The 71,828-nt window shown below is 46.2% G+C and overlaps 1 protein-coding gene and 1 long non-coding RNA gene across 2 annotated transcripts; one reads left to right on the top strand and one right to left on the bottom strand.

The window, feature by feature from the left end:
* Positions 1-22,997: 22,997 nt before the first annotated feature.
* LOC127491565 (uncharacterized) lies at positions 22,998-35,118 on the bottom strand. Its single transcript, XR_016231439.1, has 2 exons — positions 34,884-35,118; positions 22,998-23,187 (listed from the first exon to the last, which is right to left on the bottom strand). It is a non-coding gene; the product is annotated as an uncharacterized LOC127491565 (long non-coding RNA).
* Positions 35,119-36,842: 1,724 nt separating this feature from the next.
* On the top strand, positions 36,843-37,359 carry TNP1 (transition protein 1). The gene is made up of 2 exons (XM_002712469.5): positions 36,843-36,981; positions 37,182-37,359. Exons 1-2 carry the CDS (start codon positions 36,843-36,845, stop codon positions 37,208-37,210), a joined length of 168 nt encoding a protein of 55 aa, XP_002712515.1. The 3' UTR covers positions 37,211-37,359.
* Positions 37,360-71,828: the final 34,469 nt, after the last annotated feature.

A 71,828-nucleotide genomic window follows, 5' to 3' on the forward strand; every position in this document is an offset into this window, starting at 1 on the left:
CTTTGCATATCTAAATTTCTAGTGCTGCTATTCCTGTGCTTTGGAGCCACTGTTAAGTAAGATAGAGAAGACTTGCACAAAAGCTCTGTGGTATCACAAAAGTCAATCTGATAACTAAATGATGGGCAGGTAGTGCACACACAGAAGAGATACAATGGACAATGGATGATTCATGTCCCAGAAGGGACACAGCAGCAGGGTGTGAGACTTTATCATGCTACCCAGAACAGCATTCAATTTAAAACTTGCATGTTTTTAAAATATTTATTTATGTATTTATTTATTTGAAAGGCAGAATTATAGATAGTCAGAGGTATAGGCAAAGAGAGAGAGGTCTTCCATCAACTGGTTCACTCCCCAAATATCTGCAATGGCTGGAGCTGGGCTAATCCAAAGCCAGGAGCCAGGAGCTTCTTCCGGGTCTCCCACCTGGGTGCAGGGACCCAACAACATAGGCCATCTTCCACTGCCTTCTCAGGCATATTGGCAGGGAGCTGGATCAGAAGTGGAGCAGCCGGGACTTGAACAAGTGCCCATATGGCTTGCTGGTACTGCAGGTGGCGGCTTTACCAGCTGTGCCACAATGCTGGCTCGCAACACATGTAGTTTTATTTCTGAAAATTTCTGTCTAATATTTTCAGACTGTAATTGGTTGTCACTGTGTAGCTGAAACTCTGGAAAGCAAAACCACAGATACGTGGGGACTTCTGTGATCACAAAGAGCCTTGTGCTCAGAGGCCTCCAGCGAGCAGGCCCACCCTTTCCTCATATTTGGGAAATTTTCTAACCTTAGCTCTCTTTTCCTAACATTTTTCATTTCCCGTTTATCTTTTCTTGGGATCACCTTTTGTCCAGTTTCCAGGCGAGATCTTTTTGACCTCCAGCAATTACAGCGGGAAAACCCTCCCTCCTCTTCTAAACCGCAGTAAAGGAAGCAGCTGGTCCAGCCCTGATCCTTGGGGCCTTGGGGAGTGAACCGGCAGATGGAGGATTGCTTTCTCTCTCTGTCTCTGTGTGTGTGTGTAACTCTGCCTTTCAAATAAATAAATAAACCCTAAGGGAAAACAAAAAGATAGGATTAGCAGGTAAAATCAGAACACGTGACTCAATTTGAATTTTTAGGATCAGATATTTAGTATCAATTGGATTTTTAGTATCATGTATATCCTGTACTTAATTTGGGACATATTTACACTAAAACAGTATTTGGTGCCTTTCTGAAATTCAAACTGAACTTGGCTTCCACATTTTTACTGACTAAATTTCTACATTAGAAACCACCAGGCAGATTGCTGAAATCATAAATAAGAGTGTCAATTGTTAAATCAACAATGGGAGTCACTGGGTTCATGCTCCCCATGTAGGATCTCTGTCCTTAATGTGTTTAACTATGAAACTCAAAAACAACACTACTAGTCGAACAATACCCTATACCTGGTTTGGTTGTGTGAGTGCAACCTGTTGAAATCCCTGCTTAGTATATACTAAGTTGATCTTCAGTATATGAAGGTAATTGAAAATGAAACGTGATGAAGGGCGGGATGGGAGAGGGAGTGGGTGAGGGGAGGGCCACAGGAGGGAGGGAAGTTCCGGGGGGAAAGCCACAACAATACAAAAGTTGCATTTTATATTCTACTTAAAACTATTGGTTGAACCCTGTAATTAATACACAATTACTCTTAGGTGTTTAATTAATGCTATAACTAGTACTCAAATAGTATTTTACACTTTGTGTTTCTGTGTGGGAGCAAAATGTGGAAATCTTTACTTAATATATGCTAAATTGATCTTCTGTATATAAAGATAATTGAAAATTAATCTTGATGTGAAGGGAAGGGGAGAGGGAGTGGGAGAGGGGAGCGTTGTGGGTGGGAGGGAAGTTATGGGGGGAAGGAAGCTATTGTAACCCATAAGCTGTACTTTGGAAATTTATGCTCATTAAATAAATTAAAAAAAAAAAGAAACCACCAGGCAGCCCACTCACAAGGATCTCCGTTCTGAGCATCTGCACTGTCTATTCCCAATGAGGATGTGCAAGGATTGCTTTATCAGGTCTAGCCCAGGTTAGCCGAAGCAGTGGGTACTTTTGGAGCAAGGGGCCCAGGGCGGAAGAGTGGCAGGAGGAACCGTGCTGCAGAAGGTAGCTCTGGATTCTGAACCATGACATCTTATCCCTGGACCTGCTCTACACTGACATGCGCAGCCATCTCTAAAGCTCCGTGTCTCAGCTTCCTATTCTGCCACGTGGTGCTGGCAGCCCTCAGCCGGCTCCTCCCACACTTTCCGAGGACCCTCAGCACAGCTCTCTGTGGGAATGTAGTTGGTAACCGTGTACTGGGATGTTGTGGCACAGCAGTTTAAGCTTCCACCTGTAACACCAGCATCCCATATTGGAGGAACCGTTAGAGTCCCATTTCCAATCCAGTTCCCTTCTAATGCACCTGGGAAAGCAGTGGAAGATGGCCCAAGGGCTTGGGCCCCTGCCACCCACATGGGAGACCAGGCTGGAGTTCTTGGCTTCTAGCTTCAGCCTGGTCCAGTCCCAGTCTCTGTGGCCATCTGGGAAATGAACCAGTAGGTGGACAATTTCACTCTGTGTCTCTCCTTCTCTGTCCGTCTCCTTCTCTCTCTCTGTCACTCTGCCTTTAATTAAGTAAATAAATACATCTTTTTATTAAAATAAAGGAAAAAATACACCTGGTGGAGTTGTTACAGTTAATTGTGGTAAGAAATGGAAGGATCAGCCGTGTGCAGATGCTCAGGAAGGGAAGACAAGGTGGCCTCCCCTGGTCCTTCACCCCTCACCAGCATCAGTTGTACCTGCTGCTGTCAGGCCTGCCCAATGTCCACCCCACAAGCTGCACTTCAAATCATTGTCGGTCAATGGCGGTTATTTTTAGACATTGCCATTGCCTTCACACCAGGCGCAATCAGGTCCTACTATGTAAGTGCGGCCAAGCTTGGCCTGCTCTGTCCTCAGAAGGGAAGCTGCCAAGGGGATCATGGGAGGCAGCAGTGGCACAAGACCGTGTCCCCTGAGTCAGCCTGATGCCAGCTGGGTGAGGTAAGCCTCCGTCGGGGGCACCATTCACCTGCTGGCTTCTGGCTTCTCTCTGGCGATGATCAGCACCCAGCAGGCTGGCTAGGGTAACAGGACAGGTTGGATTCCTGTGGCTCCTGGCTGAGGAGTTGTAGCCTGGATACCATACGTCAACAAGAGGACAGACAGTGAGCTGGCTCCGGCCTGGAATTGGTGCTTCCATCCTGGCTCTATCCATGCTTTCTGGTCTCTCTCTGGACCCTCGGCCCTGCCTTCAAGATCCAAGGCTCAACCAGTGTAGCTTGCGTGCCCCATGAACATGAATGCCTTATCCGCCACGCCAGATGTACCCTCATCTACTGCTATTCCCTTGACAGCATAAACAGCCATCCCCAGTTGAGGGGAAATAAGTTTGGGGGTCTTGAGAGCAGCAGCAAGCTACACTGGGCTCAGGATCTCTTTCCTCTGTAAAGAGAAGGACTGTGTGGTAGCCATAGCTGCAGGGGGTTGAACTACGTAGTGAAATTTCCACGCTGCCCTCTTCTACTGGGGACATGGATTGGAGACAGTGGGATAGGTTACAAAAGTCAGTCACAGAGAGCTCTGCTCTTGTCTTCAAGACCCAGAGACAAGCGCCTTTGGCAAAGGAACGTTTGAGGTCCTTTGCCCCACGGAGATGAAGCAGAACACACCCGGATGTCTGCTTGCAACAGGTGACCTCCATAGCAACATCTTGCAGAGCAGCTGGTCTTCTTCCTGGCCTGGAGATAGGAAGACCTGGGGGGGGGGGGGATAGGAAGACCTACAGTGGGCGGGGGGGAGCAAGGCCGGGCCTGTCAACTGCACGTGCGCCTCACCCAGCGGATCACCCTGCCCTTCATCCTGCAAGGGCTGCCATGTGCACCCTGAGTGCGGTGAGTCTGGGAACACGCACAGGAGTTAGGCGGTCACATGCTCTTCCATGTATGGTCTGCATCAATGGCACAAAAGCCCCCCATCAAGGGAGCAGAGGCCCTGAGGGAGCTGCCCAAGGTCCCTGCTGGGGAGCATCTCGTGGGCTCCCTCTGGCCTGGAGCCTGCCCCCTGGCTGTCTCTGAAATGGCTTCTCTCTGTCTCTCCAGACCAGATCTGGTTTCACTAGATTGGGAGCTCTCCAAGCCCTTTCCTGCGGTGGACTGATTTATTTGATTGCATCTGTCAGAGCATGACGGCAAGGTGTCAGCCGGCAGCCCAGCTGTGCAGATGTTGCCCTTGAATTGCCCTGCAAGGCAAGCCTCGTGTGGCTCTTGCCCACCGTTTCTGCCCGTTCCTCCTCTCCCTGACCTGGGAAAGACTTGGAAAGAGGCTGAGAACATCTGTACAGCCCGTGAGAACTGGGAAGGAGGACAGGGCTTGCTGGGGGCAGGAGTGGCAGGTGCCCGGGAGCCAGGCGCACCTCACGTGGCTCTGGCTGTGCCTGTGAGCAAGTTTGTAGGCCTATTTCTAGCTCTGAGACTCAGCTCACCAACTCACAAATGAGTTTTCTGACTCTCCAGCCCCAAGCAAGTCCCTGTACCCCCAATCATCCAGCTCTGGTTCCTTAATAAAGCCAATTGATAAATTAATTGGCTTTAATTAATGATTAATAATTTAATATTAATAAATTAATAAAGCTGATTGGTGGGGTGCAGATCAATGTTGAAGAGCAAACTCTCAGGGCTGCTGTGGTGGTGCAGCAGGTAAAGCCCCCGCCTGCAATACCAGCATCCCATGTGGGCACCAGTCCAAGTCCCAGATGCTCCACTTCCAATTCAATTTCCTGCTAATGTGCTTGAGAAAGCAGTGGAAGATGGCCCAGGTTCTTGTGCACCCATGTGAGAGACCCAGAAGAAGCTCCTGGCTCCTGGCTTCCGTCTGATGCAATCTTTGCCATTACAGCCATTTGGGTGGTGAACCAGCAGAAGATCGCTCTCTCTTTGTCTCCCCCTCTCTCTCTCTGTAACTGTGCCTTTCAAATAAATATAAACAAATAAAAAAAAAAAACTTTCCAGAAAGAAGAGGAAAGCTGTATATAAAATAAAATGTGCTGATTCACAGGTGTACATCCAATAATTTATAAACAATGAAACAAACATACTCTTTATTGTAAGCTCCAAAAAAGCCAATTGATTTTCACAGAAGGCATTTGTGGGCTTTTGTCAAACTCTTGCTCTACTCTGAGCCTATTGTTGCAGTTCAAACATTTTGACAAAGGGCTGGGTTTGACCACCAGCTTGCAGAACTCCTAGAAGTGTTCTCAGTAGAAGCTGGCTCCAGTATTCCGCTGAACTGAAACCTGTGGGCAGATGGGCCCTGAGCACAGGGCCTGCCCATGTCTGCTCAGCACCCTTCATGGACACACCCAGCCAGCCACTGCAGTTCAACACCCTGGACTGAGCCTGCTCTCCTTAACTCACCCATCGAAGACAGCCCAGCCAGCAGGCTCTGATAAAGCAGGAACAGGTGTCCAAAGGGAGCAAGACCAAGGATTGATGGTGGCAGCTGGTGAGTGGCCAAGACAACTCCGAAGAGAGTGAGTCAGAGACTGAAGAGAGGCGATGGTCAGGGGGCAGAGAGGGTTGCCTGGAAGGAGGAACAGCAGGGAACAGGCCCACTACAAAGGACTGCCTTCCCTGCCACCCAAACCACTCAGATATTTTCCTTCAACAAGTATTTATTGCCCACCACGTGGAGCAAAGCACTATTCTAAGGTAAAGTCCCTTCTCTCCTGGAGATTAAATTCTACTGGGAAAGAGACCACATAAACAGCACACAGGAACCCTGATGGTTGAGGATGCATGGAAGGAAGAACTGGCTGTGGTCCTTACTCCCTGGGGATGCTGCACAGGTGCTTCTCAAGGAGCAGTGAGGCACGGCTAAGCCAACACCAACAGGCTTCTCTCATGCGGGATCCCCCTGGCATGCTCTTGGTACAGTGAGTCACCAGCAGGGGCTGGTGGGCTACAGTGCTTGTCAAGCTGGCATCATGGAAGGGAGGGGGAAAGTGAGTGGGAGGTCCGAGGTGACGATCCAGAGGGCCTGTTGTCCTGTGGAGCTTGCCATGGGAAAATTGCTTCAAAGTCCAGGTTATAGAATCCTGAAAAGGGAAAGTCAGAGGGGGAGAAAGGTTGATTTGGACAGGCAGCTGCTCTTGTCTGCTGAGTGGCTGCTAATTTGCACTGCCCCCACACACCTCCGACTCCAAAGAACATGGATTCCCCAGCTCCTGGTGGCCCTTGCTGCAGGCAAGCTCTCCCACTTCCTAAAGGGCAAGTGGAGCATCCTGAGAGCTCATGGTGACACACGGGTCCCACAGACTGTCCAATAACTAATGGAATTAATTTGGCTTCCCCCAGTGGCTTCTAAACCATATCCCATGGGGCCCCCAGGGGTTCCCCCATGGCACCTCAAGAGTCACTGAGAGAGGAGAAGGAGAAGCTGAGGACGTGGGGCTTGAGTCCCCTCTCTGCATCAACCACAAAAGACCCCTCTGCTCTGTGTCGAGCCTTGGTCCAAGAAACTTATCTCATCTTCAAAACGCAGGTGCATTCCAACACACTCCCCAAATGCTTCTCCCTTAATAACAGTCCTCTGCCTGCTCCCTGACCTTGGCTGTTGACCTGATCTCTTCCTCACACTGTCTACTCACCCAGGCTGGAGCAGGGAGGCAGAAGGAGAAGAAAACGGAGACCCAAGAGGAGAAGGGGCTACAGTCAAAAGCAGAGCAGACATGGCCCCAGACAAGCACCGTGCCAGCCATGACACAACTGGGACTTCCCCTCCAAGAGCTCCCATCATTCCTCCCTCCCAGCCCACAACCCCCCCTGCACCCCAGGGCTACCGCTCAAACACTCACAAAAGCCCCTCTTCACCTTGGAGCCCTACTTCATTTCACTCATGGCCGATTGCACCAGTTTTTGAGCCAGCCCTGAATGACAACCATTTTCCCCAGGATTAAAGAGTCCTTTTTGTTGATCCTTCATGCCACACAGGCTGAGTTGGGGTGCACATCATCTGGTCCTCCAGTCGACCTCCTTCCCCCATGCCACAAGGATGGGTTCTGGGTCCCACCTCCAGGCAAAGATGGAGGCCATGTCTGCAGAAAGTCAGCAGGCATCTCTGAGCCTGCTTCTACCTCTTTATAATGTGGGAGACCCGCCTCATCAAATTCCCTAGCCTGCATGGTAATACTGAGCAAAGCAGTGACTAAAAGACAGACAGGGTCCTCAATGCAGGCTGAGAATCAGCAGTAATTTGAAGTGTCAGTTATCTTGCAGTACTGTTGGGAAGTACAAAGACCTATTGTTTTGTTTTGAGGCCAGCTTGGACAGTTTCAGTCCGACTACTCCTTTCTCCCTCTGCAGAGACCTGTAAGACAGCCTGACCTTGACCGAGGCTTTGCCACTGTGATTTTCACAGAAGCCGAGATAGTCACCCCTTATCTTTCTTGGGAATAAAATTGCTGAGGGCTGATTAGAAAGGAGAGAGAGTGTGTAACCGAGGACCCGCCTTCTCTGGAGGGGAGATGAGGTGGTGATGGGGGCCCATGGGGTAGGAAGAGGGTCAGCCATGTGAGCGGCTCCATTTCTGGCAGGGGCACCACCAACAGACCTCCCTGGAGCCAGCCAGTCCAGTCATCCTGATTAGGCCAATTCACTCTTTATCTGGGGCCAGCAGATAAGGCTGTGCCTGAGAGGGGTGACTACTGGATGTGCTCCGAGGGAAGGAGACCCAAGGAACACTGGAGCTGATAGGAAGGCAGGAAAGAACAGGGGGAGGGGCTCTTCAAGAGCCTCCTTTGTGGATTTCAAGTGCTTTCCAGTGAGTGTGTGAATGCTGGGCCTGCTCACATGCCCACCTGAATTCTCTGGCTGCTGGCTTTCCAATTCTAAAGCATCAAAATCCCCTGGCAGGCTCCCTAGAGCAGGGGGCCATCCGAATCCCACCCCCATGCTGACTCAGCAGGTCAGAGTCACAAGTAAGTAAGGAGGTGCGGGTATTGCTGGTCCCAGGACCACACTTTGAGAACCATTGCCCCAGGCAACTTGCGGAAAGCTCCCACCTGCAGCAGGACCTCAGCCCCATCTTTCAGCAATCCCTCAGATCCTGTCTCTCACCACTGTTAGGAAACAGAGATCACAGGAGACCTCCAGAGCCAAGGAAGCCCCCTCTCTTTGCCTCTGCCCTTGACTTAGAATTTGAGAACTTTGGTTCTGCACAATAGGAGGCTTGGTCTACATTTTCAGCACCTCCGTCCGTCACCTTTCACTTGGGACCCTCTGGGATCCTCCCAGAATAGAATCTATCTTGTCTCAATCTCTTCTCTCATAGGACTTCCCAACGCTGCCCCGGCCAGTACTCATCACCCAGGTTGTCCTCAAAGCCACCTGTTGCCCTGGGCCCTCCTCAGTCCACATAACAGTGGGAGTCCTGGCAAAAGCATGGTGAATTGTTTGTGAGATCTCTGACACTCTTTCCTTGCAAGTCTGCACAAATCTCTGTGAAGAGGGAGTGAGTGGCCCTGCTGGCAGACAACTTCCTTCCTGTCCTGATTCTTTCTTCTATTTATTTTGTCAAAGATGTGTTTATCTGAAAGATAGAGTGACAGAGAGAGGTAGACACACAGAGAGAAAGAGAGAGAGAGAAAGAGTGAGAAGGCCAGCGCCGCGGCTCACTAGGCTAATCCTCCACCTTGCGGCACTGGCACACCGGATTCTAGTCCCAGTCGGGGCGCCAGATTCTGTCCCGGTTGCCCCTCTTCCAGGCCAGCTCTCTGCTGTGGCCCAGGAGTGCAGTGGAGGATGGCCCAAGTACTTGGGCCCTGCACCCCATGGGAGACCAGGATAAGTACCTGGCTCCTGCCATTGGATCAGCGCGGTGCACTGGCCGCAGCGCACTGGTGGCGGCCATCGGAGGGTGAACCAACGGCAAAAGGAAGACCTTTCTCTCTGTCTCTCTCTCTCTCACTGTCCACTCTGCCTGTCAAAAAAAAAAAAAAAAAGAGAGAATGAGAGACTATCCCATCCATAGTTTACCCACCAAATGGACACAACAACCATTGTTGGAAGTCAACAACACAACAACCATTGTTGAAGTCAGGAGCCAGGAACTACATATGGGTCTTTAATTGGTGGTAGGGACCCAAATACCTGGGCACACTAGCAGGGAGCAGGCTCAGAAATGAAGAAGCCAGGACTCAAACCCATACTCCCATATGGGGTGCTGAGCATTCCAATCTTTGGCTCAACCCACTGTGCCACAACATCGGCCCATATTCTTTCTTTAAATGACAGCCATAATGCAGACGACCACTTATTCTTCTTTGGTAGAATAATGATAGTTTATTCTTCTTTAAAATTTTTATTAAGATAAAGAGAACAGATTTCATATATTTCCTAGGTACAATTCTAAGAAGATAACCAAACTTACCTCCCTCTTTCTTTCCCTCTCTCAATCCCCCTCCTTCTTTCCTTTTCTTCTTTAATTTTTGCAAAAACATAATGTCAATCCACTCTATAATCACAGGTTTAATTGGCCACTAACCTTAATCCTCAACAAGTAAGAAAATAGAAAGACCACAGTTCCACAGGAGTATAAACAAGGGCTAGAAACAACAGCCAAATCTCAAGATGTCCATTTTGTTTCTATAAATATTTTTTGTTCTATATCAACTCTCACATATCAGAGAAAACATATAATATTTGTCTTTTGGGGACTGGCTTATTTCACTAAGCATAATGATTTCTGGTTGTGTCCATTTTGTTGCAAAAGACAGGATTTCTGGGCCGGCACTGTGTGTGGTGGGTAAAGCAGCTGCCTGCACTGCTGGCATCCCATGTGGGTGTCGCTTTGGTTCCTGGCTGCTCCACTTCCAATTCGGCTCCCTGCTAATGTGCCTGGGAAAGCAGCAAAGGATGGCCCAAGTCTTTGGGCCCTGACACCCCCCTGGGAGACCCAGAGGAAGTTCCTAGCTCCTGGCTTCAGATAAGCCTAGCTCCAGTCATTGCAGTCATTTGGGGAGTGAACCATCTCATAGAAGATCTCTCTCTGTCTCTCTGTCTCTCTCTCTGTAGCTCTTTTTAAATAAATAAATAAATCTTAAAGAAAACAAAAGACAGGATTTCATAGGCCCACTTACTCTCAAAAGATGTTCCTCTCTCTCAACTCCACCTCACCCTTCTTTGACGCTACTCATATCTCCCTTGCAATCTGAAAGGAAACTCAAAGAATGTGAGTTGCGATTCTGCACTTCTGTTTCCACAAGTGAGAGCTAGGCAGGGTGCTCACAGATCCCTGCCCGTGCTGGCACCCTGGGTCTGTGAGTCTCCCACAAAGGCTGCCTGGTGATAACCTCTAGTTCTCCACATGTCCTGCCAGACACATGTGCTTGTCACCAACCAAGCCTGGGGCAGGGAAAGATCACCTTCTCCTTGTGTCGCAGGTGAGATCTGGAGGAGGAAGGGCATGGGTCCAGTGTTGCACAGCTGATTCCTGGTGGGACTGGGAGCGGAGCCTGGGTTTACCCCAGTGTGAGCAGTGTGCCCCTGCCTTGGCAGCCAGCTGGCCCTTGACATTTCTGCCTGGCTCTGCTCAGACTACATGTACCCAGATGGTCACAACAGGAAGGACCTGTGAGTAGCCCATAGGGACGATGAATGAGCACCCCCACGAGACCCAGGGTAGACTGCAAAACATCCTGTATTTTTCAGCAAATGGTGGGACCTTGGCAATACTCCCAGGCACTGCCCTACTCCAGGCTCTTGGCTCCTCCCTGATTCCCGGCCAGCCACACTCGAGGTCCTAACCTTCCAATAGCTGAGGTCCAGCTACCCCTTCCTCATGGCCTGCAGAAGTTGCTGGGCGCACTCGTCAGTCCTAGCATTCCTGCTGCTTACTCCTAACCCTAACCCTAACCCTAACCCTAACCCTAACCCTAACCCTAACGCTAACTCCAAAGGAAAATCAGATTCCTCAAACTCCAAAGCAGAGCTGGGAGGAGACTCACAAAGCTAAGCATTTCTCCAAGGGTATTTCACAGGACACCAGTCCCCAGTAATGCTGCTGGAAGGGGAGTTCTCCAAACAAACCCATTTTGGAAACACCTGCAGACTTTTTAGGGAGAGAATCAGTTCCCTCAGATAGAAGAAAGCCTTTTTTTTTTTTTTTTTTTTTTTTTTTTTAATTTTTGACAGGCAGAGTGGACAGTGAGAGAGAGAGACAGAGAGAAAGGTCTTCCTTTTGCCGTTGGTTCACCCTCCAATGGCCGCCGCTGCAGCCGGCGCACCGCGCTGATCCGATGGCAGGAGCCAGGATCCAGGTGCTTTTGAAGAAAGCCTTTTTGAAGTCCTATAGGAAGGGACCTGTTTCCCAAACTTGCTGAATTCTGGCACCCTCTGGCACCGCTGCGTGAGCTGCTGCTCTACAGCATCGGACATTAGCACAGCTCTGCCCAGGCCCACAAGTAATGTTCTTCGGGCATTTCACATGGGTAAGAGATGCTCTGGCCCAGAGGTCAACAAACCACAGCCAAATCTGGCTGTGGCCTACTTTTATACAGTCTTTGAGGTTGGATTTTTATTATTTGAATTTTTATTTGAGAGGAGGGGAGAGAGAAAGAGGAACAGAGGAAGGAAAGGAGGAAGAAAGAAGAGGAAGGAAAGGGAGCAGAGGGGAGAGAAGGAGGGAAACCCACCCTGTTCTCTGATAGAATTAGCTGGAGTTAGCATCTGCAGCCGAGAGCGGGAAGGAGCTAGGCAAGCAGGATAGAGTTGAAGGAAATGCAGCACAGCCCTAGTCAGACACCAAAGGTTTCTCCAAGAACACTGAAAAGGCCTCCGACCATCCCATCGTGTATTCCAGAGTCCTTCTGTGGAGGTAGAGGGGTGAGGAGACCTCAGTGTGAGGGAGCCAAGCTGTGCCCAGCCAGGCAGGTGAGCTGCAGGGGTGAGCAGCTCCTGGGGCAGAGCAGCAGGACAGGACCTGTTCCTGGGCCAGCCTGGCCTGGCTGGTCCCTCGGCTGTAACCAGACCCAGCCCTGAGGACACGTGGGAGGGCCCGAGAGCAGAGACATACAGAGGGATTCCAATTCGAGGAGATTCGGTTACAAGGTTGCACCAGCCACTTCCTGGAATCCAATGGACAGACGTGAGTTCTGAGAATTGGGGAGGGAGGGGGGAGCAGAGCAGGGAATGGGAAAAGCTGCCGTACGAAGGAGAGATGGCCCTGCTCGCAGGTCAAACGAGGTTAGCAGGCCAGGCTTCTGGAGGCATAAGGGCCAGGGACACTTCTCCCCCAGCCTGCTAACTCCTGCACCAAACAGACTGCCCGGGCAAGTTCTGAACCTCTCCTTCCACAAAGCTCCTAAGTGGGCAACCAATGCCTGGGCAGCCCTGGGGGTGGCTGAGTTTCTGTAGGGTGGACAAAGACAAAAGGAAGTGAAGGTGCCTGCCCCTCACTCCCATCCCACCACTGCCACCTGACCCTGGGGTGCAGGGAACAGGGTGCCCCACAGAGCTGGGCCTGCCTTCCTTTCCTGTCCTTCCTCCCTCCCCAGGCCCTCCTACTCTTTCTGATGGGGTCACCAAATAACAGTGTGGGGACTGTGAGCCCTAGCTGGCTTCAAGAGACCTCCAGCTGGACTTCGCCTGGGTTCTCACCTTCCTGGGTAGCACTACAGCCAGGAGATGTAGCTAAGCTGAGCAAGAGAGCAGGATGTATTAAAAGGCAAAGAGATGCTGCCCACTCGGGTGTGAGTGCACACAACTTCTTGAGGATAGAATTGCCTCCACTCAGTCTAGGGCCATCCTTGTGTAGGGTAGGGATGATGCTCAGGGCAGGGCCTGATGGAAGATCCAGAGGAGACCCAGTTTGAGGTGGGGCTGCAGCACATGTGGTGGTCTCCAGGAAGCTGTCAAGATGTCTGGAGTGAGAGAGAAAGTGAAACTTAGCTGCATGACCAGGAGCAGGTGCTCCGAGTCTTTAGCCATGTTGAACCAGCATGGAAGATGGCAGGATTCAGATGGTGTACATGGCTCGGATGTTGGCAGTCATCCACTCCTTATCCCTGCTGACTCCCTGCCTCACTCACATCTTTTCTGTTCTCTCTTGAGGACTTCTCTCCATCCGCCTGCCTCAATCCCATCTGTGGCTCCATATTCCATAGGTGAGAATGTCTTTGGCACCTCGTCTGGAACCCCTGCCCACACGGAGTGAGTGGTGCTCAGAGCTCAGAGTACCCACAGGGGCTGCTCAGGAGGGGGCAGCAGCCTCTTGAGGCCCCACTCTCTGCACATTCTCTTCCTGCCAAGGGGCATCTGCTGGGCTCCATCAGCCCTCGGCTGAACAGTTCACTGCTTCCCCAAGCTGCTTCCCCACTCACCGTCACTCACTTCATTTGCCCTCTCCTGTCCGTTTCCCTCACCCACCAGGACTCAGAAATGATGGGCTGGGAAGGGTTCATGTGCCTGCACCTCTGCAGAAGCTGTGGGCATGGGCTGTGAAACCGTTCATTTTTGAACCAGAACAAGGCAGCTTCTCCCACAAACCCACAGGCTCACAGGAGCCAGGCGGAGTGGGAAAAGGCCACTACAACCACACTTCCTGAACCAATACATTTGCAGTTTGGACCATCCTGCAAAATGCATGCAATATGAAGATTACATGTACTATCTCTGCTGAGTCTGGAAGAGACGTGGAGCAGGTGTTCACACAAGGGGTACCCGATTGCCTTGGTTGTTTAGCTACGGAGATCAAGAGACAGTGGGGTGGAAAGCCCAAGGGGCTGGGAAGTCGCACGTGGTGACCAGCCCTTCCTGCAGATCAGTACCAATGCTCCTCTTATGTCTGACATCCCAGCATCAACTGTAGATGTGCCTAAAACATAACCCAAGTCAGATGACACTTCCGAGAGGCGCCGCCCTCAGGACATCATCTCTGGATCTTCAAAAGCTAGTTCCAGGAAGAAGTATCTCTTTCCTTAGCAATAAATCTTTTTGGCTCACGCTGACTTATCCCTGGGGACTGCCAGCCAACAGACTCAGTAACTCAGTAATCACACACTATGTATATGACATGGCCATATGAGGGCCACACAAACAAACGAAGATGTGAGTTCCCTGGCCTCCTGTATGAACTCTCTAAAGCAGCTCCTGCCCCCAACTTGTCTTGGCTGCTCTTTTGACCAGTTTTCCTGCCGCGAAAGCCCTGTCCACTGTTGTACCTACCTCCTCTGAGAAGCCTGATTCTGCTCAACTTTATTGACGTTTTCCTTCCTTGCCCTCCCAAAGCCCCAATTGCCTGAATTTTTTTACTGGTCCCTGCGGCCTCTCTGCATTGTTGGCTGCCTTCTTCTATACCTCCATGGCAAACACCTTGCGGCGCTGGCACACCGGGTTCTAGTCCCGGTCGGGGCGCCGGATTCTGTCCCAGTTGCCCCTCTTCCAGGCCAGCTCTCTGCTGTGGCCCGGAAAGGCAGTGGAGGATGGCCCAAGTGCTTGGGCCCTGCACCCCATGGGAGACCAGGAGGAAGCACCTGGCTCCTGCCTTCGGATCAGCGTGGTGCGCTGGCCGCAGTGCGCCAGCCATGGCGGCCGTTGGAGGGTGAACCAACTGCTGTCTCTCTCTCTCACTATCCATCACTATCCACTCTGTCAAAAAAAAAAAGAAAGAAAGAAAGAAAGAAAGAAAGAAAGAAAGAAAGAAAGAAAGAAAGAAAGAAAGAAAGAAAAGAAAAGAAAAGAAAAGAAAAGAAAAGAAAAGAAACGAAACCACACAGTTACTGTAACAGAGAGAATTTAATAAAAAGAATTAGTAAGTACATGTTGAGAACTGGAAAGGCCAAAGGGAATATTAAGGATTCAACGAGAAAACAATTATAACACCTAACATCTTCGGGGTAATAAAGGAAGCATCAAGATTATTAAAACTTAAAAGTTTGAGAAATATACCCACCAACCCGATATGCAGTCCACAGGAAAGGGGCCACTGCTCTGCTGGGGCTAAAGGCAGGAGAGGGTGAGAACCTAGGACCCAGACCTGCAGTCCCATGCACAGAGTGGGAAACACTGCTGATGGGATTTTGAGGGGAGAATAATGGGCCTTAACTACAAGTGTTGGAAAAACTGCAAGTGGGAATCACTGACCATCTCTGGAAGGAAACCATCACTTCCGGGGTGAAAAAGCATGGCTTTGTGAGCACAGGAGCAGTCAGCATACAGAGGAACAGAAAGAAAGCAGGAAAGCACACAGGTCATCCCAAACCAGGGGCTGCCCTGCAGAGACAAGGCTAACTATGGGCACCTAAGAACCCTTAGAACCATACACTTGCAAGGTACACAAATCCCAGGACTACTTGAAACTGAGAATAAAGCCAAAACCAAAGAAGAAATCTTCTATTGTGACCCAATATGCTCTTGGTCTGATGCCCATACTCAGAAAGGACACCCCTCTTCCTTATGTGGGTTAGTTTATTCTGGGTGACAGTAAACAGGATGTCAGCTTAAGACACTTAACCCACTGGGACATTGAGTATGGAAATTATCGACCATCCCAAAGAGAGGGTCTTAGGGAACAGCTGGCATAGCCTGCCCTTCTCCTCTACCCAGCAGCAGATGTTAACAGATCAGGGGTCAGAGTCTCTGAGAGACCATGAGCAGAGCATGGCGGGCTAGCCCTGGGACCAGAGCCATTCACTCAACAAGCATGGACTGAGTGTCTGTGAGTCTAGCCATAAGTTTAGATCCTAAGAAAACATCAGGGAATGGGAGACATGGAGAGTAGGCTGCCTATGGGAAAGAGGTTAGAAGGGCTTATTTGCCACTTATCTGCAGTCCTCATCAAGAAGCAAAGCTCTCAGCAGGAGCTGTGTTTTAAAGGGAAGGCTTGGAATGGCAGAACACAGGAGGGGTAGAAACTGCATTTTCTTCCACACTTCACTGGACATTGTAGTTCTGAAAACTCTAAAGTCTTCCCAGCCTCTGCCTTCCATCTCCTCTTTCCTGCTCTCTGGGACTAGAACACCCTAGAACATTGTGTCTTGATGTTGTGGATATATATATGTCTATGCCCACACTCTCTTTTGAAAGGCATTGGTGTCTGCACTGGAAAACACACTATGTCCTCCAGTGGATCTGAAGAACTGACCTGACAGTGGTAGGGGCCAACCAGCTTGGAAATCAGTAATTCACCTGACTATCACTTGAAAGTAAAATGAGATGAACTTTTAAAAGGTGTGGTGGGAAGCCTCAGAGGAAACTGAGAAATCAGAATTAATTTGGGGGTTGAAAATGCTTACATTCTGTTCCTCACATTTCCAATGATGCCACACCCATTTTTTTTTAGTGGTGACAGAGGTGAACCTGCTCTGAGCCCATAAAATAAGGAGAGGCAAAGAGATCAAAAAGGAAGACAAAAGAGGCTTTGCATAAAGTGATGATTCAAGATCTAGCTGGGACAGGGAGGGTCTGTGTGAGAACTCAGAACAGGGTGCAACTTAAAACTCATGAATTGTTTGTTTCTGGGGATTTTCCTTTAACATTTTCAAATTGCAGTTGACCACAGATAACTGAAATTTCAGAAAACAAAACCAGTGATGGCTGGGGGTTAGAGGGGGTGAGGGAAGCGCCTTCTCTTGGTAAAGCATAGCTTTAAGTGTTTTATGTGCACATACAGGTGCTGTGTTCAGGAGGACCTTATAAACGAGCATTTTTGGAACTTAGGTAAGAGAAACAATCCAGAAAAAAAAGTCATCATTCCTTTTTGTTTCTGATAGAATGGTACCCTAACCTTTTCTAAATAAATAGAGGTCTCTAATGTGTTACAAGTCTTCTAGGGATTTTACAACCTCTCCTAGACACTCACTCATAGGTCATTGCCAAAGTTCACCTTTAATGCATTCACACAGTGCTCATGGGGCCACTCTGGGGTTTCCTGCAGCTCTGCCTAGTATGAGAAAGGAAGAACCAGGGTTTATTTTATTTTCTTTCATTCAAAAGGTACTTGTTGAGCCCCTGCTAGGAGCTAATATCTGCAGCAGGGAGGTCCTCTCCTACCCCAGAAAGACAGCAAGCTTGTCTTGGTACCTCCAGTCTTGCTACATGTCAATAAAATCTATCCAAAAATCAATTTAGAAAAGAACATATCCTCTCTGACCCTATAATTTCAGTCCTATAGCTATGTCCTACAAAAACATAAAAAACACCAACAATAGGAAGATGTAAATCTTTATATATTTTAATAAAAATTAAAAATTGGAAATACATTTAATATAAAATGTTGATTAACAGATTATGAAAATCCAAATAGTAGATTATGCAGTTGTATGCACTTGTGTGCCTACACAGAGACACACACACACACACACACGCACACACACGGTATCTGGCCATCTTCTGTTGCAAAAATTACAAGACTACAGATTGCGTAAGTTACAAAGAAGAGAAGTTTATTTTGGCTCACAGATCTGGTCCAAGTCAAGCGGCCAATCAGCTGATGGCTTTCTTTCCAACAGTCCAAAGGCAGCACAGGGCATAATTGGCAAGAGACAGGAGCTTGTATGTGTGAGTATGTATCCTATTTCTCTCCCTCTTCCCCCTCCCCTCTCCCCTCTCCCCTCTCTTTCCCTCCCCACCTTAGTCTTCTTACAAAGCCACCAGTATTCATTCCTGCAGCTCCATCCTGATGACTGTCTAATCCTAACTTGTTTCCAAAGGCCCCAGGTCTAAACACCGCAGTCAGATCAAGCGTCCACTCTCAGTACCTCACAGTGGGGATGAAACTCCACCATGAGTTTTGGAGGAGGCAAGCCATAGCACAAACAATACTTGGTTTTGACCAAGGCCTTAAAGAGCGAAGAAGAAAATAGCAAAGAGCAAATATTCTCACACGTCTCAGGTACCAGGCAGCCAGGCAAAGGGGCCAGTAACATTCCCAGGAGAAGCCTTCAACACGCGGGGATGGATTTGGTGGATCCATGAACACAGCCACCCACATCTGGAGGGACACTGCTGAGGTGCATTCCGCAGAGTTCCTCAGAGGGTCCCTGAGGCCATGGAACCCTACTTGTCCACAGCAGGGATCAGCTTAGTAACTACGTCTGTTCTCCCTCCCTGACCCACATGCCTTATCCCCTCCCTCCTGCTTCCTACAACCTACTGCTTCCCACTATAGATCAGGTCTCAAGCCCTTACCTCAAGCTTGAGCCCCAGGGTTTTGGATATCAAAAACTCAGCAGGGTGGGCATTTGGCACAGTGGTTAAGAAAAGCCCACATTTCATATCGGAGTGCCTGGCATGGAGTCCCAGTTCTGCTCCTGATTCTAGCTTTCTGCACCCTGGGAGGCAGCAGGTGGTGGCTCAAGTACTTGGGTCCCTGCCACCCACGTGTGCGCCCCAGATTGGATTCTCAACTCCTGACTTCTGCCTGGCCCAGCCCCAGCTGTTGCAGGCATTTGGGGCAGTGAATCAGCAGATGGAAGATCTTTCTCTGTCGGTCTCTATCTCTCTGCCTTTAGAGTAGAAGGAAAACATGCTTTTTAAAACTCAGGAAGGAAGTTATATGCACAGAGATTCTGTTTCATTTCTCATTGAAAACAAGAAAATGCAAAGTGAAAATGTGCCTGCCTGCTTTAAAGGAGGGAGGGAAGACGCACTGAGAACATTCACAAGCTATTCAGTGAGTTATCCCAGCACCCCATCATCATCATTGGCATTGTGACTGTCAAATACCAAGTACACAGAGGACAGATGGAGTTCCTGCCCGTCAAAGACTCACAACACTGGAGAAAGATTCCTCTGCCCAACACAGTCCTCTGCTGCTTCAGCTACTTAGAAAGGGGTCATGCTTTGGAGACCAACCCCAGTGTTCTAGCCACCACAGCATGAAACTGAGTGCCAGGGACAGGAAGATGAGAATTTGTTATGACTCTCCTGTTCCCAGTCTGGAGTCCAAGTCTTATCCAAAGAGAGGGCTAGGTTCTCTTCGCCTTGGTTATAATTCCTTAAATTTCCTCATGGATTTCGAGCTATGCTGAAGGAGAAAGTCGGGGCTCTGGGGCTAGGAATGAAGTGGCCCTGACATCATATGGTCCTAGGGATCTGACTGAGAATTCGCAGGCAAGTAGGTAGCTCTGTACCCAATCCCAGATTCTTATCCTTAGTTCCCCTGTGCATAAAATCAAGGTGGCCTGTGAACTGTTTGGGAAGTACAGGCGAAAGAGATGGATCCAACAGTTAGTTGTGTTAGCCACCAAAGGTCAGGACGGAGGGTCCTAAGAGGCAGGGAGAATAAACAACACCAGCAGAAATTGTGCAGACAAGTTAAACAGTGCTTCTCCATGTGAAAAATGCTTCTGAGCTCCAGCCAGTTGGAATCCAATGCCGACAGGTATCACAAATGTTTAGGAGCAACAAGAAGTTCAAATCCTAGATTTTACATGAAAACACCTGATTTGCCAGTGGTGGCAACTAGTTCAAAATTTTACTCACCCCATGTTTCCTTGCATTGTACAACAAACAAAAGGCATTTATGGGGTAAATGCATTATGGGCCTGAGCCTCCAGCTGAACGTAAGTTATCAGTAAAATCAGCATCTGTAATTGGAGACTGTATTACCAGTCCATAGTAATGAACAACTATAACATTTTTGAGGAGCAGAAAGACTGGAGAAATATTTTAGGGAAGGAGCTGTAAATTAACAAGAAAGGACTACATGCAAATTCATAAGCTTATGATTTTTAAAGGGATTTTGAGCCAGTTTCAGCACTTGATCTTGTGAAGTGAAGATAACAATGGCTGCAATGTCACGACCAGCATTGCATCAGACAAGGCCCTGCTCCTATAAATAGCTGGTTAGCTGCCGTTTTCTGTCACTGGCTTCACTGCGTAACACACTGGCTTAGGATTAGTAGGTTCTGTGTCCAAACCCCAATTGTGTAGTCCTACCCATTTCGAAAATGTCTCTTTTATAAGGAATCTAAAACTACTGCTCTCACCAAGACAGGTAGAAAAATAGCCCATTACATAAAGACATTGATAAAAAGGCAAAGGCTCCTGAGTAGAAGGAATAAGAGACCACAAAGGGTTAATAAATCTGTTAGGCTAAGGAAGCATAAGACTGACAGAGGAGACCCAAAGGAGGATCAGATCACTCAGGGTGGGAGCTAGAGGAGGGTGAGAGGAGCAAGAGGAGTGCTAAAGGCAGCTCTGACTACCTCTGTCTTGGTGAGATTCCTGTGAAGGTATAATAGTACTGCACAGACTTGGTCCTAACTCAAGCACATCCTAAGCTGTATGATCCTAAAAATGAATCACTCAACCTATTTCAGTTATGAAATTGGAATACTGGTTAACCTGAAGGTGCACTTGATAATAGTTACCCTAGGATCTGCTGCAGAACTTCACAAGTGCATCCCTGGGCCACATCCAGCCAGTGGACATTTTGGTGAAATTTAATTGGAACACAGCCATGGCCATTCACTTACCCGTGGCTGCCTTTACCCACAGAGATGAGCCTCTGTGCTATATGATCCTTTCCCTTTCAAGGAGTCCTTTCTAGTGGCCTTCATACCTCCAACAACTCACAAAAGCTCCTGTGAGGTGTAACTGGGTCATGACTGCTTACATCACTCAAGGCTGTCATCAATGAATCTTGACTGTCCCTAGACACTAGGTTCAAACTTTCACATCCTCAAGTTCTCCTCTGCACATGCTAACATTGAGAAATATTAGCTGGACACATGGCAGGCATGTTTCCCAGAACTGTTACTTTTATTTTCGTTTTCTCTGGTTTTCCCTCCTAGACTACAAGCACTGTGACACAGGAGTTGAATCAATAATAAAAGGAAGTTCCATGCAAATTTAGCAAAAAGAGTGACTGTGGTATAGATGACTGGCACCAGAGTGAAGCAGGAAAAGCTGTTGATCTCTTTTGCCTTTTCCTTCTTGTAGTTGGGCTAGCACATGCACAATACCCCACCATCCCAAGACTTAGTTATTTCAAATAATATGACTATAACATTACCACAACATACTACTGCTAGATACACTTACCCTGCTGCCATAGTACTGCAATATCCTACCTCAAGATGCTCTGCTCTTGGGTCAGAACATCTTCAAGAAACAAGCTATCATCTCTTCCCCCTCCCACATTAAGACCAAATGTCTTGGTGTATCAAAAAGCAAACATGATCATTAAAGAAGCCCGGGGCGGGTGCCGTGGCTCACTTGGTTAATCCTCCACTTGCAGCACCAGCACCACATTTGGGTGTCGGGTTCTAGTCCCGGCCACTCCTCTTCCGGTCCAGCTCTCTGCTGTGGCCCGTGAGGGCAGCAGAGGATGGCGCAAGTGCTTGGGCCCCTGCACCCACAAGGAAGACCAGGAGGAGGCATCTGGCTCCTGGCTTCGGATCGGCACAGCGCCAGCCATAGCAGTCATTTGGGGAGTAAACCAATGGAAGGAAGACCTTTCTCTCTGTCTCTCTCTCTCTCTCTCTGTCTATAACTCTACCTTAAAATAGATTAAAAAAAAAAAAGAAGAAGCCCAAGAAGCTCATCAATATCCAGGGAAAAGGGCAGGACTCTAGGACCTACCTAAATTGGCTGAACAACGAAAAGGCAGCTCCTGTCTCTTCCAGCTGCTTCATCTTTCTTATTCCAAATGTTAACACCATTGAGATTTTTAAACTTTTATTTAATAAATATAAATTTCCAAAGTACAGTTTATGGATTACAATGGCTCCCCCCCCCCCATAACTTCCCTCCCACCTGCAACCCTCCCATATCTCGCTCACTATTGAGTTTTGAGATCTTAGGCCTGCAGATTCACTTTAGACCTGCATATTTTTTTTAATTGGAATTATGGAGGATGACACTAAATTCTGGTTAAGGCACTACCTGCAATGCCAACATCCCATATGTATGACGATTCAAGCCCAGGCTATTCCACTTCCAATCCAGCTCCTTGTTAATGCACCTGGGAAGTGATAGACAACCCAAGTCCTTGGGGCCCTTCCACCCTGGAGGAGACCTAGATGGAGTTCTAGGCTCTTGGCTTTGATCTGGCCTTGCCTTGGGTGTTGTGGCCATTTGGGTAGTGAACTAGCTGATGAAAGATTCTCTCTCTCTCTCTCTCTTTCTCTCTCTCTCTCTCTCTCTCTCTCACACACACACACACACACACACACACACACCTTCTCTCATATCCCCTTCTCTCTTTCTCTCTCTGTAACTCTGCCTTTCAAGTAAACAAGTAAATCTTTGAAAATTTTGTATTTGTCATCCTTGGGGGAGCTAAGCAGGTTTTCTGCACTTGATGGTAATGAATAGGAGCTCAGAGATGATCTGGTACCTTTATGTAAATTACAGAAGTTCAAGTTTTATCACACAAGAGATTCCAAACAGCTGTGAGAATTATTTGATTCTGTGCCCCAACACTATTAGGAAAAGCTCAAGAATATTGTCTTTTAAAGAGTTCCCAATATACAAATGCCTTCCTAGCCTTTGTTATGTTTTTACTTTCTTGCTTATAGTTCTTGGACTTCATGTTGGCACAACCTGGGCTTATCTCTAAAGCAAAGTTTATTTTCATTACTGACTTCAAATGAAGCTAAATGTGTGAGCCAATGGTAATATGGCTGTTGTACTGTCCAGCCCAGCCTGTTCTGCCCCAACATGGAGAGTCTATCAAACCAAGACAGCTATTTTTATATCCAGAAAGCATCTCAACCTATCCTAAACTAAAACCCAACCACAAATTCCATTAGTAAATTTCTCATAAAGGATCAAATGATATATTTATGTCCTCTTGAGTCACTTCACTCGCCCTCTGCCCAGCAAATCCAATCTATCCTCTTACATGGAAGAAAAAGAAAAGGAAAAAAAAACTCAATTATATCTCAGGGATCACAGACCACTCTTCAGCTAAGCAATAACACTCAACAACAGTGTTTTTCAAGGAAAGGAGGGAAATTTTATTGAGGGACCCTGGGTGGAGAGGAAGAGTCAATGATGATTATGGTGGTCCTGGGTCTGCAGCTGAGGCGACTTGTCTCTGTGTCATCCTTAGGGGGATAGGAGACATGGTACAGCACAGACTCAATCAGCCTCTTCAACCAAAGCAATGATGTATCTGGCTGACTGAGGAGAAGAATGACGAGAGGTGAGATGTACAGTCCATAAAGCCACACGTTTCCCACATTGAGACCTTCTGAACTCAGTTTCCCATGGACCCCAGGATGCAAGGTTCAGAGTTTGAGAAACCTATATATTTTTTAAACTTTTTTTAATGAACATAAATTTCCAAAGTACAGCTTATGGATTACAATGGCTTCCCCCCCATAACGTCCCTCCCACCCGCAACCCTCCCATTTCCCACTCCCTCTCCCCTTCCATTCACATCAAGATTCATTTTCGATTCTCTTTATATACAGAAGATCAGTTTAGCATACATTAAGTAAAGATTTCAAGTAGATCCAGGGGTTATGTCGAAAGGACAGCATTGGAAGGAGACTCTGTCACACAGAGAAGACAGCAATGAACACAGAAAATCTGATTTTCTACAGGTCTTCCTGGTAAAAGTTTGGCAAAGAGCTAACTTCTTTTTCTTGGGGAAGTGCTGGTAAGTGATAAAGGAAGAAGCTGCTAGGGAAGAGCTGGGGACAATCTTCACAAGGTGAGGGAAAAGCAATGCTTTTCACAAAGGCATGATGTTTTGGGAAACAGCCCAAGCCAAGATGACAGTTCCTCAGTTTTAAGGGTCCCCTTTGAAACCAGAGAATGGCATCCATACCTTGTCTTCTTGATCTTTTTCTGGAGCAACTTCTTTGTTTTCGGTCTCTGTGGGAGATCCTTCAGACGACATACTGAACACTTACACTGACAAAACTTCACCATCTTAAATTTCTCAACTCTGGCCAGTAGTGAGGTTCTGGTTGAACCAACAACCTGTATGTTGCCCCCCTTAATCTCTTCCCCTCCAGGTCCATTGGTCCCAGGCAGTCCATTCATCACACCCTTTATATAAGTAACCATGACATGGGCCCTCCTGGTAAAAGGACCTGATGATTGATGATGCCTTGTCACAATGGTTGAAAGTCAGCATGAAAGCTTGGTTGGGTGTTTGGGGAGTACTGAGATACTGGGATAAAATCAAGAAAGTATCTATTAGAAATGCCTGAATCAGCTGGCTGCCTACGGATATAGGCCATAGTAATCTCCATGAAGGATACAAACCAATTCAAATTCTCTTCAGCTTTCAAACACAGGCCCAGCATTTTCAAAGCCCTTGTCTGCTGCACATTTACGTATACACTCTGGGTTTCATTCTTATTCTAGAAAGAGATCTTGAGAAGGAACTTAAGCAATGTGGAATTTTTTAATGTAATTATTGAAGTGCATACACACACAATAAACTGCCCATATTTCAAGAGCACAATTTGAAAAGTTTGACATGAACCCATGACCACACATCAATATAAGCAGCATCTCCAGCACACACACCTAGTGGGTTTCTTTGTGCCCATTAGCACTCCCAACTACTCCATTCCTCAACCCCCACTCCAACTCCCAAAAATGTACAACTTAAATTTCTAGTCCAACTCATTTTTTTTTAAAGTCACTATCCCTGCCACATTCCCCAGAGCTCTACAAAGTACAATTTCACATCTGCGAAGCTTAATATTTGGGGAAAGAAGACACATATGCAAATAAAAAGTTCTGGCCAGAATCTGGTAAAGGACATAAAATGTGCCCAAAAGATGCAATATGGGAGATTGGAGCAGAAGCAACCATAGAGTTTGGAATGTTTGCTTTGATTTTGAGGGACACTGGACATTTAATAGGTAAAGATACTAACAAAAATTAGTACAAATTTCTCATGAATGTGTTTTTCTATTCCTTAAATAATAACCCAGTTTTGTATAACAGCAAAGGTTGCCTAAAAGAGAAAATAAGACCCAGCTTAAAAATTGAGTTTGGGGTGGGGTGAAATTTAAATGTTCTGATAAAAACTATATTTTGTAGACAGTAGGAGTTTCCAAACTTTTCAAACATATTGGTGCCATGATTAGTCTTGTTTCACAAAGTTGACCTAGGGAGGTGTTGGGTCAATGTTGTGACATAGTGGGTTAAGCTACCACCTGCAACATCAGCATCCCATATTGCCAGTTCCAGTCCTGGTCATTCTGCTTCTGATCAACTCCCTGCTAGTTTTACTAGGAAAGCAGCAGAAGGTGGCCCAAGTACTTGGGACCCTGCCTCCCATGTGAGAGACCAGGATGGAGTCTTCAGCATGGCCCATACTTAGCTGTGTTGGCCATTTGGAGAGTAAACCAGTAGATGGAAGATTCTGTCTCTCCCTCTCTTTCTCTCTGTCATTCTGCATTTTGATAGCTGAAGGTCACGAGACATGATTAAGGACCCTGGATGGTGGAAACTGGGCATCAGGAAGGGAGGCTCAACAGCTAGCGAGGAGTAGAAGAGCCCAAAATCACACTTGGGTTTCAATGCTATGTAAAGTGACTGTTGGGTCATGCCAACCAGAAGGATCAGATTGGCAGAGAGGCCTAAGAGAGAAGTGCAAACCTGGTTTTAAAGCCTTATCTTCCAGAAGACCAACCTTTTACAGAGATGGCATGGGAGGTGGGGGTGGCAACAATTCCAGAGGAGGAGTGCGGAGTGGGGCAACAACAATTTCAGCACCTCCCACAGTCCCTCTAATATCCTGCCTCTTGCAGAATCTAAGGGGCAGAGCATTCTACAATTCCTTCGTCATTTTTTTTAGCTAAAGATCTAAGGGCTTTGTCCTGAGAGAGCAACAGAGGCTGAGGAGAGGAGGAAAAGAAGGAGGCAGAGACCTACCTTAACTAGGTGTACACAAACCTGTGAAACCGGTTCATTTATTCTATGTCCAACTTTCTTTGTCAAAATTATTAAAACTCCAATTGTTTTCATGACGAAATAACTCAGATACTGAAGCTACCACACAGAGTTCTGCAATCATGATTTCTAATCTTAGAGATCATTTGATAGATCTATGTGTTCATCCATTCATCACATTAAGGATCTGCAGCTATTCCCTAACCACATTTTTGGCTCTTTGTGTTCTGTGTTCTTTACTGTACATGTATGGGGGAGAGCACCAGTATGAGGGATGGACCAAAAGGAAGTGAGGAGTATGTTTCCATGGAATCCCAAATTTTTATTAAAAAGACGCCTAAGAATCCTCTAGCCTAGGTAACTTCATGGATTCTCCTTCCTGCCCCAGCAGCCGGAATAAATACTGACTTTGTGAACAAAATAACCTTATTCAGGAGCTTTGTCTTGTCAGATCTTAGGGTTCCACTTCTCATTTGGCAGGGATATATTGAGAAGCTGTTGTGTGCCTATCTTAAAGTACTGAAAAACAAATGGAGGGGCAAGAATTTGGCCTAGCAGTTAAGCCCCTGATTAGGATGCCTATACCATATATTGGAGTTCCTGGTTTCAAGTCCTGGCTTTGCTCCTGATCCTAGCTATTGCTAATGCAAACCCTGGGAGGTAACAGGAAGTGATGGCTCAAGCAGTTGGGTCCCTGCAACCCATCTGAGAGACCTGGGTTGAGATCCAGGCTCCTACCTTTGGTCTGATTCAGGCCAAGCTGTTGTAACTGGGAAGTGAACCAGTGAATGGGAATTTTCTCCTCTCCTCTCCTCTCCTCTCCTCTCCTCTCCTCTCCTCTCCTCTCCTCTCCTCTCCTCTCCTCTTTTTTCTTCTCTCTCTTCTCCTCTCCTTTCCCTCTCAACTAGTTTTTATAAAATATTTAAGAAAAAAATAAAATATGTAAAAATTCATCTAATATTAATTATTCTAATTCCTTATACAAGAAAGCCTCAATCTGTTTATATCTGTGAGACCTTGGGCAAATTACTTAACCACCTGATCCTGGAGCATGGAGGTAATAGTACATACCCCACACGGTTGATGTGAGAATTAGATGGGTTAATATCTCTAGATTAATTGCTATATTCCATGCATTGTTCCAGGAGCAAGCTGTTATTATCAAGACTCTGTCCTACAGAAGTGTAAGGTGCCTGAAGGAAGATGAGAAAAGAAGTAACAGGACTAGTCCAGACAAGGTGTTACTCCCTGTAGATTTAGCTAAAGCTGAAGAAGGAAGCTGAGATTAGACAGGGGTGAAGGACAAACAGGCAAGGTGAGGCTAGAACAGCAACAGGAAGGCCTGTCATTGATTATGGTAGAGCAACAGTGGTTGAATAAAAGCCCTTCTTCTGAGAATTGTAGCCCAGAAGGGTTGGAGAGTGTATGTTTTAGAAAGGCTTGTGTTCAACTGCTCAAAAACAGCCTCCGTCTTCTACTTCATCACCTCCTATCTCTCTCCTCCCCACTGTATCCTACCCACACATCCTACTATGTCTCTGTCCATACCTCATTGCCAAATGTTGTACTGAAAAATGAGATTTAGTTCGTCAAGTGCTCCACACAGACAGCTAGTAAGTCCTAAATCAATGTTATGACTACCCCAAGTTTGGCAACTTCCACCTTTGAAAATCTGTTACTTTTCAACTCTACTTCCCTCCGTCTGCTTCTTCACTCTGCTTTCCCAGCTCTCTCACCTAAAAATCCCAAAAGCTAACAAATTCCATGATTTTGTGCTAGCACAATTTTGTCCCTAGAGAATCTCATCCACTCTCATAGATTTGACCACACAAAACTGCATCTTGCCAGTGCCCAAATCTGAACCACCAGCCTCCACTGTTCCCCCGAGCAACCAGATACCTGTGTCTCAATTGTCTACAAGGAACCCACATGGATGCTGAATCTCTCTGCTAGACCTGTCAGCCTCAAAGCTAAAGCCAGTCTTTCTGTCCAAATATATTTCCTACTCCTGTACCCACTCAGTAGTCACTCATTTGGGGCAGAAGTCTAGGACTCAAGCTTTCGTTCTGTACTCCCCCACATCAGTCACATTAATGTTTTCATAATCTACCTCTTCCTCCTCTTCTCCATCACTGACTTGGGCAGTCTCAGATAGGCTTTCATGATCAAGTTTTCTGTAGACAACTCTCTTCAAGATGAACATTAAGTAAAAGACCTCAGTCCCTGGGTCATCAGCCATCTTTCTCTACTCTTCATCATGGCACAAAATACATCAGGGGATTTCCTGCAGGTAGAGCATGAGCACTCAAATTAAGTAGCTTTAGATTTAAATCCCAGCTCCGCCCAGTAGTGCTTTTGTGTCATTGAGCAATTTTCTAAAGCTCTGAGACTGTAAGAAAGGAATCTCCAACTGGGCATTTAGTTTTCTCTTCAGTAAAATAATAGGATTTCTATTAAATCCAAGTCTTTCTGGCTTTCACTGATGGAAGATTTTTAAGACTAGAAGAAATAAAATTACTTGTCTGTGCTTGGATCCATAAGATCTGCTTAAATGTTGAAACAAATCTTACTGAGTCCCATTGCTCAACTCCTGTAGATTGGGTTGGTGACCTCAGATAGACTTTGTGACATCCCAAAGTGGGGAGGACCAAGTTACCATGAATGCAGTTTCTCACAGGTAGATTCCTCCTGACTCAGAGTTGAGAAATTCATCTTCTTCAAGTAAATAACTGGAAAGCTTGGGTCAGGTTCCTAACTCTTGTGACTGAGTGTGCCCATAATAGCAGCCACATTAGAGTATATTAGAGTTACACTTGCCCTAGGACTTGGCCAGTTTCCTGCAAGACCATAGAAGAGAGCACCAGCGGAGGAGAATATGGAGGAGAAGAGGAGGAAGGCAGTGATTGGCAAGGTTGTGGGTGTGTGTGTGAGGGATGGAGAGAGAAGTAGTACCAGCTGTGGTTGGAGGATGTGTGCAAGCTGAGTGGGATGGAGTCACTGCTGAAGCGGCTCCATTTGTGCTTGGGGACATGGCAGTAAGAAGCAAATTGTTTGTGAGTTTATCATGCCTGTTATGAATCCCGTGTTTAACCAGCTCTCCGGAACTATAAAGTTGAATGAGAGGGATTTTTAAATCTCATTATCTGGGTATTTACCTTAAGAAGGGTCTTGAAGCAAGGATGGAGAGACAGAGTGGACTTCCTTGTGAGGGGACCCATGTATCACAAATGGCTCTTGTTTCAAAGGGACACCAGGTATTCGGTTTTGCTTTCAAAATTTTATTTATTTAAGAGCCAGAGAGACAGAGTGAGCACAAGAAAGAGAGTGAGAGAGATTCTATTTGCTAATTCACACCCCAAATACCCACAATGACTTGGACTGGGCAAGGATCAAAGCCCAGGACCAGAACCACAACTCAGATTTTCTACATGGGTGGCTAGAGTTGGAAATCAAAACTCCAGGTACTCCAATGTTGGAGGCAAGTATCTTAACCACTAGGCTCAGTGCCTGCTGACAGGATCCTAGGTTTAAGCTTTGGTGTCATAGTGTTGAAATTCTGAAAAATTGCCTTAAAGGGGGCAAGCATATTCACCTTGCACTGAGCCCCACCAAGAATGCAGCTGGTTCTGGGGAAACATGTTCCTTTTTTGAACCTGGAATAGATGTCACAGAAAGTGACATGTAAGCTACACCAAGTCATACCTAAAACGATAACAAAACCCTAAGGGAAAACCTGGAAAATGTCAACTTGACCATGTATACTCACCTGCAGAAACTGCTGAGACTCTCCCACACAGACCCGGAACCTTTTAAACCTCAATCTCATCTTGCTTCCTTGCAACATGAAGAAGATGCCTCTGTCACTATCCCAGGAAACAGTTATTACTGCACCAAGATACAGTCCTTGCAAGAACCCCAGCACACCTCTGCAGCATTATCCTCCACACTTCCTCCCAGGGAAAAAAATGAGGCTGCCTAGGAGCAAAACCTTCTTGACAATAAAATCTGAACACTGAAACACCCAAAGGTTTCTGGTTCTTTCTTTGATCCTTACTGAAAACGAAGGGTTTGTTTTGAGGATTTTTCTAGACAATCACATCTGCCCTCCAAGCACAAAGATGTGTGTAGATGAAGTGTTATTAACCTCTGTGCTTTAGGCTACATAATTTCAAGACTAGAAAGGGCAGAAAGTGAGTTACCTTGCTTCCTTTTCTTTACTGTAAATCCCACTAACCCAACTTTTTGAGGTCTCCAAATATGAAAATTCTGCCCAAAACACCATGGTGAAACCAAATAGGCAATGATAATGCCAGAAAAGACTCAGTTTTCAACTCTACCTTTTAAGGATCTCAGGTCACAAATCAAAATTTAACTCCTGTCTCCCCTCTTCTTCTGCCTCTATTGGTCACCATTAAGACTAGGAAATAGAGGTTCAAGGCCACTCAGATATATTAAGACTGAATTGTGATGCTCTCTCTTGACCCAAACCTGATCAATAGTTGTAACGGGGCACTGGTGCTGTGGCACAGTGGGTTAAAGCCTTGGTCTGCAGTGCTGACATCCCATATGGGCACCAGTTTGAGTCCTGGCTGCTCCACTTCCAATCTAGCTCTCTGTTATAACCTGGGAAAGCAGTGGAAGATGGCCCAAATCCTTGGGACCCTATATCCACATGGGAACCTGGAGGAAGATCCTGGCTCTTGGCTTTGGATTGGCTCTGTTCTGGCTGTTGTGGCCATGTGCTGAGTGAACCAGCAGTTGGGATTCTCTCTCTCTCTCTCTCTCTCTCTCTCTCTCCCTCCCTCCCTCCCTCCTCCCTCCTTCCCTCTCTCTGCCTCTTCCTCTGTAACTCTTTCAAATCAATAATTTTTTTAAAAAAATGGTTATAATAGGTATTTACATTAAAAATAAGTCAGACATACTGAGGAGCTCTATTCAATGCCTTCTACCAGCATGGTGGTCACAATGCTTTGACATCCTCAATTATGAAGTCATTGACCACATGTGGTAACATTGATCTGTCTCCCTGGTTCTTTTCCCCCCTTGGTAGCAACTCTGTCCCATTTTAAAGGACCAGATGTCTTATGGTATATACACACTATGGAACAGTATTCAGAGTGTAAAAAAATGAAATTCTGTGTTATGCAACAAAATGGATGCAACTGGAAACCATTAAACTCAGTTAAATAAGCCAGTCCCAAGAAGACAAATACTATATGTTTTCCCTAATTTGTGGTAACAGAGTACCTAAAAGGTAATGTATAGGAGTGAGATTGACATTTTGCAGTGGATAATTGTTTACAGCTCTTATCTCTACTGATGAGAATCGTGTCTTTTTTTTTCATACTGTTGAACTCTTTACTTGGTGTAGGGTTAATCTTATGAATATAAAGTTAACTGAAATAGATCATTATAATAATTACGAGTAGAAATAGGAGTGTGAGGAGGAAGGGTGTGAGCATAGGCTGGAGGGCAGGTAGGGTGGGAAGTATCATTATGTTCCTGAATCTGTGTATCAGAAACACATGAAATTTGTATACCTTAAATAACATTTTAAAAAAATAAACTCAATGAACTGATGGCCCCTGGCAGGTGGAATGATTTTAAGGAGACATAGGTCCTGTCTAATGGCTCCTAAACATGAAAGAAGGGATGAGCAGAAAAGACACACACACATATGGCCAGAAATTCCAATTGTGCACATGGTACAGTGGCAAGAAGCCTGAACTGGGGATTAGGTAATCTGGGCTGGGGATCAGACTCTGCCTATAATTTGTGACTTTGGCAAGGTTACCCTTCATACTTGAATATATTTATTATTAAATTGTTCTCTAGCAACCCTGCAACTCATAGTGCCTTGTTCCACTTGGTTGATGAATTAAAACACATTTGTTCCTGAAGACCACATGAGGCCAAATGTTTTAATGTGTGTGATATTTCAGTGCCTTTACTTAACCCCTTTCCAATACCCAGGATGCAGCCCTACTTTCGTCGTTAATCAAAGAGAAATGTGTTCTCAGCATATTCTGGAAAGGGACACTGTTATGCATGCATATTGAGGTTAATGTGGGCAGGGAGGCAGCTAATGTGAAAACCTTATTTGTAATATTCTGAAACATAAAATTTGGATTTCATGTCCCACTTCTGCAAGTGGTCTTGTTGTTATTCATGATGTGGGAAGGCAGAAATAATGGACATTCTCAAATAATTTTTAAAAGTCAAAAAATAATGAAAAGTAAATGAGAATTTGAATTTACCTCAAAATGAGAGCTTTAAATTGGTTCAGAGGACCTCCAAATTCACACCCTGCTTTTAAGAACTCCCCACTTTGTTCCAGTTTTCCTGTCTTCAGTATCAGTATCACAGTATCACAGTATCACAGTATCAGCTGTGATCTTAACAGCATATGTATGAAGGAAAAGCAAATTGAACAGAGAGTCAAGGTCAGATTTATTTTTAAATCCATTAGGAAAGCCATTAGGGAGCTGTGAGCAGTCGCCCACCTGGGGATCGGAATCCTGGGGTCCCTCCCTGGCTCTTCCACTGCCTGGGAACAGCCCCTGAAACAAAGCTTTTGGCCTCCCAAAGGAACTGGGCAAGATAATCCCTGAGGAGCTGACCACAGCCACCACTGTTGTGATGAGTGTCCCACATTTTAGCAGCCCAATGAGCTCCTAAAAAAAAAAAAATAAACCAGGAATTGTTTGTAGAAAGACAACTTGGGGTTGCAGTGGGAAAGGTAGGAGAGGGTCCTAAACACATAAATGAGGACAAATACCAACAAATCTCAAGGCAGAATCCAGCCCATCCTCAGAACCAAGATGTCGTCTGTGTTTTTCCAGAACTGAATGGGAAGAGGTGAATGGAGTTGGGGACTTTCCTTCTTTTTTCTCTAACAACCACCAAGAGGTGGCCTTGTCTTCTGATCTCTCTTGATTCACACCTGAGAGATCAGGTGTGCTCAAGGATCACAGAGTTTTTCCTCCTGCAGAGATTCCTCTCTCTAGGGCTTTCACCTATTCCAGCCTGTCCTTGACCCCTTTCTTTACCTGCTGTAACAACAGCAGCAGCAATGGAGTAGAAGACAGCGTACCATATGCCCGCGAACAGGGTAAAAAGGTCCCTGCTTCCCAGCTGAGGTCAACATCTGGAGAGGCTTAGATTTCAGAGAGGGATTTAAACTGAGTCATCAACATGTGTAAGAACCGTCAGCAACTTTCCATGCTCCTTCTCCGTAACCCCCAAGTCCAGCCTGCTGGGAAGATCCAGTCCCATGGAGACATCCATTGGACTCCCCAGGAAAATTAATGGAGTGAGTTTGAATTGGAGAGGTGAAATGGGACCCAACTAGTGACCCGTCTTCCAAAACAGTAACGCCCTGAGCCTACCCTTCTTAACCTAAGAGGCCAGTGGGAGTGCTGGCCTTCAAGCCCTTCCCAGCAGGACTCCCTTGGCTGTCCTTCTAGGTTGTGAACAGACCATGCTGTCCATCAACCTGTCTGCAGGCAAGCTAACAGTCACCCTAGAGAGAGAAGGGGCCAATAGCTCCTCTTCAAAAAGTCTAAAAATCCAGTTCTCTCTCTCCATGACCCAACAACTATTAGAAAATACCTTTCATCAATGCAAAAGAAAACCAAAAACAAGAGAAACAGGGAGAGAAGCTGATTCCTGTTGAGGGAACCAAGGTGTCAAAGGGAGAAAGCATTTAGTGGGCCTTCTCTGCTTTGTATGCTTACTCATTTGAAGTGACTCCCGTGTCTTCTCTGTGTTTGTTTCCTCATCCCAAATGAAGCAGAAAAGGTAAGAAGAGAGTCAGCAAACTGGATTAACAGATGGCTCTCAAAAGAAGCCTCCCTCTGGGCCTGCTGAGGGTCAGAAGTGACCTCACTGTGCTCTATCTAAATTGCCATTGGCTCAGGCAACAGTGGGGCAGAAACGGAAAGAGTGACAGAGGCAAGCAGCAGTGGCCAATGCTCAGCCCTGCTCTGTCTGCACCCCAGGAGGTCCACCAAAGGAGCCAACCCAAACACCCCCTACAGCCCCACCCTTATCTGGCCTCTCACTTTCCCCTCCACTGCACCAGGCTTTCTGCAGCTCAAGTTTCTCAGCATGGGTGTCTGAAACCAGAACTGCTCTTCAACTCTACGCAAGGGAGACTTTCCTGTTTGCTTCTTTGTCAGTTCTCGAGGCTGGCTGCCTTCTTTCCTGTGATCTCAGCTTCTCCTTGGCAGGGTGGATCTTTTGGGGGTGGGAGGGACTGGGGAGAGAAATAGTATCCAATCTCCAAAACCATCCAGAAAATGCCTCTCAAACCCAAGAGGCCAGTCCCTCTGTCAACAGTTTAGGCAGCAGAGCCAGGCCTCGGGTGAGCACTGAGTGCCAAAATGGTATGAGGGAGACAGTGTCCTTTTGACCTTTCCCTATCTAGAAACATTTCTACTTATGCAAAGTCAGTCTGATTGTGCTAGTCTGTGTGTCCTCACTGCATACCAAAGAACTACATTGAGCAAATAGTCACTGACCTTCTACTCTCTGCCATGCTAGTGCCTATAGGAAATATACCGGAAATCAAAGACAACCCTAATACAAAGATGCCAAAGTCAGATCATCTCTGAAATTCCCAAACCCACCTCGTTTAGTTATGAAATAAGAAAGTTAAAGTCCAGAGAATTCCAAACAGGACCAGAGCCAAGACAATCTGTCCCTCAGTGGGGCCAAGATAACATAAATAACATGGCAATAAAGGTACAAAACAGGGTCTTGTACAGTTTTGATGAGCTGTGCAGACTTTAAGGCCAATGGTGTAGGGATAATGGACATTAACTTTCAAGTGACAATGAAAACTTGATAAATCAGGGAAGTCTTCCTTGGAGATATGGAACAAAGTGAGGAGGAATAAAATAGAACAATAAAAGGACTTTTTATTCATTTAACAAATACATTTCACAAGTACTTACTGAGCTCCAATTCTAATGGCAGCATTGTAGAACCTGGGGCTACCCAGTGGTGAACAGAGTTTCTAAATTCCTGCTTTCATGGAGGTCTGTGCTTTCATAGGAATGTGCAGAAACCACTAGGCTGGAGTAGACACGGAAACTCCTGAGACACAAAGGGTAAGGCAGCATCCTCTTCTCCAGAGCTCTTCCTTCTTGTCGATGAAATCACCAACAGAAGGTCTACAGAGAGACCTGCCTGGAAACACGAAAATGAAAAGTGTCACTTACGGTGGCTACTCAAGAAACGTGAGTTTCAAAGCATGATTTATCTTCTTATCCATAGATATCAGAAATGCAGAAACTGGGGCTTGAACTGCATTCTCTCTTTTATTCAACCTACTTTGCTGAGACTCCCCTTCGCTGGCATACAAAATATAGTTCTTGAATGAGGATAATGGCAGTGGAGAGAGAAGGGTCACAAAGAAGAAATCACTATTAACTTTTATTGAAATTTGTTCCAAAGAACTAAAACATGATTTATAAAAGTGAGAGGAGAAAAGGTTAGAATGACAAATCCTTTAACGCCACATACCAGTTATCATTAGTTCCCCTACATGGATATCTCAAAAAAGCACTTTAAATTCAACATAGCATGTTTTAACCCAAATACATGCTTATCACCATCCCCACGCCTGGTCTTTATCCCCGGAGTGGCACCGGCATCCAGACAGCTATATTACACAGAAACAAAAGCTGTACCCTTAACACCATTTGCTCTCACCTTCCAAATCCAATCCATCACCAAGTCTTTGTCTTTTGTCTGCTTCTGTATTTCAATCAACACCTCTTCATCCAAGTCTAAGCCATTATCAGATCTTTCTCCCTATTGAACCACTGCTATTGACAATAGCCTCTCCCTTTATTCACTCAACTCCTCCAATAAATCAATAGCCCACCCACCAGCTGCCTGTCTCATTGTGCCAACCCTCTAACATTTTTCAAGGCTTCCCAGTGTACTTGAGCATGGTTTGGTCTCTGCCTCTCTTTTCAAACTCATCCCACACCATGCTGGGAGGTTCCCTCTGCCCCTCCTCCAGGCAAAATGAGCCTCTAAGTAATTCCTCACTGATATTTATGGATACTAGATTAATGGCATCTCATGAGTCTGAAAGTTCCATGAGCACAGGACCCACATGTGTCATTATCCACCATTGTTTTCTTAATTCCCAAGCTCATGCTGCATCCTATCTAATCAATAAATATTTGTGGCTGAATTTTTTAATATAGTGAGGCCAGTGATTCTGAACTAGGCTGATGTTGCCCCCTGCCCCCACTCCCTCAGCCTCCCAAAGGAAAAGCAGCAATATTTGGACATATTTTTGGTGATGGCATCTATGGGGGCTCTGCTGGCATCTAGTGAGTAGAGTCCAGGGAGGCCAGGGACACTGCCAAAGGAGGACTCACCAAAAGTTATCCAGCCCATTGTGTCGGCAGTTCTTAGACTGAGAAACTCTTAGATGAAAGAGAAACAATATTTATGTTTTGATCATACTGAGTTGGATTTCCTAGAGTCAAGTGCTTGTTGCCTCCAGATACTTTGAGACTTAAACATGTATGCATACACACATACTCAGTGGGTACTAAATTCCCTACAAGCAGGAGACATGTATTTTAGTGGTCTCTTGTATTCCTCAAATGCCTGGTATTGAGCCAAGATTTAATTGCTCATAACTACCTATCTGGAAAGCCTTACCTAACCTGAAAAACATCTCAAAATTGATGCCAACATTTGAGCTGCATGAAAGGGACCACTTTATTTCACATATATGACCAAAGAGTAACAAAGGCTAGTGACATCACAAAAGAGCACTGCCTACCTGCTAGGCCACGCCCCTTCACAGTCACAAAGGCCAAGGCCTTAAATACCCACACTCTCAGCTCCCGGGCCTTGCAAAGCCCCTCATTTTGGCAGAAATTACAATGTCGACCAGCCGCAAATTAAAGAGTCATGGCATGAGGAGGGGCAAGAACCGCTCTCCGCACAAAGGAGTCAAGAGAGGTGGCAGCAAAAGAAAATACCGGAAGGGCAGCCTGAAGAGTAGGAAAAGGAGCGATGATGGTGAGCGAGGGATGAGTAGGAAAGTGGTCAAACTTGGGGAGATGTTGCTCCCCAGGCCCTCACATCTGGAGGCAGCCCACATATGACCCTGAAATCTCAGCAGAGATCCTTTCCAATGACTAAACCCCTGCTTGGGCAAAAAAGTTTTGATGGGTGTTTTCTAATGGGTATCACTCTTGCAACCTGTCCTTCCCCCACAGCCAACCGCAATTACCGCTCCCACTTGTGAACTTACCAGCGGGCTCTGTCCTGGTGGGCTTCAAACAGCACCAGGCAGCAATGAGAGAACAACAGAAGGGGAACTGCCAAGGAGGCCTGAAGTTAGACCAAAGCCAGAGAAGAGCCTATTGAGTGTGGATAAAATGCCAATTGTGACAAAATGAGGAATGTATATGTTGGCTGTTTCTCCCCAACATCTCAATAAAATTTTGAAAACTAAACTGTTTCCTTTTATCTTTTGGTTGGAAAAACTTGGAATCCTGAGCAAGGCAGACTTGGGGAAGAATTGGCCCAAATGAAACCATTAAACATGACTTGGAAAATATCAAAGTAATTTGTCCTTACAACTCCTTCCCGTGGTGGCCCCATTCTGGCCATCTCCATATTTAGGTCTTTTTCCCAAGGCATGGACTCCCTCCCCAATATGGAAACAGAGTATAGGGAGAAATGAGTTCATCTGAGTGCCAAATATGAGCCAAAGGTCACAAGCTACTTTTGTCAAGGGACTTCTAGCATAAGGAGACACAAGCTGAAGTTGATTTGGCCCAAAAAACATTCAGTGGAGGCTCTCAAGTCATTGGGAAGCATTAGCAGGCTGTTAAGAATTGGGAGGTGTTCTGAACAGAAGGCAGCATGAACTTTGTAAGGAGAACACAATCATCCACAATCATCCTATTAGTAAAGTGGAAGTGATGAGGGCTTTATGCCTAGACTTCTACAGGTTTTTTAGTAATAAGCCACATTTTCAGATGGACGCAACCAGTAGCTAGAGATTCAAGCCACAGTGAGTGTTGGTCAAGTTTGCCTGAAAATAGGAATTATCTCAAATCTTGGTGGATTTTATTGGCACAGAACTGCCTTTAGCTCTATAGTCAGGCAAAAAAAAAAATTCCTAATGCCTCATTTTACCTTGACCTTGGGTTGGGATATGGTTTACAGTTGTCTGGCCAGGGATCTAATGCCACCTCTCAGCGTCAGCTCAGAGGGGGTAATTTTTTCGGAATGAGCTAGTACCAGAACCAGCCACCCACATGGATTCTGGAGACACAATCAGGAAAGGACATCATCCAGAAGGAATGAGAGGACCATGAGGTCCAATAGGAAGTTTCCAACAGTGGCAGGGAGAGACGGTGAGACACGGTAACAGAAGGAGAAAAGGGGACACTGGCTTGATCCTCTTGCAGGTGCATGAGGATAAAGACGTTGGGACATTTCAACAATAGAATCCAGATCTTTTCACTTGTTGGAGGATATGGTCCTTACTGTCCTGTAGCTCTAGAGAACACACACACGGCTCCAGGGTTATCTCCTTACCAGCTCACATAATCAGTTTCTGTTACCTCCAGGCATATGGATACTTCAAACTCATTTTCAAAAGGGAACAGGAAAAAACACCCTTTCATAATCCCCCTCCACTGTGGTTATGCCTATTTCACCTCCTCAACGTTCCTCTGATCTGTCCTGGTTTCTCTAAGCTCAGATTAGCCTCAAAAATTTGTTTGCCCCTAGCTGTTTATGCAGAACTTGACAGTTCTGTAAACTCCTTCAGAAATGGCCAGTTCTCACGCGGATCTGGTGCCTTCCAGGGGATTGTTTGCCTTCATATATATAAAACCTGAAGTCTCCTTGCAACACACAATATCCATAAAATAAGCCCCAAACCTAAAAATTGGTTTTTTGATGTTGAGTAAATTCTTCCAAACTTCTGCTCATAGGTTAGGTTCTCAGCCAGCAGAAAGTGAGGCAGAATGAGAGGCCGACATGTGTGAAGGAAAGGGGGAGGAGCTGACCAAAGCACTAGCCAACCCACCAGGAAAAGAGAGCCAGTTAGAGTACCACAACAGTGGGCCACAGTGGCCAGGCCTTTACACACTTGCCTGTTCACTCATGCTACTGCACTCATAGGTAACCCTGCCGAGGCACTCCTTAGAGCAAACGTCAGTTAGAGGTTCACGTGATCACATGTCTCACAGTCTGGACCATGTACCTCCTGTGTCTACTACACTTGCTTTCTGTTCCCAGCTCCAATCCCCATGGTCTTTCACCCCTGCTTCTGCACAGATCACTTCCTTGCCACTTCCCGATTTAACAGTGTGCCATCAGCCTTCCAATGTTGTCATGTGCAGCTCACCCCTTTGCACCACACACTAAGATCATAAGGCAAAGCCAACAGAACAACCCAGAAGAGCAGTCATGTTGAGACTGTGACATCACTCCCCACAGGAAACTTGTTATGACCAAAGAAGTCAGCCTGGTCTAGGCAACTCTCCATAAGGGTCTTCCAGAGGAGCCAATGAAGAGACTTTACTGAAGGGAACATTTTACAGAGGCTAGACACTACAGCCTAGCACTGGTAGCTTCAACAGAAGACAAAAAAGTGTCATAGGAGTCCAAGGACAGCCAAAATTTTGTGGTGGTGGAAGATGGGCTTCCTGCTAAAAACTATCTTGGGGATCACAGCTATCACCAGCATCTCAGAAATGGGAATGAAACATCCTGGTAGTTCTCCAAACTCCTGCTGATGCTCCCATTGACCAAGGTAAAGCAGAAGCCAGCAAGCAAGTGATCCCAAGTGACAGAGAAGGGCTGGCTAAGAATGTTGGGAGATAGTTCTGAACATCTCATGGTGCTGGCTACTGCCACACTGTAAGCAAAATTTCTTCTTAGAAGTTTGCCACTGTTTCTCTCCTGCCAGGCATTGTCACAGACCAAAGTCTTTTCAGGAATGAATATCACAGGAATGCAGCAAAGGGAAAAGGGTGCAAAACTGAGCTAACCACCCAGGACTACCAAACCCTCAGCTGGGACAGAATGTGTTTTCATGTCCTTTGCATGACATTATTTTTTCCAAATCAATACAGTACATCACCATTCTACCACAATGTTATATTTCCATAATTTTGTAAACACAGAAATCATTGAATTAATCATTAGGGTGGGCATGCGGTGAACAGCCATGGGCTAGTCAGGGCAGACAAGATCCTTGCCTGGTGACTTCGGCCATTGCCCTGTTCAGTTGTGAAGGATTAGTGGCTGCTCATTTGCAGTCAGAACGTTTGCCAGGTCCACATGCTGGAATTGGTCCAATGCCTGTGTTGACCAAGCCCCTGCCCTCCAAGAGCCTTCATCCTGTCCCTCTGTTTATGGCTCCTGCAGACTCCACACCTGTGGGTCTTTTGACTGTGGTGACGTTCCTTTGGGAGACTAGAAGATCTCACCCCTGGGTGCGTTTTCTCCATCTCTCTAATCAAGGAAGACTTTGTTCCCTTCCCCAGTTTTCTCCAGAACGTCATGTCCTGAAGTCATGACTTGTTTGGCCTTTTTGGAAAGTGAAAAATTAAAGAAGTCTAAGTATCTTGGCCACAAGTCCCTCTGGGTCACCTTGACCTTCCTGTGCACTGACTTGGATGCAGGGCCTCAGCTCCACTGGCCACAGGGTCCCGTGGGGATGGTGAAGCTTAGGAGCCCCATGTGTGAGTGGAGAAAACACGAGGAGCTATGGAGAGCAAAGCTGACTCCCACCTCTCAGCCCGGGCCTTTGCAGATGACCCCAGGAGGGATCAGCCACAGGCAAACAGGAAGTTCTGGGGAAGTGCTCAGGGCTGTGCTAGGGAGGTGAAGTCCTGGAAATGGCAACTGGGAGGAAACTCTGTGTGCTTTGGGAGTGGTTGTGGCAAGTCAGACATGGCCTGGGGCTCAGTTGGCAGGGCCACCCAACCAATGGGTCCTTTGAGACCAGAGGAGAGCAGTGGCCTAAAAGCTCTGCTTCACTCACTGGCTTTGCAATCTGAGCACTCACTGCTAAGGCCTCTTCTGGGGCAAGACCCCAAACAGAGCAGAGTCTTCCTTCCTGACCTCTAGGGGCATGGAAACCTAGTTCCCAGCTTGGTCCACATCACCAGGCTGATGAGTAAAAAGCTATTTTGGTTCCATAGAGCCTACATTTCCTTGTGTCTGGTCCCACCAAGCCTTTCTCTCTCCAACATTAGCTTTCTCCTCCAGCTGAGCCATTCCTGTTATCTTAGCAAAGTGTCCCAGAAGCAGTGTGCTTGACCCCTCTCTCCTCTGCATCCTGGTGCAGGAGAAAGAGCCCAGAACCAAAACCAAGGGTCTGGGTTGCATCAGAGCCAACTCCTCCTACTTTGGGGACTTCTGTGGCTTTGCACATTCTTTTCCTGCGATAGAACCTCGTCTCTTTCTATGGCCCAGATCCAGGAGAGTGATACTGAAGCCGCACCTTGGACAGGAAGAAGCGACGCATTCTGGGCAGTCAGCATGGTGTAGGATGAAACAGATGGGCATTATACTGAGCTGGCCCTGCATGTAGGTGTCCACTGTACTGGCTAGGTGATCTCGGGTGAGTTTTCTAACTTCCTTTAGCCTCATCTTCCTTATATGTAGAATGTCAGTCTTAAAGCTGACCTCAATGGGGGCTTAAATGCTATAAATTATAAGCCCTGAGTAAATTGTATTCTCTCTCTCTCTCTCTCTCTCTCTCTCTCTCTCTCATAGTGTTTTAGGCATCCTTGAGCCTGTCTCACACCAAGTCATGACCCTGCTTCTCAGATCTTACTTTCAGGAGGTCCTATCCCATAAGGCAAGGCTGGCCCCACACTGGAAGACAGATCTCTCTCTGGCAGTGCCTGGCTTGCTCTGCAGACAGCTAGCTCCAGGCTCCCATTGTGACCTGGCACCTCCCCACCTCTCCTGACCATTTTCCTAGGCCAGGCCCAGAGAGCAGAGAGCATGCCCCTGAAGCTTGTTTTCCTCATCTATAAAATCAGGGAGCTGGGGATGATCTTATATCTCTAGCTAGACTGCAGGCTCCTAGGCGCAGGAGCCAAGCCATCTAAGAGATGTGCATACAAAGACACAACTTTAAAAAAAATCGATAAGTCCACCTCTTAATACACTGCAAAAAATATCTGAGTATGAATGCTCATGAAAAGAGACAAAAGTGAATTAATAAATTCACTAATTAGGATCATGCTTCTTCTTTTCCCCATTAACAACAGGTAAGTACCTCTCTAATTACCTATGAAGTCCTCAGGATTTTACCAACAAGACATAAAGATCTTAGATTCCACGATCTGCCAAGGTCATCCTCAAAAACTCTGAAGAAGGCCTTTTTAGTCAGATGAGGAAGTGGCCCTGCCTTTCTTGAACTACTGTTTTCTTCAGAAGCCCAGAAGAACACTACCACACCAGGTACCCAACAAGGCTTCTGGAAGTCTGGTGTACAGAGCATCACCCGGGGACTCTGATGAGCTACAGATTCTGATTCTGTGGGTCCAAGTCTGCCCAAGACTGCATTTCTAAGATCTCAGGTAGCAGATGGTACTGGTCCATGGACCACACAGTGAACAACAGGGCACATGGAACACAGTTGGCATCCCAAGATACAAGTGAAAGAGAAGGTAAGCACCCTAAGGTCCCTTCCAGTTCTTAAAAAAAAAAAAAAAAAGAAAGTCCTAAGATTCTAAAGGATGAAATTAGAGAAATGCAGAATGCTGCCGCTGTGTCTGATTTCTTCCATCCCAGGAAGAGAAAGTAGCAGCATTGCATGTGGACAGTGGGTTGGCCAGGCCCAGGGCTTTCTCTGCTGTCTCTGACCTCTTGGCAGCCCAGAGAATTCAGTACATGGGGCCTGAGTTGCCCAGAGAAACTGTGAGCGAAGATGGGAGAGAGGAGATGAGAAAAAGCTCTGCCTTCAGTGAGGCTTCTCCCCCGTGGCCACCTCTGGAGGCCTGGAAGGGGATCCCTGGTTTGACTACAAATCCTTGCCTGTTTCCTTTTCAACTTGCTCTTCTAGTCTGCAGACCATGAATCACATCCCACTCCACCACCTGCCACTCAAAATGTACATCTGCTTGCATTTGGTTGAGACCAACAGCAACAGATGGCAGTTAACCTAGAAGGGGGGGAAGCAATCCTTTGGAAGGATGAGATGGAGCTCAGGGGACAGAAGGAAACACTGGACAGGGACCTCACAATGGGAGCCGGTCAGGCAGCAGATAGAAACCCAAGGGTGTTCTCTTTTGATTGAAATGTCTCCAATTGTTTTCCATTCTTACATCACTCCCCTAAAAATTCAAGAGTCCCAGGAGAAAGAAACTGATGGCCATGCTTGTGTTGCCATGAGGAAAATAGAGACTGTTGCCCAAGAAGGGGATGTGTGTGCTGGTCAGTCAGATTGACGATGTTTACCACAGATACAGAATCTACTCCCTGCAATGCCAAAGGTTACAAAGAACAGGTAGAAACCACATTCCTGAACACACACAGCAATATTCTTGGCCCTGGGGTGCCCCTATAGCATGCAATTTTTCCTGTAAAAGGTCTATCTTAGCACAACAAATTTTCTTAGGAATGGACAACATACACTCTACTTTCACTGCTGGTACCAGAATTTGCCTTTGGTCTCACCTCTGTTTTGCCCCTGTAGGAAGTTTTGATCATATCAGGCATCAGCAGCAGTTGGGATGGAGAGGAGAGTCTCACCAAGCTGCATTGTGGGGCAGAATCTGGATGGATGCCCAGGCTCACTTGCCAGTGTTCAGATTTTATATTTATGCCTCAGAAAAAGTAGACATGCCTGTGAATTGTAGCTCTCTGGAAGATTCCACAATGGAGACTGGGATGTCCATGAGACCCAGCAGTCCAGGAACACAACACCAGTATGTTCAGGACACAGCCTGACTCCAGAGGGTTCCATCGAACTCCTAACAAGAACAGCTGCCCTATTTCCTGCCTCCAACTCTGAGCAGGAAACAAAATGTGCGCTAGCCGACTTAGTAGACAGAATCTCATTGGGGCTTAGATCTGCAGTAGCCACTGGCCCCATGTAGCTCAAAATATACTACTTTGAACAGAGATGCATTACATTCTCACTGTAACTTATGCCAGCTTTCAAAGACTTAGTATGAAAAAATAGAACATAAAATATCTCATAAATGATTTTTCACATTGATTTTATGTTAAAATTTTTTTTGAGGCCATCAGGTTCAATAAAATAAATAAAATTATTTTACATGTTTCTTCTTTGTAAAATGTGGCTACTAGAAAATTTTAAATTATCAATGTGACTCTGTTGCACAGAGCTGGCCCGGGCTCCCTGGATTTTCACAGCTCAGTAACTCCTCATCTCTCATGCTTCCATACTGAGCCAGGCTCTGTGCTGAGCAAGCATTGAGCAGAGATGAATAGAGCTCATTCTCTACCCTCACCTTCCCAATCCATCGCAGACACACACTCACTCTTCTCTTTTGATTAATTTAATGCTTTAGTAATAGAGGTTTACAGGGGGTTCTCGTGACCATCCTGTCCTTACTGCGCCAAAATTATTGTGTTACCTGGATGTCTGGGGAAAAGGTTGCACACAGTTGGATATTTGTGTATTTCCAATCTAGACTAGCTTTTAATGTCATTGATTGGTTTATGAGTATATGCTTACAAAATGCAAATACACAAAAACTTTAAATGTTCTTTTTGACATATCAGGAAATTTTTATGTGTCATAGACAGAGGGGCATAGCCTGACATCTTATTAGCTCTGTGACCTACTCATACCTCTGCCTGCTAACTCATACAGAGGGGCAAAAAGTAGAGATGAAAAAATCAAGAGAGTGGCACGCAACTTTAAATCCTAACTATGGTATATTCCATGAGTTTTTTTGAAAATGGCATAGTTTCAGAAACTTTCATGTCTAGGAATAATAACAGCAGAACTTGTTATGTCCGAGACTCTCCTAAAGCTTTATACCTATTAACCTCTTTCATTCACCTTGACCATAATTCCAGGAACTAGATACTACTGTGATTTCTATTTTAGAGATGAAAAAGTAATTTGTCTAAGGTCCCGCAGCTAGTGAACTGGGATTTGAATGAGATCGTCTTCTCCAGGTTTGTGTCCTGGAGTCACAGGAAGGGGGATTGAAGCCTAGATTTCATGGACGCATGTGTGTCCATGTGATGGCTCAGGTGATGGAAGAGTCAAAACTAGACTCTGTGGCAGACATTTGATGCAAGGGTTAAGATGCTGCTTGGGATACCTGCATCCACAGATCCAGCTTCCTGATAATGTACACTCCGGGAGGCAGTGGGGATGATTCAAATACTTGGGACCTTGCCAGTCACAGGAGAGACTGATACTGAGTTCCAGGCTCCTGGCTTCAACCTGGTCCAGCCCTAGCTGTTGCAGGCACTTGGGAGTGAGCCAACAGATAGAAGATCTACCTTTGTCTCTCTAAGTGGGTCTGCCTTTTAAAATAAAATGAAAATTAAAGTTTTTTTTAAAAAAAGAGAACTCTGTTCTCACTGCCCCAGTATCCCTACCCTCCAAATCAAACCATGGCAACATCCAAAATGAACAGAAATTTTGATAGCAGACCTAGGAGCTTGGGGATGGAAAATGAGGAGAAGTAGGTGGGATTTCTCATCTCTCTTGACCCCGGTGGAAGCAAGGCCAACTGAGTCACACCCTGAGTAATGAACAACAGCAGAAAGATCAAAGGTGTTGACATCAGCCTATTCTAGAACCACATCTTGTCACAGCCACTTAACAGTTGTGGAATCTTGCACAGGTTACCTAGCTTCTTTGAGCTCTGTCCCTTACTCTGTAAAATAGGGCTAAGAACACTTTCTTGTAGAAACAGAATGAGAATTTATGTAGAATCCACGGGCAAAACAACTCACACTATAACTGGGGCAATGTGAGTACTTGACAAATATTGGTTCCTCTCAAGATGCCTTCAATCCCTTCAACTTTAACTGGAACTAAATAAGGCTGCCTGAGATTTCTACAAAAGGGTCTATGGTAGAGTAAAATAACAAGGGTCTAGAGGTTTGCCTCAGTGCATGAAGAGGGGAACCTCCACACCACTCCCTACATCGCAGGTTGGGCAAGGGTTACCACCAGGGGATGTGCCCATGGCCTCACTCTGTGTTGCTAGAAAGAAAGAGGAGGATTGTGAACTCTCGCTTGGACCACAGAGGCCCTTTGTATCTCTCAGGAGAGGGAAGGGTGGGGCCTCAGGCTGGGGGAGCAGGGTTGGGTGGGGTGATCTGGCAGCCTCAATGGCGTCTAAGAAAGGCTGGCTTGATGCCCAGCCTGGTGTGTCGCAAGGGTTGGTGGGCAGAGGTGCCCTGTGAGGTGAGGACAGGTGTGAGCAAAGAGCAGAGACTTGGAAAAAGAGAGAGCTGTATTTTACTTCTTTATGTCACCTTGCATTTTAACTCATTCAATTCCATTTTTTTAAGCTATGTGGGCATAGCCTCATTTTCCATTCTTTGGCTTTTTCAACTAAAAGGCAGGCATTTGCAATGTCATGGAGTTCCACAGAGGGTGCCCTGGGCCCTTCTTCTCCAGCTCCCTGCACACGACACAGACTGCACTGATTCCCACTGAAGAGACAGAAACTTCACAAATGGCTTGGACCCTTGACTCCTAGAGACCAGAGACTGCCTTGTCTTAATTAGGTCTACTTGAGTTTCCTACTTTCCTTCCAAGGAAGGTAATTAGGCCAAAGACCTAGGGGAAGCCCCCCTCTGGAGAGAGAGCTCTCTGTATATGTCTCTGTCACCTTTCTCTCTGCTGTTCCTCTCACATTTTAAAACACAGCTCCAAGCATCTTTTCCTAATCAGCTGAGGCAGAGATGGATCGGCCTCATGGCCTCTCAGTTTCTGGCTCACTGTGCTTCCCTCTCTAGGAGTCCTCAGCTCCTGTGGATGCAATGATGTTATGGCTGCTGGGTGTGGCCTCAGGGCTCTAAAGAGGCAAATTTCCCTGAAGACAGTCATAAGCTTTGTCATCTCCCCACTTTGTCTCCTCCCCACTCAATCAGTAAAGGCTCACTGAATGTCTGCTCTGTACCTGGACTATAACTTCCCACCCCATCTAGGATGGTAACCAGTGGTTCATAAATGTCTGTGATGTGAGGCCGGCGCCGCGGCTCACTAGGCTAATCCTCTGCCTTGCGGCGCTGGCACACCGGGTTCTAGTCCCGGTCGGGGCGCCGGATTCTGTCCCAGTTGTCCCTCTTCCAGGTCAGCTCTCTGCTGTGGCCCGGGAGTGCAGTGGAGGATGGCCCAAGTGCTTGGGCCCTGCACCCCATGGGAGACCAGGATAAGTACCTGGCTCCTGCCATCGGATCAGCGCAGTGCGCCAGCTGCAGCGTGCCAGCTGCGGCGGCCATTGGAGGGTGAACCAACGGCAAAAGGAAGACCTTTCTCTCTGTCTCTCTCTCTCACTGTCCACTCTGCCTGTCAAAAAAAAAAATGTCTGTGATGTGAAAGGCCTGTATGTCAGCTCTTGGTGCTTGTGTTCAAAGAGTGGCCCTCGTAAGAGGTCACGTGCCTTTGAGGTGAGCCGGATATTAACACCAACAAGCAGTTCTTCACCAAGGATGTGTTAAGAACCTGAAAGATGCAAAGCATTGTCCCAGGCCCCTCTGCTTGCACACCAGGAGTTCCCAACCTTGCTCATTCAACAACAGCTGAATTTTCAGGGTAGTGATTTAGTTAGAGCGGTTAAGGGAGAGCTCTGTAAACCCAAACTGGTGCTCCAGTCCTGGACATAGCCATGAGGACAGTGTGATGTGCAGTACTCCACTGGGATATCAGCCTCTTCTGGAGTGCCTAGTACCTAAGAGATGCTCAACAAATGTGTGTTGCATGGAGGGACAGGGGAGTGGTGGTGACGCTGCTGACCAATGACCACATACATCTCCACTAGGAGGAGGTCCCCTCAGACCCATTGTTTATGTTCACATTAGAAAATGAGAGCCAAAGCGGCAAGAGGGTGTGGAAAGTTCAGGGAACTAAGGTTTAGGAAACCTGGACACCCTGGTTTTCACAAAAAACTCAGAGAAAAAGCTTCAGTAGGAATGGTGTTAGGGAAGCATCCAATGCCATTCCACTGCCTGCATTCCCACCCCAGCCTGCACTGACAGGGTCAGATCCAAACAACATTTCACATTCATTATCCCATTCTTATGTAATTCCCAGATTGTAAGCTTCATGAGGCTGGACACTGTCTTTAGGTTTGTTTCTGAAGGAATTTCAAAAATATCATAGGGAAATGGAATTGAAAGGTAAGTTTATTTGGTGCTAAATATTTTACACCAAAAACTCATATATGGCCAGCGCTGTGGCTCATTTGGCTAATCCTCTGCCTGCGGCGCCTGCATCCCATATGGGCGCCAAGTTCTGGTCCCGGTTGCTCTTCTTCCAGTCCAGCTCTCTGCTGTGGCCTGGGATAGTAGTAGAGGATGGTCCAAGTGCTTGGGCCCCTGCACCCACATGGGAGACCAGGAAGAAGCACCTGGCTCCTGGCTTTGGATTGGCGCAGCGCCGGCCATTTGAGTGAACCAACGGAAGAAAGACCTTTCTGTCTCTCTTTCTCTCATTGTCTATAACTCTACCTGTCAAATAAAAAATAAAAAATAAATAAATAAATAAATAAATAAAAATAAAAATAAAAAACTCATGCATAGATTTTTTTTCACATCAGACATTTTTTTCCATGAACTTTTCAAAATAACCTCATCCTATTTCTTTCTCACTGGCGTTAGTATCCCCAGCATCCACCACTGCAACTGGATTACCTGATAATTATCTGTTAAGTACATGGATTTATTCTTTATATGTGTTGCTTCTCAATTCCATGCAAACTTTTCCCTGGAGTCTGAAGTAACTTCCACTGCAAATGCAGCCACTTTGTAAAAGTAAAGTTGGATTTGACAAAGCTGATCAGAACTGAGAATGGTTGAGTTCTGTCCAGGGAGCTGGTGGGGACAGAAAAATATATGGCTGTTGAGGTGAAATAAAGAGATCTGGGTATAGAGAAGGATGGGGTGTCTGTCAGACCTCAGACTAACACTCATCTGAGCTCAGAGAGTGAACTTGAGGGCCTTGCTCCAGGGTGCAGTTGTGGGGAGAACAGGAATGAAAGAGTCGGCTAGAGGAACCAAGAGAGTTTGCAACCAGCCAGCTCTGGCCAAAGGACAGCTGGGAGAGAAGTTTGCACCTGACCTTGGGGTGGTTTAACCATAGCATGCCCCTGGAAGGAACTGGGCACCCTTCAGAATCAGAACTAAGAGAGGTCACTTGGGTAGCCAGAGAGTGAAACACAATCTGACATTTTTTATTCTGATCTGGGTAAAGTCGTACCAACCTGTGTGCCTTTAGATTGTCCAATATATAAACTATATATTCAGATTTTTTTAGCTCAAATCAGAAAAATGAAGCACTGTATTCTGAGGCTGATTCTTCATCAAGAAAGACTTTAGATCTTCAGTAGATCACAGTTCCAAGGTCTGATCTGAGAAAGAAAACTGACAAACTGAACAATGCAGCTAACATGTCGTGTCAATGCCCATAAAATGTGAGGGGAACCATAGGGTTATGTCTCGAGCATCCAGGCAGAAACTTGGGCCGTAAAATTTTTGAAACCCTTATGGTAAAAGTTGAAACATATGCCAAAAAATAAATTTAAGAGCTGATTTATTAAAGATGTAAATAAAAAAAAAAAAAAACAAGGAGGGGGGAATAGTGAAGATTCTTGGGATACTACTAATGTTTGGTTCTTAATCTGGGTGTTGTTTATCATTGTGCCCTGGGGACAAAAAAAGTCACTTAGCTGTACACTTGTGTGCATTTCTTGGTATTGTATACTGTATTTCAACAATTTTGTTTTAAGTAAATGGCCTAACAGTGGGACCCAGAAATTTGACCTCTTGACATCTGCTATGGTTTGAATGTTTATATCCTTCCAAAATTTGTTTTGAAGCCTAATCCCCAATGTTTTAGCATCAGATGAGGCCGTTAGGACGTGATTAGGCCATGAAGGCTGAAGGACGAGTGCCTTATAGGGCTGCAGGGAGCTGCAGGCCACGTCCTGCTCTTCTGTGTTCTGCCATTTGGGAGCATTGCGTGTGCCCTCTCTGAGAAACGTCCTGGGAGCAGACACTGGGTCCTCACCAGACGCTAAACCTGCTGCCGACTCGATCTATGTTTTTCACTTTCATAACTGTGAGAAATAAATTTTTGCTTATAAATTGCCCAGTCTTAGGCATTTTGTTATAGAAGCACAAACTGACTACGACAGTATCTGTTCTAGAGAAATCCTTATAAACCCCCACAAGAGCTGTTGAGTAATGCAGCAGCATTTGAGGTTAGCAAGACGCAGGAGCTGCCATTTAGCCTAGTGGTTAAGCTCCCCATTTCTTGTGTTGGAATAAATGGGTTTGATTTCTGGTTTCAACTTCTGATTCCAACTTTCTACCAATGCAGGCCCCTGAGAGGAAGTAGTGATGTTTCTAACAGCATTCCTGTTACCCGCATAGGAGACCTGGACTGTTTTCCTGCCTTCTTGTCTGGTCCCAGCACAGTCCTAGCCACTACAAGCATTTGGAGAGTGAACTAGTGGATAGGAGTGTTTCTCTCTCTTCTCTCTCTCTTTCTCTCTCTCTCTCTTCTCTCCTCCCCTCTCCTCTCCTCTCCTCTCCCCCTCCCTCTGCCCTTCTCTCTTTATCTATGTATCTGACTTTCTGCCTGACAAATAAATAAGTATTTTTGTTTAAAAAGTTACTGACCCCCTTAACCTAGAGTTACTAAACGAATAAAAATAGACTAGCAATAAAGCTTAATGTAGATTATTTTTCCACCCTTGGGAACTAGTCAAATGCAGTAAGTTATACCTACATCATGACATATTCTATAGTAATTGGTGTTGTGGTTAAAAAGCCATTTAATATGCCCTCATCCCATATCAGAGTTCATGGGTTCAAATCCTATCTCTGCTCTTGATTCCAGCATCCTACTAACACACACTCTCAGAAGCAGCAGGTGATAGTTCACATAGCTTGAATTGCCAGCTGCAGCCTGGCCCAGCCCTGACTGTTGTGGGCATTTAGGGAGTGAACTAGTGGGTGAGATATTCTCTCTCTCTCTCTCTCTCTCTCTCTCTCTCTCTCTCTCTCCCTTAACCTTTCAAATAAGTTAACAAGCAATTCTGAAGTAGGTGTGTGTGTGTGTGTGCATGCATGTGCATAGACACACACAGATGTCCTAGCATGGATAGATTTCCAAGTCATGTAATTAAGTGGAGAAAAAAATACACACAGCATGATCCCCTTTAAATTTAATAGGATACTCTCTATATTTCAAAATAAGGTTAGTATGTCTGTGTGTGTATAGACACACATGCATGAATATAACTGTATGCATATGTCTGCATGAGGGCACTTCAAAAAGTTTATGGACTCACAGCAAAACACAAGTGTAAAGTACTGTTTGAGTACTAGTTATAGCATTAATTTACATTGTACAACACATTAAGGACAGAGATCCTACATGGGGAGTAAGTGCACAGTGACTCCTGTTGTTGACTTAACAATTGACACTCTGGTATATAAAGATAATTGAAAATGAATCTTGATGTGAATGGAATGGGAGAGGGAGCAGCAGATGGGAGGGTTGTGGGTGGGAGGGAAGTTATGGGCAGTGGGGGAAAGCCACTGCAATCCAAAAGCTGTGCTCTGGAAAGTTATATTTATTAAATAAAAGTTTAAAAAAAAAGCTTATGGAAAATAAAATTGCAAGTTAAGTTCATTTTAGCACAAAAAAATTGAATCCATGCGTAGTTTTTGTATAATATACATGCTCCATGAACTTTGTGAAAATTGTGTGTGTGTTTACAAGCATATAAGCACACGTGTGCGTGACTTTGCACATGGTTCCAAATGTTTAACCACCCTGTTGACCATGATCATCTCTTGGGAGAAGAGAAAATTAGTGTTGAACAAAGGAGACTTTTGATTTATGTGTGTTGTTTTAATTTTATCACACATTACTTCTATAATTAACTTTTTGAGAAATTTCTTCAGGCTGTGAGCAATCTCTTTCTGGCAAGAAGTGGAGACATCAGCAGTCCTGCAGCACAGAGAATCTCTTTGTTCTGTGGAGATGGCCCAAATGAGGCCTTTAATGATATAAATGGGCTCTGCAGGTGGTTGGCAGGACTGAAAGCCCTTTTGGGGTATATGTGGGTGGGTAATATTCCCTGCATTAACATGTCCCCATGCTGGAGCAGAGCAGGCTGGGCCAGGTGGCTTTTGAGGACACGTGTCCCAGCTGAGAAAAAAATGAAGACCTGAAGAGATGGTGGGCCAGTTAGGTCTAGCCCAACAACACCATGCTGAGTACCTGAACTCCCCATGGTTTAGTGCTTTCGGGATGAATGACTCTGGGATATTTGCATAAAATCCTTCACGAAACTCCAGCTATGAGTTGCACTCTTTCAATGAAGGCCTGAGTTTCAAGCCACATTTCCTTTGTGAAAGCACTCTTACAAGCCAAGGATGGTGGTTCTTGTAAAGGCCGTCTTGTTGGCACTGTATCTGTCAATAGGTCATTACTGATACACAGTAAAACTCTTTTGTAGATGTATTTTACATCCCGCTACTTCACTGGTCTTGTACCAGTCCTCCAAAATTTTCAGTCCACTCATTTGGTGGTTTTAGATATGTCATCTGTTATTGGCTGAACTGTGCCCCCCTAAAAAGTCATATATTGAAGTTTTTTTGTTCTTTTTTTTAAAGATTTTATTTATTTATTTGACAGGTAGAGTTACAAACAGTGAAAGAGAGAAACAGAAAGAAAGGTCTTCCTTCCGTTGGTTCACTCCTCAAATGGCCACTACGGCCGACGCTGCACCGATCCAAAGCCAAGAGCCAGGTGCTTCCTCCTGGTCTCCCATGCGGGTGCAGGGGTCCAAGCACTTGGGCCATCCTCCACTGCAATCCCAGGCCACAGCAGAGAGCTGGACTGGAAGAGGAGCAACCAGGACTAGAACCCGGTGCCCATATGGGATGCCAGCACCACAGGCGGAGGATTAACCTAGTGCGCCAGGGCGCCGGCCCCATATGTTGAAGTTTTAATCCCAGCACTGCAGAGTCTGACTGCTTTTGGAGAGAGGGTCTTGAAAGGGGTGAGTGAGTGAAGATGAGGACGCTGGCATGGGCTGTAATCCAGTCTGGCTGATGTTCTCATAAGGAGAGGAAAGCTGGGGACATCAGACGTGTGCATGCAGAGGGACAACCTTGTGGAGATACAACAAGGGGTAGATGGACACAAGTCAAGAAGAGAAACTCAGAAGAAGACAAAACTTTTGACTCCTTGATCTTGGGTCTGTATAGCCTCCAGAATGGTGAGACAATAAATTTCTAGTGTTTAAATCTCCCAGACTGTGGTATCTTGTCAAGACAGGCAAGAAAACCATACATCATTACACAACTTGAAAATAATACAGTTGATTGCTCTTTCTGGCTAGTTCTACCACTTATTCCTATTTCCTGCCACATCACATTGGCTAACATGTGCATTCCTTAATGTGCTTCATGAGAGGGCCAGTCCTTGTTGGCCTTTCCAGCAGGCCTGTTTTTATCAATTAAGTCAATGAAGGGCATTATGTTTCATTGATGGGTCCTATGAGGTTGATGTATTGTCCTGGTGATCAGAGAAGCAGACTGAGGGTACATGAGGATAAGTTACTTGTCTGGGGCCATAGTTAATAATCAGACTATTCTACCTGCTGCCGAGCAACTGGTCAACAATGAAGGAAGAAAAATTTATATTAGGATAAAATACATATTTGCTAACCAATGCTACAATTGCTCCTCTCTGGGGTTTCATGCTTCCTCTTCCTTTAGGGGAGGTTGTTTACTCCAAATGCAAAATAGAACACAACAGCTGGACAACAGATCCTCCACCTTGTAGGCATCTGCCTTCCCACACCTTTCTGCTCTGTGATTAGTGAGGTGAGAAATCACAGTGGAAGGCGCTTAGTCTTGTGGTTAGCCTCTAGATGGTCCAGATGTGTTGCTGCCCCTGGGTACTCAGGAATGTGGGCTGCTTAGTGATTTGTGTCGATGCAGGTGATACAGTGAAAGTGATGAGAAGCCTTTGCAAGGTTTGCTTAGAAATAGACACGGACTACAATCTTCTTCACTCCCTCTTGTTCTCTTACTACCTCATCAACAGTAGGCTGTAAGTGGCCATTTGTGACAGGGGCCAGAGAGAGGCCTCTGTCCAACAGCCCATGGGGAACAGGAGTTCTGAGTTCAGCCACCTGTGAGGACTGTGATCCTGACAGTGAACTTGAGAGGGGAGGTTAGGAGCAGATTCTCCTTCAACTGAGGCTTCAGTTGAGAATGTCCCCTCCTAACACCCTGACTGTGACGTCTTGAGATGCTAAGCCAAGGGATCCAGTGAAGTCACACAGAAACATGAAAGAATAGGTACTCTTGGTTTCAATTTTGGGGATACATTCTTATACCACAATAAATAATGAATGCGTTCAGTCCGGAAGTGAAGAGCCTGGGCCCTAGTCTCAGCTCTACCAACAGCTTGCAAGGAACCTTCAGGAAAGGTTTCCATGTCTGGAATCAGCCAGCCTCCTTTCCCATGAATGGGTGATGTGGGAGCGATGTCTCTGACTCTCGCTTCCAGCTCCATAGCATCATTTCACATCCCGACCATGTGCCCTTCAGGCCATGGCCCTTCCTTAGGGCTTCGTCCCTCTGCCCTTTTCAATCCTACAGTGAAAAGGAGAGACTTCCCTGAGGAGAAGAGGCCCAGCCCCTGTAGTCCAGCCTCAGCCTTCCCTGGAGGCAAAAGGAAGAAATGCTTCTGCCGCTCACGCACCAGGAACTGCCCGTAACGTTTAGACTCTTGCCAACTGCTGCTAACTGCCGCACTCAGTGCTCAGTCCCCCTGTCACCTGAGGACACCCAGGTCACATGTGCTTCCTGGTTCCTCCAAGTCAGCTCCAAGAGGCTCTAACAGTCGGTCACCTGGCTTCAGAGGCAGCCCAGCAGGGTGCCCTTCCGCCTGGAGTGCCCAGAGAGTGCTGGCTGCAGTCACCTGGTTACATTCCTGGGCAAGTGATTCACAGGACTGGGGAGGGGCAAGGAGGTCGTCTCTCTGTGGGTGGAGCAAGAGTTAGGACTCAGGACTGCAAATCCCCATAATGCTGCTGGATGTGGAAGAGGATCCCAAAGCTAAGCTTCAGGCCACCTTCCTATAAAATAGAGGGAACTCCCTGAGAGATTTCTACTCCTGCTACATCTCTGACATTTTCATTTAAGCCTTTCCTCCTACCCTTACTCTGCAAACCTGTCTTCACACCTACCCTCAGCACCCCTAGCCTTTCCTTCAATGTCACCACACCCCCGAGAGAGAATCTGAGGCTGGGGGCCGCTTCCCCATAGACAAGGGCATGGTAAAGGAAAACTGCTGGTGAGATTTAAAGATAGAACATCTCCCTCTGTTGCTTCTAGCACTGCTCTTTAGAAAGCGCTTGTCTGTGGGGTCCTGGTGGCCAGGATGATGGCACTTGTGTCCTCTGTAGGAGGAAAATAAGAAACATAAAAAGAATTTCCTTCTTTAATGCTTTTTGATCCTTTCTTTTATTTCCTCCACTTTCATTTGTGAAAGTAATCCAGGAAGCCCAGTGGCACATTGGTGCCCAGAAGAGCACAAAGCAACAGAGGCCCTGCACCTGCATGATGCTCTTTCCACTACACATATAAGAAAATCTCATTCAAATAGCTCAAACTGTAGAAGGAGCTTATTGGCTCTCCTTGCTAAAAGGAATGAAGCATAGATTGGCTTCAGTAGTTTTACTTCTCTGTTCCAGTCTCAACTTCACCTTAACAGGGACACCCCTACTCTTTTCACAATGACTGCCAACAGCTACCCAGGTCATGGATTCTCCACACACATCTAGAACCAGTGGAAGACCATTGGCTCCAGCTTTCGCAACAAGTATCCTGAAGTTTCACTTAGACTTGATTTGCTTAAGTCACCCCAGAGGTCATCATTACTAGGAACTGGAGGTGCTGTTTGGCTTAGCATCCCCCACTGCTCCAACAGCAAAAGCAACTTCCCTTGAACCACATGAATTCCCAAACAAATCTGGAGGGAAGGAGGGAGGAAAAGGGACCCTGGGAAGATAACCAACAAGTGTCTGCTAGGGATACAAAGTGGTTCTTCCAGTTTAGAGCCCCAGGATTTTAAAGGGCTTACTAGCCACACCATCCACCCTTCCTGGACTTATGGATGATGACAGAAGGTCACACCCCATCCAGGTAAGTGTGCCCAAGCACACATGCAGTCACTCGCTCCCTTTGGAGTCTGGTTCTTCATCTGGATAAAAGTAAGAGCACAGAATCTCTAAGTCCTAGTCCTCTTCCAAGACTCTGTGTACAAAGTAGATATGCCAAGAGGCCCCCTTACACCACGTGCAGACCTGTGCTGTTAGTTCTGTCCTTCTTGGGCCCACCTGTTTGGACTCTGTTCCCAGGCAACCCTTGACAACTGATTTTGGTTGGGTTTGGTCAACAGAAGATATCAGCAGGAGATGAGGAGTTGGGAAGAGAGATCCAGGGACCTTTCTTGCTCCCCCCACGATCTGGGCCACAGCTCTGACAGTATATGTCCCTCCAAGGCCATGAAAGTCCCTTCTCTGCAATTCCAGATCTCACTGGCATTCTGGTCATAATGATCCCTCCCTCATGGCCTCAACATTTTTATTGCTTTTTATTTTTAAACTTGCCTGCACCTTTGTAAGTAGTTATTCATCAGTGTCTTCACTAGCTTTTTTTTAACGTTTAAACCACTTGAGTTGGATACTGGAACACTGACTGATATAATATATATACTTGCATTCCTCTGCACATACCCATCTAGGCAAAAAATAAGAATTCTTTATCCTTATATGCATGTGCACACACTCAGACAGAAATAAATGACTATTACTCTAGGGATGCAAATAGATTTTATTTTCTATAATAATACCACTCAATCAGTAGCAGCTGTCAGGAACACAGAGTTGAGGAGGATTCTGAATCCACACAGTAAGTTGAATAGTGGCCCCCAAAAAACATATGCCCATGTCCTAAACCCCAGAGGCTGTGCCTGTGACCTTATTTGGAAATAATGTCCCCACAGATATAATTAAGTTACGGGTATCAGGATGAGATCATCCCAGATTTAGGATGCACCCAATACCAATGACTGGTGCGTTCATGAAAGAAAGACATAGAGCAATTTGAGAAAGAGGGAAGTGACCCCGTGAAGATGAAGCCGAGGTTGGAGTGATGCATCTATAAGCCAGGGATTGCCAGCAACCAGCAGCAGCTAGGAGAGAGACATGCAGGAGAACGTCACTCAGAAGCTCCGGAAGGAACCAACCCTGCTCATACCATGACTTCAGACTACTGGGTATCAGCCACAACACTGTGACAGAATGTGTTTGTGCTTAGACGAAAAGGCCTGTGATCATTTGTGCAGCAGTCCTAGGAAGAAAATAGTCTGCAGCCTGACTCAGCTCACTGGAGCGTCACACAAAGTCCGGGGCTGGGATCCGCCATCACTGTTCCATCTAGTTTGAACACCTTGGAGATCCATCAGCCTGTAAGAGTGTCTGTGCCCCAGTGGCCTTTCTTATGGAATCTGTTTATGTGGGCATCCTACACTCCAGGAAATCAGTGACACCCACACACACCATATGTAGCACTTGAGAGAGTACTAAAAGATGACCCAAGCAAGCTCTTACACAGGTACGGTGAGGCTCTCAGCTTTGCTTGTAAGTGTGTGCAAAGGCAAACAATCCCACAGTCTAAAGGCAGAGTCTCTGTCTGCTTCATTTAGTCTTCCTCTTCTCCACTTCTCCCTGTGCCCAATGCCGCCTTGCACACACAAAGACTAGGATAAAACTTGATGAATGAGTGCAGAGGAGAAAATGAAATTAATTGGTTACTTAGTGAGTTCCTAGGCTATGAGTCGGAGCCAAGAGAAGCAAGTTGCTCTTGGATGCACCAACAAATCCCCTTACTAATCTACTCTTTCAAATAGGTGCGAAACGCTAGACTGAGAATCATATATCTGTGGGAAAGTCAAGACTTAAACCAAATTGAATTACCCATGCTGAGAACTGGTGCAAACGTGTCTAGGTTCTTACCCACATCCTCAGACGCACTGTCATTTTAACATGCTTGGATATGTAAGAAGAACCAAGTGATCTTCTTGTGTTCTTGAAACATCTTAATTTGATGAGCAGCTGAAGCAGCACTGTGTGGAGTTAAGGATGCAGATTCTGAAGCCAGCCTTCCTGGACTTGGATCCCAGCTGTGCCACTGACCTTCAGTGTAGCCAGGGGAAAATGATTTAACCTCTCTTTGCCTTGGTGCCCTCATCTGTAAAACAGAGAGGGTAATATTGGTGCCAGACTGTTTTCCAAAGCACCTACACTATTTTATATTCCCATCAGTAGTGTATGAAAGTTCCAATATCTCCATATCTTCATGAACACCAGTTATGTGCCTTTTCTATTCTAACAATATTGGTGGTACGTAGCAGTGCCTCATGGTTTTGATATGGTTGTTCTTTAGCTAAAGATGCTTTAAAAATTCTTTAATGGGAGCCGGCGCCGTGGCTCAATAGGCTAATCCTCCACTTGCGGTGCTGGCACCCCGGGGTTCTAGTCCTGGTCGGGGCACCGGATTCTGTCCCGGTTGCTCCTCTTCCAGTCCAGCTCTCTGCTGTGGCCCGGGAGTGCAGTGGAGGATGGCCCAGGTCCTGGGCCCTGCACCCACATGGGAGACCAGGAGAAGCACCTGGCTCCTGGCTTCAGATCAGCGAGGTGCACCGGCCGCAGCGCACAGCGGCTGCAGAGGCTATTGGGGGGTGAACCAATGGAAAAAGGAAGACCTTTCTCTCTGTCTTTCTCTCTCACTGTCCACTCTGCCTGTCAAAAAAAAATTTCTTTCATGGTCTTATTGGCTGTTTGCATTTCTTAATTTATTACAATAATATTTTACAGTTTTCAGAGCATGCATTTTACAGTTTTTACATTTATTTTTTATTATTTTGATGGTATCATAAATATTTTCTTAATCTGCTTGAATCACTCATTGAAAGTGTATAGAAATATAAGTGATTTGTGTGCTTAAAAATAAAATTATTTAATCTCTCTTTGCCTAGATTCTCTCATCTGTAAAATGGGAGGAGGTAATACTAGTATTACTCCATTGGATTATTGTTCAGGTTACTATTTGTAAACTGCTTAAAATGTATGGAAAGAGTTCTCTATAAATGTTTGCTGCCACCAATCCTTTTAGCAACAGATTCCTCTTGATTGATGGACAAATTCCAGCCCAAGGGCATTGCTCTTGGCCTCAGAGTGTTCTGGTTTCAGATAAAGACCCTGAGGATCATTTAGACATGAAGTGAAGCCAGGGAACCATGCCCCTCTCGTGTCTAGAAAATGTCTACTGCTCATACCCTGCCGTCCTTCCACCAGTAGTAACCCATTAAAGAGTGCAGGGAGCATGCATTTAGGGCTTACGCAAAGATGAGAGAGCAGTAGAGTCAGGAAGAATGTCCTCCATTCTCCAATACAGACAGAAATATTGCAAGAAGCCCCAGAGGCCATATGTGAAATGCCTTCTTTGCTTAGCGTAGCCCTCAACTCCTTCTCGCCCCTCTTTCTGAGCTGAGAACACTGTCGTTTTGTGAAAAGAATAACAATGATGCATATATGCCTATAAATGGAAGATGAAGTGGTGACTGAGGGCTTCCTCCTGCCAAGGAAAACAAGTGCAAGGCAGCTGCAAAGAGAGAAGCCAGGGGAGCTTGCAGACTCAGAAGCTCTCCACCTCCCTGGGACCCGGCTCTGGCCTGAGCAGGCCTGCACGTCTGGGAATAGCAGCTCCATGGCCCTGCGGGAGCAGCCTGCCAGGAACCTCGGGGCCATGGACCAGGAGTTGCTGGGAGCTGAATGCTGCAATTTGCCATGGGAAAGAAAAGAAACAATTGAAGGTGGTGGCCCAGAGAAACCACTGTTTAATTTGACAGGCAGCAACCGAATGATTGCTAGGCACAAGACATGGAACTGTGGGGCAGAAGCAGCAAGGCTGTAGTGTTTTCTGCCCTCCAAGTCCTAGACTCAGTGGGGAGAAGGCCTGTGCAAAAGAGAGTGAGATAAATAGCAGCACCTACGCCCTTTCCAAAGCATCGGTTTCACTTGAAATCAGGAAGAAGTGGGTTCCCAAGGAGCAGGTGGGTGGGGGGATGCAGCAGGGAGAAGGTCATATTCAGTTTTGAAGGAGTGACATTGCTGGTTCATTTTAAAGGAAGAGCAAGATTTTGAAAGGTGGAGAAGGTGTCCCAGAATGGTATTCTGGGCAATAAGACTCATATGGCACCACATGAAGATACAGAAACCCAGGACACTTCTCAAGGGAAGCAAAAGACCCCATTTGACAGGCTAGGTACAAATGAGAGAAGCGTGCAAATGCACAAATGAGTGGGGAGGACCTAAAAGCTGGGCTGGGAAATCAGCACCTGGCTTGGAGGCCCAAGGAGAGTAAGGCGAGCACGGGGCTTTAGGAAAACTCTCTGGCAGCCAAAGGCAATGGCTTGGAAGGAGGAAAGGAGACTCCAGCCCTTGGAAAGGATATCTAATGGGGCTTTTGTTGGCAATTATGGAAATCTAAATTCTCTACCATAGCTTAGCTATGAGGGCCCCCTCTGCTATCCCTCCTGCCTCATCTTGTGCCCCTTGTGGAATGCCCCACCAACACTGGCTGTCTTCCTGGTCCACCAACCCTCTTCAGTCTCAAAGCCTCAGCTTGTCTCCAAGATGATCGCCATCAATTGTTCCCCTCCCTGCATGCACCAGCCATTCTGCTGTACTCTAGGATGCATTCTAGGCTAATCTGGGATGGCTTTGATCAACAGAATGCTGCAAAAGCAATACCACAGCAGTCAGTGAAAGTCCAATCTTTAAGAAGATGGGAAGATTGTTCCTTCCTGCTCACTCCACAGGAAATCAGGCTTCATAGAAGGAGTTCATGAGCCCTCCATGCTGTGAGGGATATCAAATCAGCCATGCGGAAAAGCCACAGGAAGAGAAATCAGTGGTAGCCAACCTCTAACCATTCCAGCCAGCCTAATACAAGTTCTAGACGCATGTGAAAGAATTGTCTTGACTATCCAGCAAGTCAAATCCTCAGATGACTGCAGCTCCCAACTGCTACCTGACTGCAACTCTGTGAGAACCAAGACCTAATAGAGCCCCATCAGTGCACAGAGTTATGAGAAATGAGCATGACCTTTTGTATTAAGTGAGTGAATTTGGGAGTAGTTTTGCCCTTCTTGCTCTGGGATGTTCTTTCTCCCTCGCCCCTACCCTCCACTGCCCCATGGCTGATCCTTGTCAAGCATGTCCATCCCACTTCAGGGTCTTCCTTTCGTCTGGGCCCTTTACAACCTGAATATTATTACATTATTTCACACCTTCTTTTCTCCCTCCCCAAAATTTCTGATAATTGAATTTTATTTTGTGGCTGCTGCCTCTCTCCCTTCACTAATCATGGGCTCTCTGAGGTCAGAAGACATGGATGTTTGGATCCCTATTTCGTCATCACACCTAGCAGATAGTATGTGCTCCATAAATATTTGAGCAACTCTTAATCTCTCTACACAGCAGAGGAACACTGACAGAGTGATGATGAATCTCCAGAGTCCCAGTAGACTCCCAGACAAGTAAGTGAATAACTACATAAAGCCACAACATTAATCTTGGTGCAAGAGGATCACAGCTGCTTGAAGTGTCTTTGAAGTCTTTGTTCTTTCTCTATTCCACAAAACAATTGATTGAACAATGGCTGCACAGAAGTGGCTTATTACTCCTATACATTTCAAACTCTAAACATATGCATTGAAATAAAATTTCTGCTGTCTGGATCGGAGAAAACCCAGTCTTGCTTAGGTTAAGAGATCCTGTGTCAGTATCCTTGAAGGTACCATCTAGGACCTGTGTTCTGGAACTACGTCACCAACTCTTTTAAGCACTGTGCGTGGTGTATAGCAACCATCTGATAAATAATTGTTGAGTGAATTGATGTGTAATACAAGGTACTTATGACCAAGTCATGAAAAGAATAACCCATCCGCATTTAGAGTTGCTAAAAGGAATTTGACTGGGGCAGATTGGCAGAGAGGAAAGTCCTAATGAAAGCCCTGAAGACCCGGGGCCATATACTTCTTGCCCCCTAACCCTGCTTCTACATCCTCTGGCCTAGGTTTCCAGGTGCTTGCCGTTTGGCAGAAACTGGGAATCTCTCAATTGGATCTCAGTAGAAATGGCAAAGGAGGGAGAAGAAGAAAGATAAACAATTGCAGAGGAGGTGGGAGGACTCAGGGAAAGATAAAGGCAGTATGCTTCCAACTTCAGTCTCTGACAGTAGGAGGAAACTTTTGTGATTTGTGATTGTGTAATCTTGTAATGAAATCTCCCATTGTCTACAGGAGGAACTGGGGGGATAGCAAGATCACAGGAGTCACTGAGTTTGAGTTCTAAGGGAGCACAAAGATGTGGCTGGCTGGGATTCCCTGTTTCATATAAATTCCCACCACGCCAGACTAAAGAGGGCTTAGGAATGGGCTGCACTGCCTCCCCTGCCTTTCTGTTCTCTCTAGACTCAATTCCCCACCCTTATCCCACAGCACACAGCAAAGGGGCTGCGTGTGGAGCAGTTGCCCTATAAGTCATGAGGGTACACAGGCGGGGAGAAATGGGAGAAACTCCCTGCTCAGTGTGTAACCCAGTGTGGCTACGTCTCTTCCTTGCAGCTTGTGGGTCTCAAAGGAGGAGATCCCAGGGCACCCCAATCACCTGCCTGCAAGTCAACGGGAGCTAGCGGGAGAAGAAGGGCTGTTGCCAGAGGCCAAATGAGCACTGACCTCCAGCCCTGGCAGCAGGGGTAGCTGCTGTGTCCGTTGGCCTTCGCTGTGACCCAGCCCTGAGGGAGCATCTGTAGCTTGGTGGTTGTCTGGGAAGAGGCCATGGGAAAGTCCAAGGGCAGCCACAGCTCTTGACAGCCATCCCAGAATCCCACTGGAATGCCCTGCCAGAGCACACTGAGCCCTAAGGTCTTGGTTTTATGCTACTTTATTCATTTTTAGTTTTTGGCTGGACTTTCAGTTGGAAATTCAGAACTCTAAAACTATCTCAGGACTCTAAAACTATCAGTTCCAAGCACGCCACCCAGCTCCCCTGCGGCTGATAACCTGTGATCAGGCTCCACAGCTCAGCCTGCAAATAGATGAAAACAAACAAAACAAAACAATAAAAACAAAGCCCTCACCCCCACCCCAAAACAAGATCCACAAGCAGGGAAGCAGGGACCAAGGCAACAACCCAAATCCCTGCCTTCAGTCCTGAATTCTTGCACCGTAGCCAGAGAAATGCATCTGGGGACAAGTCCTTGCCTCACTCACTGCTGAGAGCCCACTACCCAGAGCAGCTCAAGCACACAGTAGGGTCTCAATAAATATTTGGCTGCAGAAAAGTATGGACTTTCTGTCTCTACAAAGGGAATCTCCAGGCAGAGTGACCTCTCCCAGGCACAAGGCAGCTCATTTAGCTTGTGATGGGAAGGCAAGGGTTCACCACCTCTGGCCCATGGGCTAAACTGTGTTTTTAGTACAGTCCATGAGCTAAGACTCTTTTTACTGTTTAAAATGGTGGGAAAATGCAAAGGAAAGAAATATAAGTGAAACGTGGAATTTCAAATTTCAGTGACCAGAAACAAAGGTTTACTGGAGCACAGCTGCTCCCATTCGCATATCCGTGCTGTCTGGGGCTGCTCGTGTACATTGGCAAAGTGAGCACTTGCCACGGAGACTGTGGTCCCTGAAGCTGAAAATATTTGCTATCTGCCTCTTTACAGTAAAAGCTTGCTAGTGGGGTTGAACATTGTTTCTCTCTCTCTCTCTCTCTCTCTCTCTCTCTCTCTCTTTCTCCCCTGCTCCTCCTTTTAAATAAGAGCTTTCCTCCAATGGTTCAAATCACCTTTAGTGGAATAATTTGCATGTCTTACAGTGTTTCTATCTGAAAGAAGAGACCTGCTCAAAGACAAAGGATGGCGAGGGAAGAAATTTTTGAAGTGAGCGAAGGGTTCGAAAAGAGGGTACCCTAAAGAAAACCTTGGCCACTGGATGATATTCCTAAAGCCCAGAGCTCTCAGCAGGCCTCCAAGGAAGGATACAAAAAGGGAAATTTCTCTGAGTTCATATAAGGACCTGTTGTCTTACCCTGAAATAGCCATGCCCCCTGCCCAGACATGCCTTCCCCCGTCTTGCCTCCCTCGATGCCTCGTCCATCCTGGGGAAGTGTGAACATCGCTATCTTTGGAAGCTTTCCATGAGCCATCCACAGTGTGCCCTACTCAGCTCTGTTGAGCAGCAGAAATCATGGTGCGGTATATTTAGATCCAGACATAGCAAATGTCACCCATCCCTGCCTGCATACAAACACAGACACTCATGGCAGACAACCCTCATCAGTCACAACAATCCAGTCAGCAAATAAAATGACCACTGCTTGCCATCGCCAGCGCTATGCTTGCCTCCAGACAATGGGCTCCTTGCAAGAACAAATTCTGTCTCCGTGGTCTGTATTCCCCTGTGCCAACAGGACACCTAACTCAATCATGGGAGCCAGTCCTTGCCTCCTTTTCCTCTCCTTGCCCTGTCAAGTCGCTGGGAGGTGCAGAATAGAATCCAATGCTCTCTCTTCTAAGATGCTTCTGAGTACCTCCCCAGCACCCTGTAATGGAAGCAGAGCTCTTAGATGGGAAAGCACTTCTAGAACTGGAGCCTGGAGTACAGATCAGGGGGATGTCAACCCCAGCCAGGGTCTCCTCGCGGAGGCGTCGCCTCAGCTGTTGTTGCCTCTCTCTTCCTCTGATCAGCTAGGAAGGTCTCCCACCCGACCTGAGTCCCCTTTCTTCACTCTGTGCAGGAGGAGAAAAGATCAACAGTCCCCTATGCCCCAACACAAACTCCTGATCCTTTCCAAGCCAGAGGAAAGTAGCTTTCTAAACCTCTTTCAAGAAGAAAAGAAGCTCTCCTCTTTTCAACAGGTATTTCCAGCTACTGGCAAGGGAGTTACAAGGAACCTAAATACAATAGCCTGTCTCCTGGCAGCTGCTGTTACCCCAGCAACCCCCAGCTTTGACAGACTGCCTTGGATACCAAGCGCCTTGGAGACAGACTTCTCAGATCCCACTCCTCAAAGGATTCACAACTCTTGTAGGACAGTACCCTCTTTTGATTTAACTGGAAAATTTTTTTAATTATTGTTCTAAAACAAATAACTACAACCTTATTAAATATCCAGCTTACAATGCTGTGGGCATAGACAATTTAATTTAATTTTATAAGCAAAAAAGTAATTTGTGTGTGAAGTTACAAATGGGAGATTGCAATTGAGGGGACCACCAAAGGGATGTAGAGCATATTTGGAATGGTGGTTCACAAACCTCAATCAAAATGCACTCGCCTGGGGAACATGTTCACATGAGGACACCCAGGCCCTGCCCCAGAGATCCTAATAGTGTCTGAGTTGAAACAAAGATCATTGCATAAGCTCTTATGGTGATTCTGAGGGATCTTTGAATTTGGTTACCAAAGATCTGAAGACTTCTTCTTGTGACATCCACACCATGCTCTAAAGATCTCCTGATCTTGACTCCCTGTCCCCAAATTTGAAAGCCAAAGTGACAAGCATTTGTATTATTTCAAAGAAGTGGAAGACACAGAAGCCTCTAGGTACCCCTGTGCTATGCTGGGTGTTGTACAAAGGGAACTGGGTTGCTTGGAGCCCTGGGCTGTAGAAGGTCTTGATGTCTATTTGGGGTTTGCTGCCTACTTTATGCTGGGTTCTGGGTCTGCAGGCTATTGCCCAGGTAGCAGACTCCAGCTGTCTCCAGAGTTACAAAGTGTGATGTCCACCACATCCAGGTAACAGGAGCAGACAGGCAGCAATAGCTGGGATCTGTATGAAACCTGGGGTGGCAACCTGCTAGTGAAGAAGAGGTCCCTGGATGTGAGCCTTTGCAAGTGGTCTGCTCACACACTACTTGGATTGGGGTCAGCTACTTTCTTCTCCCTGGACCTCGGTTCCCTCAGCTATGGAACAAGGGGTTGAAGTAGGTAGGGGCATAGATGGGTGGAAGAAATGTGGGTTCTGAAGGCAATTTAGGTTCATCCTGGACTGGCTTTGTCACATCAGGGAAGTGACTAGGCTTCACTGTGCCTCAATTTGCTCACCAATAAAATGAGTCTAATGGTAGCTTCCTTGTAAGGCAGTTGTGCCAAATAAGGAGATGATATGTGCCAGGTGCTTGACTTAAATGCCACCTGAGATCCCACACCCAAACACACATGTCACTCCAGCTCGCTCACTCCTTAGCAAGCAATCTGATAAAGTGGATGCCAAATTCTGGCAGGGATGGTTTGAATAAGGTAAAGAGAAGTGGAGATCACCATGTACATGCAGACAGAGAGGAAGGGAAACACAACCTTCTAATGCAAATAGGGTTTGACTTGGGATTTGACAATTGTGTAGAAGAAGGAACCAGAGGAAAAACCCCGAGGAACAGAAGAGAAAAGTCAGGGAGACAGAGTTGGAAAACGTATGGATTAGACCCAACTCTCTCAGTCCAGCTTGGCAGCCTTGTTTATCCTTTGCTTCTTTGAATATGAAAGGGGCTGTGATGAGGATGTGTAAAACAAGGAAGCATGCTTGCACAGTGGCTGGAACACAGTAGATGTTCAGCAGATGGATGGATGGATGGAATCCAGGTGGGAAAGTGAGGTAGGAAAAGGAATACAAAGATATCCTTACCGATGAGTAAGCATATCAGCATAACTCAGCAATTTCCAGGACGTGTGATGGAACTATAAACCCATAAGGGATTCCTGGGGTTAGAGGGAGGTGTCTCCTGTCAATTAAATTTAAGAACAGCAAGAGACAGTATGATATATCCCTCTCTTGCATCATTGCAATAAATACCAACATACAAATGATACTACAAAATCCTTTCTAGCTTTATTTACACCTAGTAGTTCTTAGTTTAATTCACTTCTAAGTCAATTTAAGTACATTCACCCTGTAAACTTTGCACTGAATTTGAGCAGGGGTCTTCCTAGAGTAAACTAAGGGAATGGTGACAGAGATATTTGGGAAAATCACCCAGAATTTTATCATTTTTTAAAGATTCATTTATTTGTTTGAAAGGTAAAGTTATATATATATATATATGTGTGTGTGTGTGTGTGTGTGTATGTATGTGTGTGTGTGTGTGTGTGTGTATATATATATATATATATATATATAGAGAGAGAGAGAGAGAGAGAGAGAGAAAGCTATCTGCTGGTTCATTTCCCAAAAGCCTGCAATGGCCAGGGCTGCCTGGGCAGGGCTGGTCAGAAGCCAGGATCTTCATCCAGGTTTTCCATGCAGGTGCAAGAGCCCAAGTACGTAGGCCATCTTCTGCTGCTTTCCCAGGCGCAGTAACAGGGAACTAGATTGGAAGTGGAATAGCCAAGTCTTGAACTGGCATGCTGGGAATATGGGATGCTGGCATCACAGGTAGCTGCTTAACATGCTAGAGCACAATGCCAACCCCTCACTTGGACTTTTCTTAGTGACCCCAGTGTACTCAGCTTCAGGACCCATCTGTAACCAATGACTAGACGGAGCACCCTGGGTAAAGCCCCACACGTGTTTCCAGAATGATTGTGCTTACATGCAATCCCTTGCTTGTAAGTCATAGTAGCTTGGGCAAATTCCTGAACCTTTCCTGGCTTCTATTTCCTCATCTATAAAGTCACAGAGCCCATCTCACAAGATCACTGAGAGAATCAAATGAATTAAGACACTGGAAGAGGTTAGCACAGTGCCTAGAATGTATTAAGTGCTGAGCAAGCAGAAAATGACACTGGGATTATTATGCCGCCATCTAAATATCCCCTGCCAGTCGTCCTGCAAATATCCAGAACAATTTGGACATTGACACTGAGAGTGGTGCCAGTTTCTGCCTCTGTGCCTTTAGGGGGTCGGCCTAGAGCCACAGACCAAGAGGAGGTAGGGCCGTTTCGAAGAAGGCAATCGCGGTAGTGCCTGCTCTGTTTCCTCTGAATCCAGAGCAAAGGAAGAGGCCTTTCAGAAAGAGGACGTGTCCTCCTAAACCAGTCTGAGCTGGCAGCATCAACTCCCACAGGCTGGCAGCCGGCCACCAGGAGATGAAGAATCTGCTTAGTCATTTCTCAACTGCGAGAGCAAGTGGCTTGGAGAAGAAGCCAGATCTACCCCTGGGAGGTCAGCCAAGAGCCTCTTGAAAAGAGAAAAGGGGGAGCGCAGAACCCCAGGTGCCGGGGTCTGATCAAAGCTGTGGAGCTTCCAGTTTCAGAGACCCATGTCCTGCTCAAATGCCACTACCCCAGGCTGGGACAGGATGGCCCAACAGCACTCCTGGCCATCAGATAGAGCCCCCAGCTCTTTCCCTTGCTGAAGAATGCTAGCCACCAATGGCAGAAGTCCCTGCAGAGTCCTGTGGTCAGCTCCCTTCCCTAGTCAATCATTCATTGTGCTAATAATTATTGAATGCTTACAATAAACCACCAGGAATACAGATGTGCACAAGTCAGGAAGCGTCCTTCCCTTACAGGTTAACACTTTAGTGGAGAAAGAAAATATACAAATCAGCCAGTGAGGAAGTAAAATGATGTCATGGAATGACAAATGCTTTAAGGATAAATAAATCAGGATGAGGGGGTGGGAGGTCAATGGTTCAGGATCTACAACAGTCAACTCCCTTCAAAGAGGGGCACATGAGCCAGGACCTGGCCAGAGTAAAGGAAGGAGTTCGAGAAGATCTGAAAGGGAAGCACCCTGAGCAAAAGGGCAGTGAGCACTGTGACCAGAGACAGTAATGAGCCCAGCATATGGACGAGCAGCCAAAATGGACATAGCCAGGTGGGGAGATGGACGGAGTGGCAGGAAGTGGTTGCAGGTGAGGTCAGAAACCTTGGCATATGAAGGCAAGGACTTTGGTCGTATTCCAGACACGATGAGAAGAAGTCACTGGGGAGACTTTGAGTGGAGGAAAGTACAAAGAGCTCATTCTGCCTACTCTGTGAAAATAGAGAGTGAGAGGACAGGTGCGAGCCCAGGGAGAAGCCTCACGGGAGAGGATGAGATGTGGGAAATATTTTGCAGGTGGACCCATACAAGCCCTGCTGATTGATAGAATACAGGTTGTGTGTGGAGTTGAAGGGTCAAAGGTTCTCCCAGAGTAGCTTCATTGCTTCTATTTTTTGAGATTTATTTATTGGAAAGCCAGAGTTACAGAGAGAGAGGAAGAGACAGAGAGAATCCTTTATCTGCTGGCTTACTCCTCAGATGGCTGCAATAACCAGGGCTGGGCCAGGCTGAAGCTAGGATCCAGGAACTTCTTTCAGGTCTCCTACGTGGTGGCAGGGGCCCAAGTACTCGGGCTTCTTTTGCTGCTTTTCCCAGGCCATTAGCAGAGAATTGGATCAGAAGTGGAGCAGTCGGTGCCCATATGGGACTCCGGCATTGCAGGCGGTGACTTGAATCCAGCATTGCAGGCTACTCCACAATGCCAGGCCCCCAGTTCCTCACTTCTGAAAACGTGGACTTCCACAGGAGGAAGAAGGAAGACAATTATAATGCACTGGATGAGGTAAGAGGCTCAAGATACCCAGGAGACATCTGCATCTGCTTGGAGCCCATCCACCAACCCTGCAGTCCACAGCAGAAGTATTTAAAGCCCTTTGCAGGGCCACAGATGCTGTAGTTTAGTAGGTTAAGCCTCCATCTGCAGTGCCGGCATTCCATATGGGCTCCATTTCCTTTCCTGGCTGCTCCTCTTCTGATCTAGCTCTCTGCTTCTGGCCTTGGAAAACACCCGCATGGGAGACTGGGAAGAAACTCCTGTCTCCCAGCTACGGATCAGCCCAGTTCCAGTTGTTGCAGCCACTTGGGGAGTGAACCAGTGGATGGAAGACCTCTCTGGCTCTCCTTCTCTCTGGCTGTAACTCTGCTTCTCAAATAAATAAATAAATCTTTTTTAAAAAGCCCTTTGCATCCCTCATCTAGACAGGGTTGGATACAGAGCAGATGTATACCACTGAAGAATGACACATTAGCAACATTTACCTTTCTGTTCAATCCTTTCATTTTGCAGGAGGAATCTGAAGCCCAGCAAGAGAACTAAGTCACTCACTCAAGATCCAACAGCAATTTGGGTGTAGAGCCAGAATCAGAATTCAGGTATCATCTACTGACTCCTGAAGCTTGGTCCCCCCACCACCAAATTCAAGTCTTCTTTCCATTCTTCTTATATTGATTTCTTGAAGTTATTCTCTAAAAAGTTTTCTTATTTTTCTATGAGAAAAGTTTCTTATCTGATTTTCTCTGCTAGCAATTTAATTCTCTTTTAATCCCTCTCTTACTTTAAGTGTGAGTGGTGTTGTTACACTTGACTCTTGAAACAATCATGTCAGGCCATTCAGGTAAGTATTTTGGTTATCATGTAGAACACAGGTGTCAAGTGAACCAAATTCTGCTCCATAGGGAGGTTGAGAAAAAACTGAAACCAGAACCCAGGTTGTCCTGAATCTTAGCCCAGAATTCTTTTCTGTTTGCCCTGAAAATGTCTGAAGCCCAGGTCCTGCTATTTGTTAGCAGCTAAGGGTTGCCCCGGGCTCTTTAGGAAGAGGAAGATGACTAACATTGCCCAAGACAAGTCTTCTCCCATCCACCTAATGGTTTCTCCTTTAAGCTCTCCATTTAGTGGCACAGCTGACCCCCTTCAGCCAAATCCATTTCCTCTTCTACGTGGACACGCAGCTAAACTACATTTCCCAGGCTTGTGTGAAAATAATAAATATACACTCTTTCCAGTTGATCCATAAAATCTTCCAGACTCAATGGTCTATGCCTTCTTCTCTTCCAGTAGTTTAGTGCAGATGATCAGGGCCACTCTGGAGCCAAGCATCAAAGATGGCAGAACCACAAGGCAAAAAGGTCCTGGATCCCTGCATCACCTCCTGGAGGAAAGGGGCCTGCCCACCGAGGAAACATGTGTTACCTTTGTGAACTTCTACTGTGCATGAGCCATTATACACTTTGAAGTACTTTTTTTTGTTTTTATTTTATTTTTTTTACAACAGCCTATATATTGACCTGAGTTAGAGACAATTGTCTGTGGCCTGGGAAAATCTCCAGAGTATCCACATTCCAACACCAGACCATTAGCATCAAACTGTCATTGAAGGAAAAATATCAGAGACGATAGACAGCGCACTTCCTTATCCAAGAGAGGAAGGTGAGATTCAGAAAGCACACGTCTGGCACTATCCAAGGTCAATGCAGCTCAAAGGTCTCTGCACAACCACAGCACTCATTTCCCATCTCCCTGTCCAGTGCTCTTTTCAGGAGACCAAGTTGCCTCTCCATCAACAGGTGGTGAGGACAGCTTCTAAGACAGCATTCAGAGCAGGACACTGATAAACGTCTCCTGTGCTGTAACCTGAATCTCTCTGTTAGTGGGTTACATCCATCTCTTCATGTGCTTCCCTTAGGGAAATTAAGCCTGGTGGCTGGTTACCCGCCTTGCTATAATAGCCTTCCTGACACCTCCCGGGTGAATATTAAATTACCTGTCAGTGTCCACCTGTCCGGTAC

This window comes from Oryctolagus cuniculus, chromosome 3, assembly GCF_051225735.1.
Source record: "Oryctolagus cuniculus isolate XC-2025 breed Fujian yellow rabbit chromosome 3, ASM5122573v1, whole genome shotgun sequence".
Classification (NCBI taxonomy): Eukaryota; Metazoa; Chordata; class Mammalia; order Lagomorpha; family Leporidae; genus Oryctolagus; species Oryctolagus cuniculus.

Coding starts and splice junctions, on each gene's coding strand:
- TNP1 (XM_002712469.5), top strand. CDS start 36,843: ATGTCGACCAGCCGCAAATTAAAGAGTCATGGCATGAGGAGGGGCAAG. Junction 36,982..37,181: donor TAGGAAAAGGAGCGATGATG/GTGAGCGAGGGA, acceptor CTTCCCCCACAG/CCAACCGCAATTACCGCTCC.